Raw genomic sequence first — 72,089 nt, 5'->3', positions numbered from 1 at the left:
TTCCTACTTGTCCTTAGATCTTTAGACCTTACTTATTGCTTTTGTGCTACTGGGTAACATTAATTTGCATGTGTTCAGTATCTTATAAAGACACTGAGCAGACATATCCTAATCAAAAAACATTCTTGGCAATTTATTTTCTAATTTCTATGTTAAATTTCTTCCATTACTGTAACTTAAAGGCATTTACAATATAACTCATACTTGATGTAGAAGGCATTTATTTATTTTAGAAGCAGTACTGTATGTTGTTCACCTATATTGTTCACCAAGGTATCAACAAATTTTATTTAATAGTAAAAGTAAAGTAGAAGGTGTTATGGTTTGCACATTGCAACAACTCATAAAAACTTAATGTATTAGAGACAGCACTGTACTAAAATTCTCTAAATCTGTAAGGGCACACGCTATTCAAATAAGTTACTATTGTTTTCCATTTATTACCTTACAGAGTTTTATTGGCAATATTAAAGTCTTAGAATTCAAGAAACAAGCTTAGAGCAGACTTAAAATCCTAGTACTCAAATCTAACCCCTTTAGCATAGTCCACAAATCTACTGTTGTCAATATGAAAGACCAATGCATTCATGAGGATATTTTCTGAATGATAAATAGTAGTCAAGATCATTTCTGGGGAAAAGCACCTATTATAATTTCTCTTTTAACCCCTTATATTTACTTCCTGCCATATAGACATTAATTTGGGCTTGTAGAGATGGTTTAGCAGTTAAGGTGCTTGCCTACAAAACCTAAGGAACCATGTTCAACTCTCCAGATCCCACATAAGCCAGACACATAAAGATGAGGCAAGTGCAAGATTACATATGCCCACTAGTTGACACAAGTATTTGGAGTTCTACTGTAGTGGCTGAGGCCCTGGCATACCAATTGTCTATATCTCCTGTCTTTCCCTAAAATAATTTTAAAAATACAATAATTTTGATCATTTCACTAAATATTGTAGTACATTTTCATGTAAGACTTCAAATAGCATCAATAAGGTACCTATAATACTTATATAATGGGGATGAAAGTATTTCTTTTTTTTAAAAAATTTTTTTGTTCATTTTTATTTATTTATTTGAGTGTGACAGAGAGAGAAAGAGACAGAGATAGAGAGAGAGAGAATGGGCGCGCCAGGGCTTCCAGCCACTGCTAACGAACTCCAGACGCAGGCGCCCCCTTGTGCATCTGGCTAACGTGGGTCCTGGGGAATCGAGCCTTGAACCCTGGTCCTTAGGCTTCACAGGCAAGCGCTTAACCACTAAGCCATCTCTCCAGCCTGAAAATATTTCTAAATAGAAGATATCAGGTTTATAAATTGCTTGTTGATCATACTAAAAAAAAAAAACATGGACATGATGTGTTCCTTGGTGTTCAAATAAAAGCTGTCAAACCTTCTAAGTAGACTTTTGATTAGTTAAAAGATTGGACCCAGTGAATCCTGAGGTTTCTACTAAGTGTATGGTATGACTGCTTTTTACATAACTTACCCCAGACAGAGTCTGTGTGTAGTCCATTCAATTTCTACTTATTTCCTTAAAACTTTCTCTGCTAGGAAATCTTATGCATTAATGTAATTATGGTGTTTAAACTCTGTGAACTCCTAGGTTATGTTCAATTTATCTTTCTAGCACTAGGAGAGCATTCGTAAGTCTTGGAAATTCTGGTTAAGTGTGATCAGGTAATACTGTCCTTTGAACTCTCTCTCTCTCTCTCTTTCTCTCATCAGTCTCTTCTCCTTCAATCACAAAAATAAAAATAAATTAATAAGACAACAAAAATGAAAGGCAGAGACATCATGGCACTTTGATGCCAATGCCTGCAGATATGTATTTTATCTGAATTACTAGATGTGTGGCTGTGATGAATCAGGTTTCCATTTCCTCCAGTACACACTTACAATCATTTCCATACCTGCCATGACTGAGAATTCCTCTGCTGAATGCCCAGTCCTAGGTGTTAGACATTATTTTGTAATCCATATAGTAGACAATAGAATTCCCCATAGACAACGCTATATTAACCACCTGTGGGTTTTCTTATACACCGTATTACTCAAAAGCAGCCAGCTTGACAATACATCCACACCTGTACAATGGTGACTCAGCCTTAGGGGGTAACAGATTGCTTTCTGATTGGTTAAGAGATATATGGAAAGTGACCCACAGCTGGAACTTGAATGAACTCAGAATCCTATGATGACCAATATTATGGTCTCCATCAAGAAACACCCACTAGTTTGTGGCCAAAAGAAGGGCTACACCTATCAAATTTCTCTAAATTATCAATGCTTATCCCCTTTAAACCTATGTTGATCTCGTTCTCTGTAGGAGTATCTTGTTTTTGTAGGTTTTTTTTTTATTTTTATTTTTTTTTTATTTTCTAAGGAGGCAGTAAGAACTGAGCACAACCAAAACTCCATCAACAAGACAAGAAAAGATAGCTGAGTACCCAGCAAGGATGAACCACCCCTCTTGCCTCAGCTAGAGCTCAGGTGAAACCACAGAGGGATTGGTGAGATGAGAAATAGTGCTGTTTCTAGCAAGAGTCTGACACCTGTTCCAGGGTGAAGAGGGCAGATGCTGATGACACTCAAGATGGACCAGAACATTAATCCAGAAGCTGCTGAGAGCACAACAGTAAAGGACACTGGAAACATACCCACCACAGCTCAGAGAATTTTGCAGAAGAGGAAGCTGAAAGACTGTAAGACCACAGGGTGGGAGAGAATGTTCACAGGCATTGCCCCTCCACAAAAGTTTCCGAATGCTGCTTTTGCAACTCGTGACCCACAATCCCATGGTGGATGTCAGCAACTTCAGTGAGAAGGGCACTCCATGGAATGGAGGCAAGAAGGAGGGAAATGGTGGCATCCATACATGATGAGTATGTACAAAGATTCTACTAAGTACACAAAACAGCACACCGCAACCTCACATTTTAATCAGATGTCCATCTCTGCTCTATGCATGGCCCTTACAAGCCTGTGTAGTCAACTATTAAAACATGGCACATGCCAAGCGTGGTGGTGCACGCCTTTAATCTCAGCACTCAGGAGGCAGAGGTAGGAGGATTGCCATGAGGCCACCCTGAAAGTACATAGTGAATTTCCAGGTCAGCCTGGACTAGAGTGAGACCCTACCTCGAAAAACCAAAACTAAAACAAAAAAAGGCACATCAATTCTCTTTCTCCCCCGCCTCTCTCTCTCTCTCTCTCTCTCTCTCTCTCTCTCTCTCTCTCAATCTCTCTCTCTCTCTCTCTCTCTCTCTCTCTCTCCCTCTAATAAAAAATTAATAAATAATTTTTTTAACTTATTTATTTGAGAGCGACAGACACAGAGAGAAAGACAGATAGAGGGAGAGAGAGAGAATGGGCGCGCCAGGGCTTCCAGCCTCTGCAAACGAACTCCAGACGTGTGCGCCCCCTTGTGCATCTGGCTAACGTGGGACCTGGGGAACCGAGCCTCGAACCGGGGTCCATAGGCTTCACAGGCGAGCGCTTAACCGCTAACCCATCTCTCCAGCCCTAATAAATAAAAAAATTTAAAACTTCAAATCATATAAAAAATTATCTGCCTCCATATGCTATACCTTACAATGATATGATTGTCCAGCACTTGGGAGGCAGAGGTAGCAGGATCACTATGAGTTTGAGGCCTGTCTGGGTCTATAAAGTGAGTTCTAGATCAGCATGGGCTACAGTGAGACCCTGGACTCAGGTACAAAAAAAAAAAAAATGCTTTGATTAAAAACCTGCTAAAACTATCTATACAAATGCAACAATCAAGTAATAAAACTGTGGGATTCAAGAAAATCTATTTGATGCTTATACTTTTGTAAGCTGAAACTACTTAGCAATTTTGCCAAATCTAAACACATTTCATCCTGCAGGGAGGAATTTGGAATTAGAAGTTCCAAATTGAAATGGGCTCATTAAGGCTCAGGAAGTGGATTCCAGTTGGATGGGAAACTTCTTAATGCTCAGGAAGTAAACAAGGCTTGGGATGTTAACACCTAGAAGGTATGATAAAGTTCCCAAAATTCAAGATTTTCAAGGCTCACGGACAAGGTTATAGAGGGAATAAACTGTGGTGTGAAGAAGAGACTAAGCTCCCTGCAATGTTTTCAGTGACATGCAGAAGCCTCAGGGGTTTTGGCTGACGCAGCTGCCTTTGCTCTCACCCATCCTCCTGTACATTCATGGGCTCACTAAGCTAGACGTAGGCGGAATTGGTTCTTTGGTCTGTTGTTAGTGCTTTATCTTGGCTGAAGTGACCTATGTTCATGTCTTCCCAGGGAAAGTTAAGACATCAGCTCTCTTCCATGAATGAATAATGAACAGGTGTGAGTAAGTAATTCAAGCACACAGGTGCTTATATGTGAAGAATTTATTCAAACACTACATTGCAGGAGTATATTAAGCATGTTAAGGCTATTCAGGTTAAACAATTCCAAACCTTTTATAAATAAGTAAACTTGTGACTGAATAAAAGAAGAAAAAGAGGGACTGGAGAGATGGCTCAGCAGTCAGGGCACTTGCCTGCAAAGCCTAACAACTTTAGTTCAGTTCCACGGTGCCCACATAAAGCCAGATGCACATATAGGTGCATGCATCTGGAGTTCACTTGCAGTGGCTGCAAGCCCTGGTGCACCCATTCCCTTTGTCTGTCTCTCTTATATCTCTCTCTGCTTGCAAATAAATAAGTAATTTAAAAACAAAGAAAAAGAGAACTCAGGGAGATGGAGTAGTGATTAAGAGCACTTGCTACATAAGCATGAAGATCTGAGTTCAATTACCCAGCACTAGGTTAAAAAAAAAAAAAGCTGAAATTGGCTACACACACACCTGTATCTCCAGACCTTTGCGGAGCATAAACTAAAGAATTTCTGGGGCTCATGGAAACCACAGGTCCAGATTGAGAGACAAACTTGATCTCAAATAAGTACACAGATGAGTAATGGATGAGGGCATCTGACATTCTCTCTAGCCTCCACATATGTGTGCACAGGGTGAGCATATCTTAAAATGCACATGCATACACCACACACACACATGCACAAACACACACACATCTCCACACCACACATACTATAAGTGCACACAGAAAAATAAAAGACGGGGCTAGAGAGGTGGCTTAGCATTGAAGGTGCTTGCCGGCAAAATCTAAGGACCCAGGTTCTATTGGTCAGTACCCACATAAAGCCAGATGCACAAGATGGCACAAGTGTCTATAGTTCATTTGCAGTGGCTAGAGGCCCTGGCACACCCATATTCTCTCCCTTTCTCTCTCTCTCTCTCCCCCCTCTAATAAATAATAAAAATAAAATAAAGACTAAGTAGATTTATAGGGCAATAAGCAACCACTGAGCTTAAGTTAAATGTTAATTAACATGCTGGTTCCATGAGGAAGAACTGGTCTGATAGCTTTATTTTTAGGTAGCCAGTTAGAGACCCCAAAGAGGGAACACCATACCTACCTGATTGCTTCAGCAGAGCCAGAGTTCATCCACTCAGCTCTGAGCCCAGACCGATCAGCTCTCTCCCAGATTCCCATGAGTCAAGGGTAAAGCCCAACACAGTAAGATTATAAATAGATGCATAACAAGTGAGTAAGACCTCTTTTTGGATGTTAACCTCTCGGTAACAGTTCCCAGGTTCTCCATGGCTTAGCATTAAGATTCTTTTCTTGGGCTGGAGAGATGGATTAATGGTTAAGGCACTAGCCTGCGAAGCCTAAGGTCCCAGCTTCAACTCCCCAGATCCAAGGAAAGCCAAATGCACAAGGTGATGATGCATGTACGCAGGTGGTTCATGTGCACGTCTGGAGTTCATTTGCAGTGGCCAAAGCCCTGGCATGCCAATTCTCTCCCTGTCTTTCTCTCTCTCTCTCTCTCTCTCTCTCTCTCTCTCTCTCTCTCTCTCTCATACAAATTAAGACTCTCTCTTCTCCATAATATCAACTCTGCTATAGTTGGTAGCTGGTATCATAACAGCGTGGTGATGTGACAGAACTGAGACTGTACCCCCACAGAAGTCTCTGAGCAGTGCAGTAGGAAAAGCAAATGCTGTGTGCTCCCAGCATAGAAACCAAGAGCTCCTTTAAAACCACACATTAACCTGATGCTAGAATCTAATGGAAAGATGCAGAAATGGCTGTTTAAGTTCAAGGAGGGCGAGAGACTGCAATCCTCTCATAAAGAAAACCCCAATGTTGACAGATCTCTCTTTATTTTTTTTTTTAATTTACTTATTTGAGAGCGACAGACACAGAGAGAAAGACAGAGGGAGAGAGAGAGAGAGAGAATGGGCGTGCCAGGGCTTCCAGCCTCTGCAAACGAACTCCAGACGCGTGCACCCCCTTGTGCATCTGGCTAACGTGGGACCTGGGGAACCGAGCCTCAAACCGGGGTCCTTAGGCTTCACAGGCAAGCGCTTAACCACTAAGCCATCTCTCCAGCCCAGATCTCTCTTTAATTTGTATACAATGCCAGTGCCTCCATGCATCCTCACATATAGACAAATCCATATGCCTACATGCTCCCTCCCATACCATCCTGCAGGTGTGTCTAACCTGCAGCCCATGGGTCACATGCGCTTGAGGATAGTTAGGGATGTGTTCCCACACATGAAACTGTAAGCTTGCTTATATTATGCGATTTCTGTGAGATATTTTGGAAACTTAACTGCACAGTTCTCAAGCGTTAACTTTGTAGATGGCAACAAACAACACATTTTGGAGCTTAATTATCTTCAGTACTATCCAAGTTCTTTTTGAAAGTTTTATGCATGTATGCATGTGCATGTGTGTATAGGTGTACATGGGAGTGAAAAGCACATGTCTGTGCAGGTGTGCATACCTGTTAGGGGGAACAGAGGTCACCAGAGAACACATATTCAAGGGCTATCCACCTTTTCTGAGAGTCATTCATTGGTCTACAGCTCATCAATTAGGCTAGGCTAGCTGACCATTGAGTCTCAGCGATCCTCCTGTCTCCACCCCTCCAGCTCTGGAATTACAGACATCTGCCACCATGTTCACAATTTTTACACGGGGTCTAGCAAACCAAATGTAGGATCTCATGCATATGAAGTAAGCCCTTCCCTGGCTGAGCCATCATCTCATCCCTGTGATTAACTCCTAAAAGAAAGAATTCAAATGCTTCAATGTGCTGTTTCCCTTCCTGTCAGGCTACGACCTTTATTACCCTCAAACATCCTTTCTTATTGCAGTCAGCCTTCATCCTTTAGTATGTGACTGCATGAGATCTCTTGCAATTTCTTAGGATTCATCTCTTTATGCCATTACAACTCTGTCTTGAACATTTATTCCTTGTCTCTTGGCAAACAATAATCTTATTTTAAGTTGCAGTAAGCATGTACTGGGGTGATAGAGTCTGAGTGTGTCAACTGGAATCCTGCCTCTGTTCAGAAAATCAGATTTTGCTCAAGTTATTACTGTCCAGGTAAGAGCAATGTTAATATTAACCACAAAATTGCTGTTGATCAGAGAGACCTACAAGGTTTCCCAAAAGTAGACAGATTTCTGTCAGAGTACTTGATAACTCCCCAAAGGTTAGTTGGAAATCCTACTGCTAAAGACACCATATGCCATTGGTACAGAACATGGAGTGACCTGGCTAGAATCTGGAAGAGTCAGTCACCAGACAGTTAGCTCGTTTTGTGCCAGAAGGTACTAGATGAGCAACTGGGGAGAGATGACCAACATCTGTCCAAGCAACTTGTGGTCTAAGCTAGCCAACAGCAAACAACCTGAGGTGATGCTCAACTGAGTGCAATAATGGCACACCGCCATGGTGCGTAACCAAGTGCTCTTGATTTGGCTAAAGGATCCACTCAGTGGAACAGAACCCTTAGCTGGATCTGGGAAACAAGTCAGAACCATATCCAAAAACCCTAGTGCACTCTCCATTACCAAGCTCCCACCAACTGTGGCCTACAAAAGGGCCTACACCTATTAAATTCTCTCTAAAATAATCATAGTTATCCCATTTATCTGGTGATGACTTCACTCTCCATTACAGAAAGCAAGAGAAGTTGGGGAAATGAGCAAGAGTGCTGCTTTCTTGGTGAATCTGGTACCAGCACAAGGGTGAAGGAGATAGACACAGAGAACACTCAACTCCTACCAAACCAGGTATTCAGAGACACAGAGGCTCCTGAGACCTCATCACTGAAGTAGACCTTAAACGAACCCAACATGGCTCAGGGAAACTTGCTGAAGAGGGCGCAGAAAGATTGTTAGAGCCACAAGTTGGGTCATTATGCATGAAGATATTGCCTCTTACCTATAACTGATGGCTACCCCCAAAATGCACGACCCACATTCCCCAAGGAGGAGGTTCTCTGCATAGGGGGTAGGACAGGAAGGAGGCCAACAATGTTTCCAACATGACTGTATATACACTGTGTACATAACTATTTTTTTTTTAAGTTCATCCCTTGCTGTGTGATTCCTGTCTTTTTCTCATCAAGTCCAGTGATGGTGTGTGGTGTTCCTGAGCCACTATCATGATGCTTGGGCTTGTGCCCCTCTATACCTTGAGAGGATCATGCAGATGAAGGTGCCCTGTTGGCTTTCAGAGAAAAGTGAACAAATAATAACAGTTTGTTTATTTATTTTTTCACTGAAAAGATATTCAAGACAACTTCCTAGGTATACTACACTATAAATCACATTCCTCTTGATGAAATACAGAAATTTCTGCAACACGTTAAAGTCATAAAAAACACGGATCACCCTTCCATGACTCATCTGTTATGCTCAGGTAGTTATTAAAATTGTGTTTAGTATATTACATACAAAACACCCTGATGTTCTCAAGATAGATGCGGAGGTAACCTGGATTTCATATCACTATGCATTTAATTTTAAAGTTCCTTCTGTTAAATTTGAAATGAAGATCTAAAGACAAAGTTCATTTTATTATGACCTAAATATTTCAAGGCCTACTCACAACTAAGAAATTGTGTCTAATTTTCACATTTAACCAAACAAACCATACCTTTAAAAATGAACAAAGTTCTGTCCTGGGGGAGCAGAGACCAGTGAATTGCTGGGGATTTCTGCTCAGCCAGTCTATTTGAAACAGCAGCTCTGCATTCAGTGAGAGAGTCTATCTCACAGAAACATACAAATGAGAGATATAGGAGGACAACTGAGGTTCTCTTCTGGCCTCTGCATACATGCACATGGTACAAGCACTGCTGCACATACATGTATACACCATACCATACACACTGTACAGATGAACCCATAATTAAGGAAAAACATCTGAAGGGATTAGAAACTACAAGTAAAGGTCTGGAGAATTGGCTCAGCCATTAAAGGCACTTTCTTGCAATGCCTGACAGCCTGGGTTCAGTTCTCCAATTCTCACTTAACCCAGATGTGCAAAGAGGCACATGTATATGGAATTCATTTATAGTGGCAGGAGATCGTGGCATTCCCATATTCTTTCTTTCTCCCTCTTTCTCTCTTTCTCTCTCCCTCTCTCATAAGTAAATAAGTAAAAACTAAGCAAATATTTAACAAAAATTGATGAGTAAACTTATGGCCAATAAATATTCCCTTTTGTATGCAATTTTACTAACAAAAATGTTATAATTACAATTTTCAAGAGCACTATTTACAACCTAAATGGTGATTCTTAATTAAGGATCAAACATTTAACAAAAATTGTTGCAAACAAAAAGTGGGATGTTAAAATAAGTGCTTAAATATGAACAAGTACCTACGTTACTGTATACTTTGAAATATTTTAATCTTGGGGCATAGAGAAGTGGCTTAGTGGATCTGGCACTTGCCTGCAAAGCCTAAGGACCAGGGTTCAATTCCACAGGACCCACTTAAGCCAGATGTACAAGGGGGTACATGTGTCTGGAGTTTGTATGCAGTGGCTAGAGGCCCTGGCATGCCCATTCTGTCAGTCTGTTTCTCTCTCATAAATAAATGAAATATTTTTAAAAAAATATTTTAATCTTGCTAACAGTATTGTTCTTACTCCAGTCAGCACAGAAATTCTGAAGTACCAAGCCTTTCTCAGAAGACTGTAATGTTACTGAAGTTACTGAAATATTGCAAAGTTCAGAGGGGTGCTGCCAAAAAGTAGTGTGACCTAGAGTTTACTCTTATGTACCCAGTAATGATTTTTTTTTTTGGGGGGGGTTCACCATGTATGTATTTATTGAAACATTCCACTTCCTGGTCCCACAATCAAGATGTTTAAATTCCTGCACCTTCCATAGTGATGTCAGTAACAATGATTTAAGTCATAACAAACCCAAAACAGTGCAGCATTTTTAAGGCAACAGTGATATGTCCCCACTGTATCAGGGTAAGGATGTATGAGACATTCTGGGGAAATTTCCCCAAAAGATTAAAACAAAAACAAAAAAACCATAAAAGTTTAATTAAACCAATCAACCAACCAAAATTTTAACGTGAAGATTGCTAAATCATTAGCGATACACTGCTATCAAGCTACATAATACAATGACATTCAAATTGCCAAAATTTCAGTAACAAAAAAATATTCTGCTACTTCTAGCATGTGCAAGGTCTTAAAACAGCAATACTTTCTCTTCTAGAAGGTAGGAAAAAAAAAAAGAAGAAAAACAAAAAAAACACAAGTTCATTCCTATTCATGGACCTTGTATGCACAGAATCTCCACTTGTAATTATGCAACATTATATAAAAACAACTAATTCTAAGAGTCTCCGGTAAAAAAATACTTTCATCATGAGTTCCTAAGTTAAATCTAGCCCATTATATCTCTGATGAGTACAATAAAATGGGGGACGAGAGTGGAAATGCATCAACTGGATCAAATTTCAAGAATTTTTTAAAGGGCTCAACAATGTCAATGTAATTATGAAACTTAGAAAGAGCTGCCAGATCACAAATAAAAGGCTTCTAAAGCTTCCAAAGAGCAACATTTTTGTTGAGTTAAAAATCTAGAGATTTGATGATCTTGCTCAAGAACTTTTAAAGTATTACCATTTCAACATTACTTAGGTTGTCCTAATTTTGCTTACTTTGAAATAATCTAATGCACAGAAATTCAATTTTTTTTGGGGGGGGGGAGGTAGGGTCTCACTCTATCCCCGGCTGACCTGGAATTCACTATGTAAGTCTTAAGGTGGCCTCTAACTCGTGGAGATGCTCCTACCTCTGCCTCCCAAGTGCTGGGTTTAAAGGCATGCACCACCATGACCGTCTTGCAGAAATTCAACTTTTTTAAAAAGACTATGTACCAAAAAAAAAAAAAAAGAAAGAAAGAAAGAAAGAAAGAAAGAAAGAAAGAAAGAAAGAAAGAAAAGGAAAAAAAGACTATGTACCTACTTCACTTAATTGCAAGAGAATTCAACTGATCCCAAGATTCCCAAAATGACCTGTTGGCTGTCCACACACTCTACATCAATTATGAGGACAATGAGCAGAACTATGTAGAAATGAATCGACTAGCAGGTAGTTTTTCTTCTTTGTTTATTTGAGAGCAAGAGGCAGAGAGAAAGAGGGAAGGAGAGAGAATAAGCACGCCAGGCCCTCCAGCCACTGCAAGCGAACTCCAGATGCATGTGTCCCCTGTGCCTGTGGCTTACATGGGTCCTGGAGACTCGAACCTGGATCCTTTTTGGCTTTGCAGGCAAACAAATGCCTTAACTGCTAAGCCATCTCTCTAGCCCCTAACAGTTGGTTAAGTCACTAGATTAGTGACAAGTTCCTCCTTAGATATTTTGTTATCATTTTTGGGTTTGAGGTGGTTTGATTTTTGCCTTGCTTTTTGCCTTTTCTGTTCTGTCAATGCTAGGGACTAAACCCCAGGGTCTTGTGCATACTAGGCAAGTTTTCTACCACTGAGCTGTATTTCCAGTCTTTATGATTTCATTGGGTTAAAATATCCACATTAAAAAACTCACAAATGTTTTCAATGTGTGTTAAATACAATAAGCATACAGATTCTAGATGCCTTGCCTTCTGTTGGATACAAAGTACATTCACAAAATTTACAATGCTTCACACGGAGTGTCTATTATACCTTTAACCCAGTAATGATTTATAGCCATGTTTTTCATTGTATGTTGAATATATGTAATAATCATGTTGGAATGTGCTGATAAGGATGGAGACTATTTAGCAAGAAAAAATGGTTCTGACTCCATGGCTGTGGCTGTGTTTTACCACCTAACTCACACTCACAGAATAGTCATTAGAGCCCAGCCATACTTTTTCTTGTCTTGTTTCATAATTGTACCTGCTTTCCTGAGCAGCTTCCCAGGGAGGGAGCTAGTACCTGAGAAATGTGCAGTGTGAGCTCTGTCTTTGTGTCCTCTCATGCCCCAGCTTGGGACATATCTCTTGGTGTGTTTTGTGCCATGTTTGTTCTCCATGGTGGAGCATTCCAGAAGCTACGGAGTTTGTCAACAAGGGGCAATGCAACCAAGTCCAAACAAAATTGTTGTAGACGCTCTCTGTGGGTCTATCTGCTTTGCAAACATTCTAGATGGATTTCACTTTCATTTAATGTGTTATAGATAAGTACATATTCATAAAGGAAAGCTTGTGTTATTTTCTTTCCAACTTCTTTATCAAATGAGGACAGCTAAAATGATCCGTGATGGCACCTTTTATTTGGGAGAACAAAAACTTAAAATAATATGTAAAATGATTCCATTGAGCAAAGTACACTGAAATTTTGACTGTTGTACTGAAGAAAGTTTGGATTTTATTCCTATGAGCTCTTATGAAAGAAATATTTTGGGAGATTCATCACTCTCAAATATATTAAACTGTGAATGGACACTACTCATTAGAGGACAACTCTTTTTTAAAATATTTTATTTTTTATTAATTAGTTTTGTATTCAGTGAATACAGTCAGGTTGGTACCATTGTTAGCCTCTTCTCTGTCCTCCCCTCTCCCCTGGGACCCTCCTTGTTGGGGTATATAGGTCATGCATTGTGGGGTTAGCCCTCATTAGAGGACAACTCTTAATGAAGGCACTTAACACTTAGTATTATGAATCACATCTGAAAATCCTGAACAAAGATGCCCACTTCTACATTTCCCTAAGCACTAGCAACACTTACAAATATCAATTCTAACTATGCTTGAAGCCTTTTGAACCCTGAAATCATTAATGGTGTCCTAATTATCTTATTTCAGGCAGAACATGGTATTTATTGTATCTACTCTCCCGCGTCGCAGTGATTTGTGCTTGGTGTGCACCTGTCTCGTCTTGTCTCAGATATTATGCTGTGTCTCCAAAGACATGAGGAGTAGCATTGTTCCTTTTTTAAACCTCACAGCATGGAGCAGTGTCCTACCTACAGTGAGTGTTCAATAACTGCTTCTGGCATCAAAGACTGAAGGAAAAAAATTATCAAAATTCAGACAGCTGCCCTGAAGAGAACTGAATGTAACTCCCTGGCAATAATCCTGCACATACCAAGCAGGCTTAGAGCAAAATACCTTCCTGAGTAGGAGGAACCAAGACAGATCGAAAGGACTGCCCTTGACCTGAGGAGTTCTGTGAAGTGTGTGTCTGTGTGCATGTGTCAAAGTAAAATGGAAAGTTTTATTTTTAATTTAAAAAGCATTTCTTTTGTCAATTTTTTTGCATATGTGTGCAGGGTGAGTGTGTGCACATTTGTTCCCATGAATGTAGCTGCATGTGTGAGGGAGCTTCATATAGACATGTGTGCAAATGTGTGCTGGGGGTGAAAGACAACCTTGGTGCCGTCGTCAGGAATGTTATCTACTTCTGTTAAAAAATACTTTATTTATTTAAGAGAGAGAGAAAGTGGGCACACCAGGGCCTCCAGCGACTGCAGATGAACTCCAGAAATATGTGCTACCTGGAGCATTAGCTTATGGGAGTTCTGGGATATTGAACCTGGGTCCTTATGCTTTGCAAGCACTTTAGCCACTAAGCCATCTCTCCAGCCCTCTACCGGTTTTTGAGGCAAGGTCTCTTTAAAAGGCCAGGGTCTCCCCAGTCAGGTTCCAGTGACTGAAGAGCAAACTCCAGGGATTCCCTGGTCTTCACCTCTCGGAGAAAGGATTACGGGCACATGCCACCATGATTGGCATTTTAACATGGGAACACGAGATCAAGCTCACATTTTCATGTTTGTGAAGCAAATACTTTACTTACGGAAGTATCTCCACAATTCAGTTGGCTTTGGCAAACTACAAATAAACAACACCTCTCCTCATTCCAAAGTGTCTTGTATGCCGAGGAAATATAGAATATACATGGTGAAATATCAGGCTTTATCTTCTCATAAAGTTACCTGGATGAATCTAAAGTCAATTCCCCCTTCTCTGTGTATATAGTTACTGTCCTGGAATTTCGAAGTAACTGAAAGGGTCACGTAGAGCAGGCGTTAAATGCAGACAGCCCAGAAGGCACCCATTTGTCCCATGGATCTTTGCAACCTCTGTCACCAGTGTGAACCTTCACTGTTAGAGTTGTACGGCGCATGCCTCTGTGGATATGTGGACTTGCACTATTGGCATGAGACACAGCATGTGCAGCCCTCATCTCTCAATGGCCTCTCTTGTCTGAAAAGGCATAGGGAGAGCCATTGAAGCAAAAGTACTAACAACTCAGAAGAAAAGTGCCCACGTGGGCTGGAGAGATGGCATAGCAGTTAAGCGCTTGCCTGTGAAGCCTAAGGACCCCAGTTCAAGGCTCGACTCCCCAGGACCCACCTGAGCCAGATGCACAAGGGGGAATACACATCTGGAGTTCGTTTGCAGTGGCTGGAGGCCCTGGTATGCCCATTCTCTCTCTCTCTTTCTCTCCCTCCCTCTCTCTCTCTCTCTGTCACTCTTAAATAAATAAATAAATACAACAAAAAAATTAAAACAGAGAAAAGTACCCATGTATCAACAATATTGATGGCATCTCATTTAAAAATAAACATAGGTGCTGGAGAGATGGCTTAGCAGTTAAGCGCTTGCCTCTGAAGCCTAAGGACCCCAGTTGGAGGTTCAATTCCCCAGGGCCCACGTTAGCCTGATGCACAAGGGGGCGCACACGTCTGAAGTTAGTTTGCAGTGGCTAGAGGCCCTAGGGTGCCCATTTTCTCTCTCTCTCTCTCTTTCTCTCTCTCTCTCTATCTGCCTCTTTCTCTCTGTGTAACTCTCAAATAAATAAAAAATGAGCAAAAAATTAAAAATAAACATATTTCTGAGCTGGAGAGATATGGCTTATTAGTTAAGGTTCATGTCTACAAAGCCAAAGGACCCTGACTCCGTAAGGCAGATACACAAGGCGTTGCTTGCATCTGCAGTTCGCTTGTAGTGGCTAGAGACTGTGACAGACCCATTCTTTCTCTTTCTCCTCCCCCTCTCTCTTCCTCTTTATAATCACAATATTGTATTGTAATATTATAATAGTGGGAATAATAGCTAATCTCAAAATATGAATGAGATTTTTTCCCATATTATCATAATAATTTAGTTAGCATGCTACGTGAAAACTTCAGTTTTTTAATTTTCAATCTTTTATTTCATGGGTGGGGCATGGGATTCATGAGAACCTGTCCCTCCCAGAGGCACTACTGACAGCTAATGGAGGCTAGGGGACAGACAGTCATGCTCTTCTGGGCTGTAGCCAGAGACAAGTCACTCATACTCTTGTAAATATCTGCCCGCCCATGCTTACGCAAACAGCCCTTGTTTGTAAAACAGGAAAAGGTTCAGTTGGGGAAAAAAGATTTTAGCAGAAGCAGGAAGGAGAAAAAATAAGCAATGGAGGCAGGAGGATGACCAAAACTCACTGTATACAAGGATAAAATTGTCAACAATAAAAATGAAAAAAAAAAAAAGTTGCTTTTGACTTTTGACTTTCATTCTGTAAAATAATCTGCTTAAGGTATTTAAATTAATTAAGTCAGATAAATATTCAACAAACAGAAGTGAATTTTAATATATGAACGGCTTCTCTTTAGAGATTCCTCTAGCTATTTTGAAATGTTGGGGCTCATGTAATTCTACTAACAACCGTTTGGGATACAGACTATGACCTTATTTTACAAGAAAATTCAGGTGTTAAGAAAAAACTAAGGCAAAATACTAACTTAGCAACCACAGAATCTGGGTTCAACCCCAAGTCTGAGCGCTCCAAATTTCCTCCTTCTTCAGGTATTGTGTGATGGGATTGCGACTGACGGCCAATGGGCCAAATTCAGGGTAGCTCAGTCTGTGAGCTAAGGACGGTTCTATCATCTAAATGCTGTCTTGGAAAAAAAAAAATGCAAAAGATTACTGTTGTCTGGTGCATAAATTTGCATGGAATTAAATTTGAGTGTCTGTAAACGATTCGTGTTCAAACACACCAAGTTCATTCATTCAGTGCGGAGCCCAGCTTGTGCCTAGGCTGCTGCGTCACTACTGAGGAGTTGCAGAAGACATTGCATTGCATGGCCTGCAGTGCTGAAAGCGGTTATGTGGCCCCTGACAGAAAAAAAAAAAAAAAAAAAAAAAAAATTCGTAGGTTCTAGTTGTATATTGTAGTAATCTCAGTAATTCAAGTTTGTGCCTTTAGATGTGTAAGTATAAAGTGGCAAAATAGGGAAAAATAAACTAAAGAAAGTGGTATTCCAAAGATGCTGATGAGTAAGTTTTAAACAGCTATAATGCACTGGTTACAATCACTCACTCTGCATTTTCCTTTCCACGCAATTTAGAGTTCATTGGCTTGAAAGCTTCCTTAAAGGCTTGCAGCACTTAATACATGCACGTATTAAACCTTTCAAGCTTACTTAGCCTAAGTGTAGGGAAAAAGATCTTGGAAGCAATTTATTGTGTAAGATTTGTGATGGATTAACTCACTTTTAGATGTGTCATAGAGTCTAAAAATAAATAAATAATTTAAGACTATTCTGACTGGTGTTTTTCTACCAAGCAGTGGAGGAGGTGCCTTGTCTACCCCACACCTTGTCCTGGGCCACAATCAGAGGACAAACCCCTTCATAGAAGCCAAATTTTATAGAATCAGACTTATACACAATTAAATTTTGGACAAATACAAATGTAGACATAAGGCTTTAGAAGGAGTCTAACAAGTGAGACAGTCTGAAAATTTAATCTTCATGAACATCAGGACAATCATCTCCTACCCCAAGAAAAAGAGAGATGAAGGATAGGAGCTTCATGGAGAGAGGTTGGCTGAATCTCAGTATTCTTACAATGCAAAAGTGTCAGTGTAATAGAATCAATTGTAAAGCAATGTTTCTATACTACAATCTTGTAGCAGTTACCTCCTTGAAGCTGGAACAAAATACCTGTCAAAGGTCAGTTTAGGGAAGGATTTCCTCTTACTCATCATTAGTCAGATTTCTCTAGAGGAAGAGAATTGATAGGATGAGTTGCATTAAAAAGGCAAATTATTGGATTAGCTTCCAGCCATGCAAAAATAGAGTCTGTAGGCTTGAGAGTCAGGGAACCCCGTAGCTGCTCAGTTCATGTGGCTCGATGTCTCAGGAGTACCAATCTAGCACTGAAGGCTTCTCGGAGAGCTGCTCGTCTTCAGTCCTTGATAGACAGCTGAGGAAACTTGGTTCTAATGCCCATGAAAGATCGCCAAACAGGACAGATGCACGTACAAGGGAAGGCACTCCCAGGCAAGTTGAGTAGGCAGCCAGGCAAAAGGAAGGGGCTTTCCTCCCAGAGCTTCCCTACATACAGTCCACCACTAGAAGGGCTGCCTACTGCGGGAGAAGGGTTCACTCTGAAGGAAGGAGTTCCTCCTTCAGTCAGTCCTTCTTGGAAGCAACCAAGACCCACCCAAGGGAAATATCAACTTGACAACAGAAATTAACCATCATATCATGACAAGGAAAAAACATGGTGGCTGGAACTTGAAGCAGCTGTTCACATTCTGCCCACAGTGAGGAAGCAGAGAGTAATGAATATTGGTGCTCAACAGAGAGCAGTGAATAGTGTTGCTCAACAGAGAACAATGAATACTGGTGCTCAACCAGCTCTCTCCTTTTTCTATAGTCCAGGACCTCAGACCATGGAATGATGGCACCCACAGTTAATGTGGGTCTTCCTACCTCAATTTAACCAGTCACGATAACCCCTCAAGGACTCACACAGAAGTTAACTTCATCTATATCATCTTTCAAAGACGTTTCTAGGTCCTGTCAACACGAAAATCAGTATAAACCTTCACACCTATCGCCTTGAGTTAAGAAAGTCTCTTTCTAGTCACTTCAGTATCTATAGTTAAGTGGAGTCCTGCTAGACATTCCTCCTTTCCTCAGAAAACTATCCTGCTGAGGGACTAACTACTGTCCCCAAAAGAGATGGTGACTGCACTGAGGTCCTTCAAAGATTCACCCATCTACTCCTGCTTGCTTGATTTCAGTTCTTTTTGAGATTTAAACTCAGAACTCAGAACGAAAGCACTCGCCGCCCTCTTCCAGGCTCACTGTGTGTCTCACACTTCAGAGAAGCATTGGAGTGTCTCAGTGGCCAACTCACTGAACGGCTTGGAACAAGTGCTGACAATTCTTACAAGTGCTTTCTGCCCTTTTTACTTCACTTCTTCGCATTCTCCCCCCATTTTCTTAAACTTTGATTTCAAATGTCTTCCAAACATGGAATTTATTTGTAGGAAGCTATTCACTAGACTCTCTTGACTAGGGTCAGGATGAAGCAGGAAAACAGTGAAGCAGGTGGCAGGAATGTGAAGAGTTAGTCCAGAGAACTGGGTTGAAGCTGCATCTGCAAAGGGAAAAGAGTTGGAAAGTCTAAAATCAAAGGCTCAGCTGGATTCTCTTGACAGAAGTGGCCATTGCTGGTGCCAGCAAAGAAGATGAAGGGTTCTGTTGCATTCTCTTTTGAGTAGAAGTGAGGCTTTTGTATGTCAAAGGGAAGCACAGAATAAATGGAATAAAAATATATATTAGACACTGAAGACTTGTTAAGTTTACTTGAAGGCAAATCTCTCTATTTACCATCTATTTAAGCTCTCAAAAATTTTTTAAATCATGTATCATTGGTAATGTTACAGAGATAAGTGTTAACAATAAGAAAGGAGAGGGAGGGCTGGAGAGATGTCTTAGTGGTTAAGTGCTTGCCTGTGAAGCCTAAGGACCCCGGTTCGAGGCTCGATTCCCCAGTACCCACGTTAGCCAGATGCACAAGGGGCGCACACGCATCTGGAGTTCGTTTGCAGTGGCCGGAGGCCCTGGCATGGCCATTCTCTCTCTCTCTCTCTCTCTCTCTCTCAATCTCTCTCTCTCTCTCTCTCTCTATCTGCCTCTTTCTCTCTATACCTGTCGCTCTCAAATAAATAAATAAAAATAAACAAAAAAATTTTAAAAAGAAAGGAGAGGGAGCAATTGGAAGACCATACCACTCCAGGTATTCCTGAGTATTAGGTGCCATCAGCTTCAGAACATTGCCTTTCTTTAAGATCTACATCTGGATTGATGTAGATTTTTCAAGATTTCCCACATGCTTCCTTAGCCCAGTCCAAATCACTGCCTAAGATTGCCCTAGAGACCTACTCAGTCTCTTAGGCCTTGCATTTAAATACTGAGGAGTGTGTTCCTAGTGCACCACACACACAGATTTTCATAACCCTCTTTGGTTTGTCTCAATGTCTGTTAGCTGCATCACTCCACACCTTGTCCTTAGCTGGTGGACTTCTGTTGAGTTCATCACTAGCAGTCAACATCAGCAGAATTGGAAGTAGGTAAAGAAAGACATTAATGTACTTACTTGTTTCCTTAGACATTTCCTGCCAGGCTCTCCTTCTAACTTCATCTCATGCTAGGAGGCCTGTTTATATGTTACTATGCTCTCTGTGTTCTGAGAATGCCACTACTTCCTCCCTGGGCCTCCCTAGAGTTTCTGGACCTCTCCTTCAATATACAAGTATGATAATTAATTAGCCCCTTCATCCTTGACCACCATTCTCTTGAGTGGATCCTTCCTCAAGTTATCCTCATTCAAATCAACTGAATTTAATTCTTCCAGTGGATGCACTTCAAATATACTCTATGTCTAAGCCTTCTGCATGTAATCCCAGCACTCAGGAGGCTGAGAAAGGAGGATCACAGTGAATTTGAAACCAGCCTGAGTTACAGAGTGAGTTCCAGGTCAATGTTTGCTAATGTGAGACCCTGCCTCAAAACAAAAGTAAATATGATATACCCTACATCTAAAGAGTGGGAACAATTTGTAGTATAGTGATAGTAATTTTGCACATAAATAAATGTATCTGTAATGCAATGATTCTGTAAACTAATCTATTAGTATTTATCAGAAATGGTTCATTTCTTTATGCATGTCAAGATTTTTAAGGAGAAATCAAAAAGTGCATCCAGGAAGTAAGGGGTCATATGGAAAGAAGTAGGGCATCTTTGTAAGAAGCCAAGCTGACAGTGACCACCATTGTCATAAGATTTTCCATCAACTTCTCACTGGTTTTGGAAATTTTACATTGTAGGATTTAGGGGCATATTTTATACTCAATGGCACAAAAACATGTCACCTGATTAATTATACATAATACATTAACAATCCTCTTTTCTGTGAATGTCACAACAATTCAGATTTATCAGGTTAAGTGTATTGCTCGCCTTTCAATTTAAGGAAGTTACTTTAAACTTCATAAATGTGAAAATAATTGAAACATAAACGTCAGAAAGTTTATTTTAATATCTGACTAATTTGAAATTTTATGTTTCATGGGAAGAGGACTTTGATAGCCATAGTCTTACGACTTTCATTCACATTACGAAATAAAAATAACAAAGCAGTAAAAAAATTGATGTATGCACATTATAAAAGTTTATAATTTTAGAGAATAAGTCTAATATAAAAAAAGATTAATACTGTAGCCAAGTACTTTTATAATCTCAATTTCCTGAGCACATTAATATAAATCAGTTGTAAATATTAAACTATAGTGCAACTTTCATAAGCGTAGCTAATGAAGAGTCCGCCGCTCCTGTAGCAAGAAGATAATATTTTAGGATGCAGATTCAGAAGAGGAGACGTTATTGTGAACTTGACGGGGTCCTGACTTAGCTCACTCTTTCTACATCAGCCTCCTTCTCGTCTAATGTAAACGCCACTTGCCTGACTGCCAGTGCTTTTATGTGCATTTCAGATATTAGGTAGGAGGGACAGCAGAGAAAAATGGGGTGACATTCAAAGCCAACAGTGCAGTGCCAAGCAAAAGAAGGAACATGTGGGTCCTCTGGAGAATGTGTCATGCCTCAGCTGTTGCTACTGTTCATTCCTCATGGGTGCCAGAAAAATCAGCGTAAGATGTGACAGCCCCTCCACTCAACGTTCACCAGCATGTGTTCCTGTGGAGACGCAGGCTTTTCCCATTGATGTGCCCCTCTTGCTAGGAAGACTACAATTATGTTGTCAAGAGCATCAACAAATATTGTCCATGGGGGGACATGTAGAGAAATTAGAATATAGCAAGATGAATGAGGTTTTTCTTCTTATGCATAAAGCAGAGCAAACAGCAAAATGACATATAAAAGGTTATTATGGCTCAAGCCCATCTCTTTTCTGGTTTTCCACCAGGTGTGAATATTGCTCTCACATACAGCATAAACACTCCAACTGCCAGTTTTGAACGGAACTCAGTCACATTGTTGTAGAAGTTCTATGATCCTGTGTTCTATTCATAATTTTTTACCCTAACCCATGTAACATACCCATCCTGTTAAATTAGGATTGATGGCAGGGTGCTTTACAAATTAACCTGATTCTGGTTACACCAAATAGTTATCACCATTGCTGACATATGGTTGTGTAAAATAGAATTGTGAAAAGTAATAATGTTTTCAGCACAGTGACATATTGCAGACAATTGTAATAGTTTTAAGACTTGATTTAAAAGTTGGGGGGGGGGCTCTTACAATTCAGATGTGATCATTTTTATAAAACTAGGTTACACAATACAGGCTGCCCATTTCTGTGCATCAGTGATGAGCACCAGAAAGGCTCTGAGTTAGCACTTTAAAATCTATGGCTTCATTTTCCTCTTGGTTGAATGAAAGTCCCTCCTCCTATACTGTATCAACTTCTTCTGTCCTTAAACCTTAGTGTTCCCTAATATTCGGTGCCAGATCACGAAAAGGGTTCCTTTTCTTCTCCTAAATGCTCTCCCTAGATGGAATTCACTTCAGACACTCCTGAGAGAAAGGTTGTGTCTATGTCGTATGTGCGTGTGTGTGTGTGTGTGTGTGTGTGTGTGTGTGTGTGTGAGAGAGAGAGAGAGAGAGAGAGAGAGAGAGAGAGAGAGAGAGAGAGAGAGCTTGAGAACAACCCTCAGAGGTCAGCTTTCACTCCCATGCCTGCTCTATCTTTGTGCTGCACAGAAGTCCTCATTTTGTCCCTTGACGGAATCACCCTTGCCCACTACCCATTCTCTACGAGATTTCCCCATGCTTCTCTCTCCCTGATTCCTATCAGCCCTTTGACATTCTCTTTCACCTTCATTTAATTGGAGTAGAAAATGTTTCTTAAAGCTGAAACAGGTTTTTATTCTGCTTTTATCTATTTTCACAAGAGCTACACTTTCCCTCTTGTAGCACTCACCAAAGCCATAACAGATCGTGTCCTTCATGTCCCTCTTAATAGAATGCAAAGTGCCTTCGGGAAAGGCCTCTTTGTAGTCTTTAATGTATGTCTTTGCATTTAACAATCTTTGACACAAAATATTCACATAATAAATATTTATTGATCACATCATTAAACTGTTCCTGACAGGTATTAAAGTTATATGAAATATTTTTAACATAGCTTTAAAAAATCCAAAAGCTCTCCTCCCTAATCAAATTTAGGAATTCTCCAATAATTAATAAATGAGCTGATGGTTATAGATCATGCCTAGTAAGCCACTTAATTAACCACTTTGACCACCGCATGTTACATTATTACAGAAAGCTAAAATTAAATCATTCTAAATAGTACATTATCATAAAATTAGCAAACCTTCCAAGCAGCTTTCCAGTAGTCCACAACCATGAAGCACTAGTAGTTACTAATTTCGGTTAAATTAATAATTACTTTTTAAATAATGTTTGTCACAATAAATATTTTGAATGTTAATGGAAACCATTCTTGATATCTTGCAGCTTTATGGTAATAGTTCCAAATACTTTTCTTTCTAACATAAAATGAACTCAGCATCATTGCAGTTTTGCATCATTATCTTAAGTGTAAAATGATGTGCCAAGCCCATCTATGGTCAGGCTAATCAAGTGCCTCCAATTATCCTCATAATAAGGGGAATAGAAGTAAATTAATGCTTGCAAGTTGTTATTTGCTAATGAGAATTTAGGGTCATCTTAGAAATAAAATAACTTGGCATCTTGAGAGTATCTGTTGAGCTGAACACTGTCATATCTTTTTTGCTTTAGCCTAAAGACCTGGAACATTCACATGCTCCCTTGGCCAAAGACAGATGGTTGCTTCACATTCTCCCTAGGTTTTTTTCTTGTTCTCTATAAACCAACCATCCAAGGAGTTTAGCCCACCATCTGTGGCTCTGTGGACTCTTTCACTGTCTGAATTTTATACAATTGATGGAGGCACCTCTTTTTTTTTTTATTAATTTTGTACTCAGTGAATATAGGCAAGTTGGTATTATTGTTAGCCTCCTCCCGGATCCCCACCCCCACAGGGACCCTCTTTGTTGTGGAATATGGGTTGTGCATTGTGGGGTTAGTCATCATTGATGAATAGGAGACAACGTGTGGCTCTGACATTCTTTCCACCCCCTCTTCTGCAAATTTTCTTGAGCCATGTCAGGTATGTTTTAGGTCTGTTGGTAACTCTATAGTCAACAGTTTTGGAGTCTCCATATTGCTTTCCAAAATAGTTGTACCATCTTACATTCCAACCAACAGTGAATGAGGGTTACTATTTCTCCATATCCTTGCCAGCATTTATTTTCATTTGACTTTTTAATGTTTGCTATCCTTACTGGGGTAAGGTGGAATCTCATAGTTGTTTTAATTGCATTCCCTTTCTGATTAGGGTTGATGAAAATTTTCTTAAGTGTGTGTTTTCCATTTGTATTTCTTCCTCTGAGAACTGCCTATCCAGTTCTTTGCCCCATTCTGTGAGTGGGTTGTTTGACTTTTGATTGTTTAGGTTTTTGAGTTCTTTGTAGATTCTAGATTAGGCCTCTGTCAGTTGGATATTAAGCAAATATTTTCTCCCATTCTGTTGGTAATCTATTGGCTCTGCGTATTGTGTTTGTGAAGAAACTCTTCAACTTCATGTGATCCCATTGGTTGAGTGACTGTTTAAGATCCTGTGCTATTGGGTTTTTTTTGTTGGTTTATTTATTTTATATATTTGAGAGTGACAGACAGAGAGACAAAGAGGCAGATAGAGAGAAAGAGAGAGAAGAGGAGCGCCAGGGCCTCCAGCCACTGCAAACTCCATCGTGAGCGCCCCTTTGTGCATCTGGCTAACGTGGGTCCTGGGGAATCAAGCCTCAAACTGGAGTCATTAGGCTTCACAGGCAAGTGCTTAATTGCTAAGCCATCTCTCCAGCCTGCTAGAGAAAAGTCTTTTTGCATTACAATATTATGGAAAGTTCCTCCTATATTTTCTGCCAGTAGTAGCTGAGTTTCCAGTCTCATATTGAAGTCTTTGATCCATTTGGACTTGATTGTTTTGCATGGCAAGATGTGTGGATCAAGTTTCAATTTCCTGCATATGGTTATCCAGTTTGTCCAGCAGCATTTGTTGAAAATGCTGTCTTTTTTTTTTTTTTCCAGCCTATATTATTAGGGCCTTTGTCAAATATCAAGTAGTTGTAGTTACTTCACCCAAAGTCAAGGTCCTTGATTCTATTCCATTGGTCTATAATCCTGTTTTATGCCAATACCATGCTGTTTTTATTACTATGTTTTTTTTTAATATAGGTTTAGATCAGGTATGGTGATGCCTCCAGAGATGTTTCTTTTGCTGGTGATATGCTTGGATATCGGAGGCCTTCTGCCTTTCCATATGAATTCTGAGATCATTTTTTTCTATCTCTGTGAAGAACAATAATGGGATTTTGATTGTTGCATTAGATCTGTATATTGCCTTTGGTAGAATTTCCATTTTCACAATGTTAATTCTGCCTGTATAGGAGATTTTCCATTTTCTCAAGTCCTCCTCAATTTCTTTTTTGAGTGTTTTTATGTTTTCATTGTTTAGATCTTTCACTTCCTTGGTTAAAGTTATTCCAAGGTGTTTTATTTTGTTGATGTTGCTGTTGCTATTGAAAATGGAGCATCACTTATTTTCTCTGTGTCTTTGTCATTTGAGTATAGAAAGGCTACTGATGTTGTGCATTGATTTTGTTTCCTGCTACTTTGCTGAAGGAGTTAGTCACCTTTAAGAGTTTTGGGATGGAAGCTCTCTGGTCTCTTAGGTATAGATCATGTTGTCTGCGAATAGAGCTAATTTAACTTCTTTTTTTTTTTTTTTTCCAAATTGTATCCCTTTTATTTCTTTCTTCTGTTTTATTGCTTGAGCTAGGACTTCCAATACTATATTGAAGAGTAGAGGTGAAAGTGGAAACCCCTGTCTTGTTCCTGACCTCAGTGGGAATTCTTTCAGTCTCTTTCCATTAAGTATTATTTGGGCTTTAGGAGCTTTATATCTAGCCTTTGTTATGTTGAGATAAAAACTGACAATGCCAATTCTCTCCAATGTTTTAATCATGCAGTGAGGTTTTATTTTGTCAAAGGCCTTTTCTTCATCTATCAAAATGATCATGTGTTTTTTGTGCTAAACCTTGTTTATGTGGTGTGTTACAATGACAGAATTCCATATGTTGAACAACCCCTGCATTCCTTGGATGAATCCCACTTAGTCAAGGTGGATACTGCTTTTGATGTGTTGTTGGATTCGGTTTGTGAGGATTTTGTTGAGGATCTTTGCGTCTATGTTCATCAGGGAAATAGGCCTGTAGTTTTCTTTTCTTGTGGCATCTCTGCCTGTTTTGGGTATTAGGGTGATACTAGCTTCATAGAAGGAGTTGGGGAGCTTTCCCTGTTCTCCAATTGTCTGGCACAGTTTGAGAAAGATTGTTTTCAGTTCCTCCAGGAAGGTTTGATAAAATTCAGCTGAGAAGCCATCTGGTCCTGGATTCTTCTTTTGGGGGAGGTTTTGGATTACCTTTTCAAGCTCGATGAGTGTAATAGGTTTGTTTTTAGGAGATTAATCTATAAGTTCAGCTTTGGTAGATGGTATATGTCCAGGAATTTATCCACCTCCTCCACATTATCCAGTTTTGTGAAGTAGAGGTTTTTGAAATAAGTCCTGATGTTTCTCCCAATTTCACTTGTGTCTGTTTTGATCTCTCCTTTTGCAATTCTAATGTTGTTAATTTGAGATGTCTCTTTTTCTCACTTGATCAAATTGGCCGGTGGTTTGTCAATCTTGCTTATTTTTTCAAAGAACCAACTCTTTGTTTCAATTTTCTTAATTGTTTTCCTAGGTTCCAATTCATTAATTTCTGCTCTGATCTTAATTATTTCTTTCTGTGTGGAGATTTGGGGTTGGATTCTTTTTGCTTGTCCAGTGACTTTAGGTCTCTTGTTAGGTTATTGATTTGAAATCTTTCTGTCCCTGTTATGAAGACATTTAGTGCTATGAATTTTCCCCTGAGGACCACCTTCATTGTGTCCCATAAGTTTTGGCATGATGTGTTCTCATTGTCATTCATTTCTAGAAATGTCACAATTTCATGTTTTTATTTCATCTACTACCCATTTATTGTTTACAAGTATGCTATTCAGTTTCCATGAGCCATTGGATTCTTGGTGGGTCTTTTATTGTTCATTTCTAGCAATATAGCATTTTGATCTGATATCATTCAGGGGACAATGTCTATCTTCCTAAATATATAGAGGCAGGCTTTGCGACCCAGTATATAATCTATTTTAGAGAAGATTCTATGGGCTGCTGAGAAAAATGTATAATCTGGAGGAATATTCTGTAGATGTCTATAAGGTTTAATTGTTCTATGGTTTTGTTGAGCTCTCTCACTTTGCTGTTGAGTTTCTGTTTGATGAACTATCTATTACTGATAATAGAGTATTGAAGTCCCCAACTATGATGGTGTTGGTGGTTATTTCTGTTTGATTGTCAAGTAAGCTTTGTTTTATGAATTGCGGTATACCTATGTTTGGTGCATAAAGATAGATGATTGTGATATCCTCATGTTGGATCCTTCCCTTGGTAAGTAGGAAGTGGCCTTCTTTGTCTTTTTTGATTATTTTTGGTTTGATGTTTATTTTATCTGATATTAGCATAGTTACTCCTGCTTGTTTCTTTCTTTTTTTCTTTTTTTTTTTTTTTTTTTTTTGCTGGGAATATCATTTTCCTCTCTTTTACCCTGAACAAGTGTCTGTCTTTAGTGGTGAGGTGGGTTTCTTGAAGACAACAGATTGAGGTGTCTAATTTTCTGATCCACGCTATTAGCTTATGTCTCTTGATGTGCACATTAAGGCCATTAATATTTAGGGTAATGACTGTGAGGTTTGATTTGATCCCTGCCATATTGTGTTGGTTTTGTGTTTTCATGGGTTTTGAAGTTTTTTTGTGCCTTCTCTGAGTTTGGTTATTGTGATTTGCTTCTGGTAGGTACTTGAGGTTAATTATTTGATTCTTCTGTGTGGAAAATTTCCTGAAATACTCTATAGGTTTGGTTTTGTGTTCATATAGTTCTATATCTGAGTTTTGTCATGGAAAGCTTTTTTTTTTTTTTTTTTTCACCATCTATTATGAGGGATACTTTTGCTGTGTAGAGTAGTTTGGGTTGGAAGCCATAGGTTCTTAGACTTTGTAGTGTTCCATTCCAGGCCCTTCTGGCTTTCAGGGTTTCCATTGAGAAGTCTGAAGTAATTCTGATGGGGTTACCTTTAAAAGTGATACGCTATTTTTTCCCTACCTGCTTTTAGGATTTTTTTTTTTGATGTCAATGGTTAGTCTTAATGACAATATGTCTTAGAGAGTTTCTCCTTTGGTCCAGCCTGTTTGGAGTTCTGTTAGCTTCTTGTATCTTGATGGGCCTTTCTTTTGAGAGAGTGGGAAAATTTCCGTTGATAATTTTGTTAAATAAGTTCTCTATGCCTTTGGTCTGAGTTTCTTCTCTTTCTGATATTCCCATGATACGAATATTAGGACGTTTAAGGGTATCCCACAGTTCCCTCATGTCCTGTTCACAGAAATTTTTGAACTTATTGAAACTTTGGAACTCTTGAACTATTTCTTATGTTTTGTCTTCCAAATCTGAGTTGATATCCTTCTCATGGTTAACTATTCTTGAGAGACTCTACAAGGTTTTGGACTTGTTCAACTAGGTTTGCATTTTCTACTACTTTTCTATGTCTAGGTTCCATTCCTCTGTCAAGTTCCCTTTTCACATCATTTTCTGATTTTCTTGATGCTTGTTGGAATTCATTCTTGCATTTCTTTATGTCTGTATTTAGCTTAGCCACCTGTTTTTTGAGGTACTCTTTTTTTTTCTTTTTCTCTCCTTCATATCCTTTAACTGTCTTTGAATCTATTTCATTTTCTTATGTATTAGGTCTATTTTAGTGTTAACAGCATCCACATGATTATCAGCCCTTTGTTTTTGTTTTTCTGCAAATTCTAATGTTAACTTGGTCAGGGTTGCAGTGCTCATAACTTCATTTTGGGGTTCTGACCCTGATGTCTCTTCTGTGTTTTGATTAGAGACATCCATTGCAGGACTGGGTGATTTTATTGGATTTACTTGCCATGTGAGTTTTCATGTTATTCCTGGTGTTCTTCAGCCTGCCTATCACCGTGTAGGGGCAGGGAGCGTGGGACTGTGTTCATGATGAGCGGGGAGAGTGGCACTGCTTTCATATGCAGCAGAGGAAGCAGGGAAGCTTTTCCACAGGGTGGGGAGAGTGGGTGGCTTTCTGGGGTGGTGGTGGAGTGAGCAGTTTTCGTGAGGGGTGGGAGAGCAAGATGTTTTTGCCCAGGGCCAGCAGCATTTGCTAGGGCCGTGGGAAGTGTGTGGTTTCAACGAGGGAGGGGAGTGGGCAGCTTACTTTGAGGGTGTAGGTGGGGGCATCTTTTGAGGGGGCTGGAGAGCAAGCAGTTTCTGGGCGGGGTGGGGAGATGGGGGGAATCACCCATGCACAGGAGTGCAGGTGGAACTATACTAGCCTGTGTCGCCTTTCCTGCAGTTAGTGCAGTAGGAACCTAAGGTTGGGACTAGGGCTAGGAGAGCTGCTTAAGAGGATTGGGGCCCAGGTGGGTGGGGAGCAGTCAATTCCCTTTTTCCCCCTCCATGACCTCCCACTGGAGGTCTATGAGAGACTGCTCTCACCTAAAAGCCCTAGTTAAACCCTTAATGTCTTGCCTGTCCTTCCCCAGGGAGGTGCAGCGCAGTTAGGTGGACACTAGCTTGACCAGAGATGATGGAGGCACTTTTCATACAAGTAACTAAGGGACTTACAACTATCATTTCTGGCATGATTAATTTGGGGACATAAGCATGTAAGCTCATCATTTGCACTAGTCAGAATATGCTGAGCTAGTCTGCAGTAACAAATAGTACCCTATAGTTAGTGGCTTCATACACATAGGTGTTTTTATATCTCACTAACCCTGAATGTCCAGTCTAAGGTTCACTACTTGAGAGTCATTGAACCTCAGGCTCATAGCAATCCATCTTAGTCCTTGCTCCTCTACTCACTGTACAAGAAAAAAAAAAAAAAGAAAGACTTAGATTCAAACAGCTAAAATTAAATCCCTCTACAAGGAACCGCAACACCACACTTTTGCTCCATTTTAAAGCACTAGTAGGCCAGTGGTCATGCCCAAACTTCCATGATGTTAGGCTTTGGAGAAGAGAGTGAGGAAGAGAATTTCAGCCCTGTGCTCTAAGTAGAATATTGAACACTCCTCTGGAGGAAAAAAAAAAAAAAAAAAAGAACAGGAAAATTTGGTTTCATTATAACCCTTACATGCATATATACATACATATATAATTTATGTATTATGTAATGTGATCATATTCACCTACCATTACCCTTTCTTATCTCTCTCCCTCTCTTGCTCTGTCTCTCTCTCTCTCTCTCTCTCTCTCTCTCTCTCTCTCTCTCTCTTATCCCATTCTTTTACCAAACACTCCACCTTATACTTGCAAGTCTTTCCATTTCTTTGGTGAACTAATGAGTTCAATTGGGGTTCTTACAGGAGTGTGGGAAAGAGGTTATTTAAAGAGCATAGGTAATTTCCAGTGGCTCTATCTAGTGAAGAAATTGCCTCTTTCCCAGCAACTACTAATTCCCCATAAAGGCCCAGAGAAGTGTGGGGCCTTACACCCTCTTGCCTATTGTATACAAATTTCCTTATAAGTAAAACATCTCTGTTCTGGAGAAAGGCGCCATCCAACTCAGGAACTGAAAGTAATATACAAGGCTCAGGAAGTATACCCAAGAACCTCAGGAAGCTCCTAATCATTAAAAAATTCACATGGCCTCTCCCCAAGGTCATATGAACAATAATTGTTGAAGAAAAGAGAGACCCAACCAGCCAAGATGTTACAAGTCCTGTAGAGAGCTCTAGAGATTTGGCTTTCTTGAGTTAGCATTCATGATGCAGCTGCCTATGAAACATCCACATGTGTAAGTAACCTCTCAGCTATATTGCTGTAAGTAACCCCAGTAATTCACTGGCTGGCTTACTATGCCAGACTCCATCAGATCATTTCTTTGGACTGGTATTGGTTCCCTATCTGAAGTAAATAGGTGTTCTTCCTGTGCCCCCACCAGGAAAAGGTGATGGAACATGCATCCCTCCATGACTGAATGTTGAGGAGCCTAACCTTGTGCGTACAATCACGGATGCTGAAGGCACAAGATGGCAACAGCAAAGTCGTGCCTGGAGCATGGCAGCCTACCACACTCCACCCCTTCACTTGGTCCTTATGTTCTTTCCACCACTTCTTCCGTGATGCTTCAGAGGCCTTTTAGGGAGAAATGTGTATGTCCTATTTATGGTTAAGCATTCAAAAATCTGTTAATTGCAGCCCTTTGACCATTTATGGGTCTCTGCAGTAACTTCCATCCACATTAAAACAAAGGTTCAGTTCCAAAAGTTGACTGCAGAACTAATCTACTGATGGTCCTTGTGGTGGTTTGATTTAGATGTTCCCCATAAACTTATGTGTCCTGAAGGCTAGGTCCCCAGCTGATGGTAACTTGGGAATTCAAGCCTCCTGGAGGCCATGTATTATTTGGAGCTGGGATCACGGGTGCTATAACCAGCTTCCCTTTGCCAGTGTTTGGAACACTCTCCTGTTGCTGTTGCCCATCTGATGTTGGCCAGGAGGTGATGTCCACCTCTGCTCATGCCATCACTTTCCCCTGGCATCATGGAGCTTCCCCTCAAGTCTGTAAACCAAAATAAACTCTTTTCTCCCACAAACTGCTTTTACTCAGATATTTAGCAATGGAAATCTGACTGCAACACTCCTAAACATAATTATTTAAAAGACAAGCTGACAGGTTCATCAGGACCATTAGCAAAAACAACTGGAGCAGCTTCCTTACAAGGGCCAATGAACTCCTCTGACACAGGGTTTTGACCAGGTTTATAGTACCAAATGTGATTTTCCTCCTGTAGAGCAGGGCTCAAATCCAGTAAGACAGTAGTTGGTTACCCACATAAAAGATGTGCCACTATTATACCACTAGGCACATTTTTCCTGGAAGGTCAGTAAAGGAACACACAAGATATGCAGCTTACTAAGGCTGTTGATGACAACTCTCTTCCCCAACAGTTTATATAGCAAAATTCCAGTATGATAAAATCTAACCAGCAGGCTAAAAATTTCCAGTTCAATCCCAGCTTGATTCCTCGATTTCTTGCAACCAAAGCACAGGATATCCTCATCAGCAGGATCTCACCATCTAGTTCTGGTAGGCAGCCAACAGCAATGACTACAGCCTGTATTGTTTTGAGGGTAACTCAAGATATATATGAGCAATGAGTCACACAGAGATAACTCACACTTGGCACTAGGATTTTCATTTAAAAACACATGGCTTCTGGGGGAAAGGGATGCAATATTTTATCACTTAAATATCATCAGAAATGATTTACCAATCTCTAGTTGTACTTCAACTACATAATGGTTCATGCTTAGCTATTTACATGAGTGCTGGGGAACCTAACTTAGATAGTCTTGGGCCCTTACTCTTGCATGGAAAGCACTCTTATCTTCTCACCATCTCCCAAGATCTCCATCTTTATTTTCTAAAAATAAAAGTTTCTTCAAGTTTCCTACTCTGGATGTGAACATTTTAATTATCATTAAGAGCTTCTTATCTGTCATGGGAAATTATCAATAATGATATGTGATAGAAGGTAAAATAATAATTACCAAATTACTGGAAAGGAGATGAGGGAGCAGAAGATTAATGAGTACAGGGGTTTATTTACATGAGAGGAATAACTTCTATTCCATAGCACAGAAGTGTAGTTGGTAGCAAATGATTGAAGATTGAATATCTCAAAATTCCAAAGAAAGAGAAAGTTTAATGTGTATAACACAAACAAAAGATTATGTCAGAAATTATACCAATCTCAATTATCTGTACACTGAAATGCCACATTTTAACACATACAGAGAGAGAAAGAGGGAGAGAGAGAGAGAGAGAGAGAGAGAGATCAATTTAAATGTTTTAATAAAAATACAAACACCAGATAATTCTTAATATAGCATTGTAATACTATCATTTGTTAAGTCAAAATTAATTATGTAGAATTGTTAAATCCATTTATGACATAAATTCTACATATGCAATCTATCATTGTTTAGAAATTAGCAATCTAGGTGATGTAACATACCACAACTTCCCAAACTTTATTCATCTGAAGTGCACAAATGGTAGCATCTTTACCTTAAAGCTGTCAAATTAAATAAAATGCAGCTTTCTGGGGAGTCACGTTAGTTTAACAGACGTTCCATGTACATCTGCCTTCCAAGTAGGCTTGCAAGTTTAAATGGGCCATGGGTTATATTTTCATATCATTTAAAGGACTCGATGGCTAAGCAGAGATTTTTATTCTCAGAGGGGGCTCAGGGGCTGCCTCACATTATGTGTACTGCTGGTGACCCCTGATTATCTTTTCCTAGGCACAGCCAGGTCCAAAATTTAGTTGCTGCCAAACTCCTTTTTCAGCCTCTTGAGTAACTGGTCCCCATGTGCATCCAGGTGCATGCTTAAGGGCACTGGCTTGTTCTCTAAGCACCAAATCAGTAGGGGTGGAGGTTCCAGTGTGCCATTGCTTCCCCCACTTCACAGCATCTTTCTTTCCCAGAGGTCTTTGGTGTCAACTGCACACCTAATTCTACAAGCAAAAGTGCTTTCAGTAGAGCCTTTCGAAAAGCCCCACCACTGTGTGGTGTCAAGCCCTGTTGTAAACTCCCTAACTTATATTCTTCACTGTGGCTCTGCTGCTTTATCATATAAATGTCTACACTAAAACAAATTGCTCAGGAGTGCCAGAGGACTTAGTGGTTTTTTTAGTAAAATCCCTGATGAAAAGCACTGTCTTGTGATTTGGGGATAAGAAACACTTTTAAATGCATGGAAATCCAGAGAACATATGAAGTAAGTTATATTGGAATTTTAAAGTTAATTTTTGAACAATAACTTTGCAAACATTGATGTGTAGCTAGCATTCATTATTAATATAGTATTGCGTTATGAAGCCATCTCACTTTTATGAATGGAATTCACACTCTGGAAATTATATCACAGAAATTATAAGTATTTAAATTAGTTGCTGACATATTAATCTTGAATTAATGATAATTCCTACTTTATTATCTATATTGAAGTAAAAGTCTGCATCTTGTCTTGTATGCAAATACTACCTACTAGTAACTGATATTTACTACCCCAATTGTGGCAATACAATTCTAGTTAATACCTTTATGTTTCTAATTATGGAATTTTGTGATCTGACTTCTTAAGGAAATCAAAACCCTCTCACAATAAAAGCTCAAGTTAAATGTAAAATATAACAGATACTGATATTTCAATATTGATACTCTCTTGGTAACAGATGTCAACTTCAGCTGAAGACACGAATGTGAAAAAATGTAGTTATTAATGTTGTACAAATACATTGGTTAATGTTTTATTTTCTAAAATCTAAGTTACATGGTGGGTTACATAGGTCTTCTGATTCATAGCCAGTGTAGATAACTTTGATCCTATGTGGGAGCATCCTTGGTGCATGTTTTTGATATCATTGTACTTGAACTTCTGTTTATTATTGATACTTTTATGAGTGAAATTTTCCATCTCTTTGATGTGTATGCATATATATTATTGTGAAACTTCCTACATTCATTTGTAGAACTGATATTTGTGCTACAAATGGTCACTTCAATTTGAATGATTGAGTAATGACGAGGTGCATAGGTTTTGATCATGTGTACACATGGATATTGCTTTACTTAGGGACTTGAGAGATGCAAAATATACAAAAATGCCTGTATAATTATCTAGTCACTAAGACATTGTGAATTTTTCTTTATGAATTCCTCTTGTCTTCTTTCTTTATTTTGGACATTTATTTTTGTCCTCCAAAACTGACTTGAAGTGTACATTTTCAAATAATTCTCCTTTTAACATCTTCATTATGCCTAAATAAAAAAAGAAAAGTGCTTGGGAAGAACAACATTATAATTCTGTCCTTCAAGGTGCTTCAGAAATGCTGTTAACATAAGGCTTCTAGATAGTAATTAGTATTCTTCATATTTCCAGGAAAATTGCTGCTTTGTAAGAATCTAAATTTTTTAGGAAAAATCAAGATATAATAAACAATATAAACATTTCATATGGGCAGAAAGTGTTACATTTTGACTTCTAACTTTAAAAATAACTTTTTTTACATACTTGTAGTACCATCCTTCTTTCCTCCCCTCTGGGTACCATATGCTACTGGTTGCCAGTGACATGCCCATCCACCTGCACTGCACAAAATGTTCCAATTCTGTGCAGACAGCAATAAGTTTCAGTCCCAGGAGAGAAACACAGCTTGATCTAAACTTCCAATTGCTGTTTTCCATTTATCTAGCAGTTATCCAAAGATTTTATTTCTCTCACTCATCAACTGCTTATTAAGTACCTGCTTTGTATCAAAATAACTGTATTTAACTGTATAAAACACCATTAAATATCCTGCTCCTCATGAAGCATGTCACAGAAAGAAAGGATGAATAGTTGCTGAATTAGATGGGAGATTACTGATCCAAGACTTAATGCAAATGAGAGAGGAGTAAGAAATGTATCTGAGCAATAGAATTTCAAGAAAGGAAATTTTCAGGAAAAGAAAAAGAGGCAAAAGCATCCATGACACATGTTAGAAAATGTTAATAAGTATGGAGATAACCTGGATTGGTGTGAGGACAAGTAGGTTCCTAGTTTAAGGATTTAGACATGACAGGGGCTAGACTATGAATATATCTTGGCTAGTGTGGCTGGGAAAGATGGATATTGCATTTCTTACTTTTTATTTTGCCCTAATAAATTATCTGTCACAAACAACTTCAGGGAAGAAAAGTTTTACTTGACTCGCAGTTTCAGAAGTTTCAGTCCATCATGGTCAGGAAAAAAAAAAAATAAATGTCAGGAAAAAGAAAGGGGGGCAGATGGAAAGAAAATGCAAAGGCCAGTAGATATTTAAGCCTTTTAGACAAAATGTTCTGGTTATATTTGTAAAATTGGGAGCTATTAATGGGATGGGTGATATGAAAAGCTAGAAGACTGCAAGAAGTCCCCAGTTGAATTTATATCATAACTGTGGGAAAGTAGTGCAGAACTGAGTCTTTCAATATGAATACATTTGAAATATACGAGGAGCAAGCAAAAGAAATTTGAGAAGCAAGGGTGCCCTGCTAACTTATTCAGTAGAGTGTGAGAAATTTGAAGAGTCAGCTAGCCCAGTTCCTACATCATGATAAATTTGATAAGCAGCTAATAGGAACAGAGCACACTATCCGTGAAGGCACCGGAAGACTTTATGTCAAGGAAATGGTCATCCATGTCCCCAAAGGCCCTGAGAAATATCATGCTTCTTGCTAAGTAGCACTGAATTATGGCAATCAGTGCCAAGTGGCAATCCTCTCTGGTTCACAAGGGTCCACTGTGAAAAGAAATGTGTATAGAGCTTGATTGAAGGGATTTAGTTTCAAGGAGAAAGATTGAATATGTAGACAATTTCATAAAGCTTCACTCTATAATGGTGTACAGAACTTTTAAGTTTTTTATAAAAAGGTTGCACATATAGACCTTATGTCCCCCATTCTAGTTCTACTGAAGGTCTTCTTTTGGTAGGATTACTCGTATTCATTGTGAGGACCAAAGAAACCAGTCGGTCTCTGCAGGGATGGAGGAAACATGGTGTCTCACGCTCTTCCAGCCCACTCTGAGGATCTCCACTCTGAGGATCTTCAGATCCCGCAACCCATCTTTCATGATGCTCCATGAGCCTTGGGTGGCAAGGTAGAGAAAATTCTAATGCATTTGTTGCAGAGAAAGTAGTCAAAACGAGTTGTATTTATATTGCTTTTTTTAAAAAAGATGGTTATAATAATAGCATATTTCCACGGCAAGGGAAAGGGGCCAAAGAACAGGCATAATTGAGCGTGTCCGGCTGGGAGATGGCCTAGCTGTTGAAGGTGCTTACCTACAAAGCCTGGTGGCCTGGGTTCAGTTACCCAGAACCCACATAAAGGTAGACTCACAAAAATGAAGACTCATCTTGAGTCCATTTTCGGTGGCAGGAGATGTTGGCGCACCCACGTTTTCTGTATCTGTCCCTATATTTGTCTCAGATAAAACTATTTTAAAAGAAGTTGTAATCAATATGATGAAGTATTTCTAGAGTATTGCATTTGGATCCTGTTGGGAAATATGTATGAATATTGACTTCAGATGACAAAATAGTCACTCCATCTGTAATAACTGGCATGTAACTATATGTGTTTCAATTAGAGTGAACGGAAAGATACATCCAATATCAACTATGAAGGTTTTTCATATGAAATAAAAGTGAGACAAGAATTCCTATTTAAAACCTATAAAAATGTCAATTTCATATGGGATTTTAAGGAGTGATTTAAATATTCATTTGCTGAAAAAAAGAAACACCTGACTTGGGTTGGAGGGATGGCTTAGCGGTTAAAGTATTTGCCTGCCAAGACACAGGACCCACGCTTGATTCCCCAGGGCCCAGTTAGCCAGATTCACTAGGGTGTGGCGCGTGCATCTGGAGTTTGTTTGCAATGGCAGGAAGCCCTGGTGTGCCTGTTCTCTCTCTCTCTCTCTCTCCCTCTTTCACTGTTAAATAAATAAACAAATAAATAAATAAATAAATAAATAAATCTGACTTGCCAAATGAGTCTGGGGTGGTGTGCATGCATTTCCCCAGTAGACTCAGATGTTTTATTAAACACTGTAACTTGGATCTCCAGCAGCCTGGCTGGAGGTGGTGTCACTGCGGGCAGATCTTGTGGTCCAGCCCAAAGGAATGTTTGGAGGCACATGCAATTTTGGCCCAGAGCTATGCAGAGCAGTGTGAGCTCTGGTGGGGTTCCTGATGCTTTCTGTCCCTTGGTGCTTGCTGCTTTGGAGTTTTTGTTGGTTGTTCAGTTGCATCTCTCTGCTAGCATGTAGAAAAGAAGCTTCCTCCACCACTGGCGGAACTTCCCGGGGGGCATGTGTAAGCTTGAAATAAATCCCTTCCTCCTCTAAACTGAGCCCGGTTTGGATGTTCATCTCAGCGTTGTGTAACTAACTACAGCTAGGTCTCTCCGCACTTTGGCTCGATGCATGGTACAAGCTGCTCCATGTACACTGGCTGATTTGTTTTGATTTTGCGAAAAGTTACATACATGCAGAATACATTCTTCAGGAAGTTCATTAACTCATAAGGATTTTCTGCATCCTTTCTTCAAAACATTCCAAAATAAACCCAAAGTATGATTAGATAACTACATTCTATATTTATAATGGTTTATTCTAGTTTACAACTTGATCAAACTGTGTATCTTTTTCATAACACAGTTCTCAAATCAGCTTCACATTACTAGTGGGCTGTTTGGAAGGTGGCATTAAATCTATAGAAGGAAGGTCAAAATACTAGTAAAAGTCATTACTGATTATTGCACTTGAATAACTAAATTAACAGGCTGCAGGCATTGTAATCTAAATCATAATCCATTTGAACTGATTATAAGGATGCACTGATAAATGAGTCATTTTAATAAGCATTTATTTATGAATTTGTTATCAGAGTTTCTTCCATGAAAATGAAATAATTAGGATACTGACTCAGGTCAAGATGACAAGCTGCAAAGCAACATCTTTTCTTTAGAAGTGAAGATGAGAGCATTGGAAAGTGGGGCAGTGTTCTCTAATGCAGACAAACTCCCTTTCAAATTATTCCATTGCTCAAAAAAATACAGACAGTTATTTAATTTAAAAAGAAAGGTTTAGCTATTAACCTCAGTCAAAGTTTCTTTTCTCCTATGCAACAGATGATGAACAGGAGGTATATTTCTACGTAAGCATTTAGGACACTTTGGCTTGGAATAGAGGCTATGAAATTTCGAGTCTTTTTGTTATAAGCACCCAAGCGAACACCACTATTTGATTTCTATTTGCTAAAAAGAGGTATATTAGAAAAACACCAAAGTTTAAACAGGAAAATTCATAAAATTATTCCAGGTCTTCTGGTATTTGAGGTCTACAGGTCCCTGAACCTCAAAGGTGTCCTACAAAGGTGTTCATGCAAATTTCCCTTTCATGCCCAGTTATCACAAGGACAGATGCTGTAGAGATACACAGATGGTACTTGAAGCTCACCAGGATATCTATCTAGCCTTCATCTATTTTCCTCCTTTAGCTCATGATCAAGAACTCTGATCAACAGCTTTAGTTCTTATCAATGTCCTGGCTATTAGCATGAGCACTTTAACTTCACTAAAAAATAAACATTTTTATGCCTTTTAAAAAGGTGAAAACTTTACTCAGATTTTGAAAGCACTTTTTAAACATTTTGTTATTTATTTATTTGTGAGCAAGAGAAAGAGGCAGAAAGAAAGAGGGAAAGAAAATTGTTGCATCAGGGCAACCAGCCACTGCAAATGACCTCCAAACACATAAGCAACCTTGGGCATATAGCTTACATGAGTCCTGGGGAATTGAAGCTCAGTCCTTTGGCTTCACAGGCAGGTGCCTTAACCACTAACCATCTTTCCAGCCCCTTTCTTCCTTAAAAAATTATTTGCACAAAGAGAGAGAGAAAGAGAGACAGAGAGAAAGAAAGAATAGAGAGAGAGTGGGTATGCCAGGGCCTGTAGCCACTGCAAAACAACTCCAGATGCATTTGCGCATTTGTCTTTGCATGGGTATTTGGGAATTGAACCCAGGTCATTAGTCTTTGCAGGCAATCACCATAACCGCTGAGCCATCTTTGAAATCCTAAATTACTTTTTTCTTTGATGGACAATGGAGAAAGAAATTATAATTGATGAATAAGGAACTTACCGACTTCATTAGTTTATTAGTTTCATGCTAATATAAGGTATTTCTAAAGCCAAACTATATTCTTTTTTTCTTTGCATCACATTGAGACTTCTTTAAATGATGTCATGAATCATGGAAGAATCTCCATGAGATTTGCTGATCCTGAATTCTTTTGAGTTCTACAACTGAAACTGATACTTATGATTAATCAGACTCCATTAAAAAAAAAACAAAACTGATGTTCCTGAATCTGATATAACTGAGGTTTTGGTATTTGACCAGTTTATTGAACAGAATTCAACTAAGGTGGAAGAGTTATAAGTGAGGAGCTGGCAGAGAAAGGTTAGCGTGAAAAAAAAAATAATAATCTTCCCTTTATATATCAATGTGTTGAAAGTGTTTAATGAATCAGTTACAACGATATGAACTACATACACACTGATATATTGTGGGATCTTAACAATTTGTTTAGCAGTATAGTCAGTGGGAAACTTTGTTTAAATCACATTTGGCAAGTGAAGGAAGAAAAATTCCAAATCCTTAGAAAAATTGTGTGAGACAATGAATCAGCCACTTGCATTCCATTCCTAATGAGTGTAACAACAATGTAACAGGTGTGGTACTCCCTCCTTTTACCATATCTTCAAAAGTGAGTAAGATTTGTTTAGCTATGTATGTGAAACCTAAGCATATTTCTCTTTGATATTGTCTTAGAATAGCAATCTCTTTGGAGACTGGTTGTCTGAAATTCTCTCTAGCATGACCACTCAGGCTTAACCATAATCCAGATAAAGCTAAGCCATTGATTGACACAAGGCACTGGGCAGGCAGATGAATTTCTCTGGTTTAAAGTTTAATGGAACAGATCTTTTGATCTCTGATTCTGTAAGGACTCTGAAGTTCATTTTCTTTCTCTGGTTTCCTTGTTGCTAGTAGGCTGTAGGTTGTCACACACAGATCTCATTTTCCTGAGCAGAAGGCAGTGTGGTAAGGTCATAAGTGCTCTGCTAACACAGCAATTTGCATTCACATTTCATGGCATGTTGACTTGATCACTGTCCATTCCTTGGATGCTTAATCTAGCCAATGCTAATTAGTATAGGTTCTGTTAAGATGTAAAGCTGCACAAGATGTCCTTGATGAACATTAACTAGATAATAATCTGTAATTCTACATTTATACTCATATTTCTGAAGTATAAGACCATTTTAATATGACTTATAAACACCTTAACATTTCATATATATATTAGTTGTATATGTATTTGAAATGCTAGTTAGTTTCAGAAAACATCTACCAACATCCAAATCAGGAGAGAAAGAGGGAGAGGGAGAGAGAGAGAATATAGAAAATAGTGTTTCCAACAGCATAATGCGCTGAGTAGTTCAAGATTACTCTCAATGTAGTAGCTTCAAGAATGGCAAAAACTAAGGTCAGAGCTTCCAGTTTCTTCCCCACCTCCCAGTTCCCTGATCTTGGTTCCCCTGCTGATAGCTTGGGGCTGCCTTGACTATGTGAGTTTGCTGCGGAAGCAGGCCCCTTGCTCTGCCTTCCTGATTGAATGGCCCCTGGGTCCCCAACCCCTTCTCTGCTGTTCCATAGGGTGCACATGTAGAGTAAGTACCAGTTTGTTCCCCCTCTTGGTAGTTCCTTGGTCCCAGTACCCCTGCTGCTGACTTGAAGCAGCCTATTCCCTGGGTGTATGTAGCAGAAGCAGGCCTTTTGGTCAGATTTCCAGATTGACCACTCCTTGAATTCCCCAATCCCTATTCCCCTGAACCAGAGGGTGCTCAGGTCACTGTGGGACCTGGCCTACTGCCCCTGGTGCCCCAGATTCCCAGATCCTGGGTCCCCTTGTGCTGAAGAGTACATATAAGCAGAGTGACTAGGTCTGAGCTCCCAGTTCCCCACCTCCTCCTTCCCCAGGTACCTTTGAAGTACTTGCAACTGACACAATCTGCACATCTGTGGTTATAATACCATCATACACCAACCCAGTTCACTTTTTAAATGGAACACTCACTGATATCCTACAAAAATAAATACTTTCTTTCCTCTCAATAAGTAAAACTTTGGATGGGTAGACCACAACACACAAAAGAAAAAGAAAAATGAAAGTCAGGAAACTGAGAGATCTACACCAAGGATGCCTAGTCCAGCAATGGAAGCCACCAATAAAATGATAGGGAAAAAACAATAGGAATTGAATCCCAAAATGAAAAAATAACAAGCAACATGACCCTGAAAAAAGAATTGCTGAAGTGGAAGCAAACCATGGGAAAACACAACAATCACATCCATGAAATTGAGCAGAATCATTTCTTAGAGCACTCAGCTTTGGTCATTACGCCTAACTTAAATGAAAAGAACCAGAGAAGATTCAAAAAAAGTTGTAAATGATTTGAAAGTGAATCAGCAAATGAAAGATCTCAATAATCAGTTGATTCAGCGTAATGAAGACTTGATCAAATGCAAGAATAAATTCTAGGAAGCATCAAGAAAATCAAACCTCAAACTGAAATTGTACCTCAAAATATATGCAAAGGATAAATATACAGCATAGGAAATCAGTAAGGTTGTCCCATTTTTAATAGCAACAAATAAATAAATATATGTCTTGGGATAATACTAACCAAGGATGTTAAAGACCTATATAATGAAAACATAAAAATACTCAAGTAAGAAATCGAAGATAACTTGAGATGATGGAAAGTCCTCCCATGCTCCTGGATGGATAGAATTAATACTGTGAAAATTGCAATTCTATCAAAAGCAATATAAATATTTAATGTGATACAAATAAAAATTCCAGCATCATTCTTCACAGAGATTGAAAAAAAATGAACTCAAAATTCATATAGAATGGCAGTAGGCCTCAGATATCCAAACAAATCCTCAGCAAAAGAAACACCTCTGGAGTTCTCACCATACCTAATCTAAAGCTATATTACAAAGCCATAGCAATAAAAACAGCACGGTACTGGCATAAAAACAGAAATATAGACCAATGGAACAGAATTAAAGACCCAGACCTTAGGTCAAGTAACTACTGCTACTTGATATCTGACAAAGGTATCAATAACATAGAGTGGATAAAAGACAGCATTTTCAGCAAATGGTGCCAGACAAATTGGATAACCATATGTAGAAAAATGAAACTAGACCCACTCATCTCATAATACACAAAAATCAACTTCAAATGGATTAAAGATCTCAACATAAGATCTGAAACTCTTCTTCTGCTGGAAGAAAAAATAGGAGGGGCACCCCACATTATAGGAGGGGGGGGGAAAGACTTCCTAAACAAAACCCCAGTACCTGAGGAAATTAAACAATCACACTACCAATGGGATCCCATGAAGCTAAAAACACCTTTTGTTCAGACAAATATACCATAATCACAGCCAATAGATTACCCACATAATGGGAGAAATTTTTTGCCAACTATACCACTGACAGAGGTTCTAATATCAAGAATCTATAAATAACTCAAAAAACTAAACAATCACTACAAAAATGCAGCATAGAACCAAATAGGAAGTTCTTGGAGGAAGAAATGCAAACGGCTAATACACACTTAATAAAATGCTCAACATCCCTAGCCTTTAGGAAAATGTGAATTAAAACATCTATGGGATTTCACCTTACTCCAGTAAGGTAGACAATCAATAAAAAATCAAAAAACAAATGTTAGTGAGGATGTGGGGAAAAGGAACCCTCTTCACCATTGGTGGGAATGTAAACTTGTACAACCACTATGAAAATCAATATGGAGATTACTGAAAAGAATGAATATAGAGCTACTAACAGACACAGTTATTCCCTTACTGGACATTTATCCTAAATGCTCCATACTATACTACAGAGATATTTGCTCAACCATGTTTATAGTTGCTCAAATCATAACAGCTAAGAACTGAAATCAACTCAGGTGCCCAACACTGGATGAATGGGTAATGAAGTTGTGGTACATTTACATAATGTAATTGTACTTAGCAGTAAGAAAAAAAAATGATACAATGAAATTTGTAGAAAAATGGACAGACTTGGAACAGAACATACTCAGAAAACTCACACAACTGCAGACCACATGGTCTCACTCATCTGAGGTTCCTAACCTGCATTAGCTCAAGATGCTGACATACCTGATAGTCAACTCAAGGCCAAGACAATAGGGATAGAAGTCTTTGGGGAAGGGGCATGTGGGTGAAAAGAAATGCACAACTAACTCCAATGTGAACAGGTACCACAGAAACCCTTATCCTTGAAGAAAGACATAAAGATATAACTCTCAACAGGAGTAAGGAGGAAGAACCTGAAAAGAAGGGCCCTGGAGAGGGAGGGATGTACCTGAACCTTATTATATATGTATCTTTTTTCTCTCTGGCCTGTTACTCTCAGTACCAGCAATCTGTTGCTACCTACAATGAGCTTTTGATTTGAGAGACCCCAGCAAGGTCTTCAAAACAAGACAGGCTTCTGTCAAAGCACTTGATTACCTGTCTGAGGATAAAGGTAAGGCCCTATTGCTGAAGACACTCTTTTCTGCCAACAAAGAGCATGGAAAAACCTGGCTAGAATCTGGAAAAGAGCCAAACCCCAGACAGTTATACCATCTAGCGCTGGAAAGCCCTAAGTGAGCTATTGGGGAAAAGTGGCCAACAATGGTCTGAGCAAACAGAGGTCTAAGCTACTCAAAAGCAAACACTCTGACATGATGTCCATGTCAGTGCAATAGTGGCACACCTCCTTAGTGGATAACCAGTAGCTTTCTGATTGGCTAAAAGATATACTCAGTGTAAATAAACCCATACTTGGAATCGGGAACCAGGTCAGAACCCTATGGAGAAAAAGATAATATTCTCCAGTGTCAAGCTCTCAGTAGTCTTTGGCTAAAACTGGGATTACATAATCAAATTTTCCCTAAATTAATAATATTCATCCTATTTAAACTGTGCTAACTTCACTCTCCATTGGTGAATCTGTTTTTCTTGTTCAGAAGGTAGTGAGATCCAAGGAGATAAACTACCCCATTCAGTTCAGGCAAGCCACAGCTGAAACCACAAAGGAATTGGGGAGACCAACAAGAGTGCTGCTTCCATGGTGAACCTGACAAGTCAGTGTCAGGGTGAAGGAGACAGATTTTGAGGATACTTGACACCTACCAAAGCAGAGATCCAGGGGCTCCTAAGAGCTCATGACTGAAGCAGACTTAAAACACACCCACCATGGCTCAGGGAATTTTGCCGAAGAGGGGCCAGAAAGATTGTAAGAGTAACAGGTTGAGATATCAAGCCCAGAGGCATCCCCTACCTCTGCAAAAATGACTGCTGGGCAGCCTCACCACCCTCTCATGACACTTCTTGAGCTTTCCCTCACAGCTCACCTGCTGCCATGGTGGACAAGGAAGCAGTGTTTGAGGATGAGAGAGAAGAATGTGTGATCAGCAAGGAGTACAAAATTGAAAAAGAGCACCCCATTTCTTTATGACTTGGTGATGAGCTATGCCTCGGCAAGGTCCATTTTAACTGCACAGTGGCTTCCAAATGTAACCAGGTCAGAAGAGAAAGATTTCAGCATTCATCAGCTTGTTCTGGGAACAACACGTCAGATGAACAAAACAACTTTGTGACAGCCAGTGTCCAGCTCCCCAAAGATGATGCTCAGTGTGATGCATCCCACTAGGACAGTGAGAAAGGAGAATTTGGAGGTTGGGGTTTGTCCTTGGGAAATTGAAATAGAAATGAAGATTCAACCATGAAGGAGAACTAAACAGGGCCCATTACATGCCCCATAGCCCTTTGCATCATTGCAACAAAGACTCCATCCAGCGATGTTCTTGTTTGACTATACAAAGCATCCTTCTAAACAAGACCCTTATGGAGACTTCCACCCAGACTTGTGTCTCTGTGGATATCAGAAGGAAGGTTATGGACTTTCTTGGAACATAGATGACCATACCATCTGCCTGGGGGGCATCATTACCCTTCCAAAGGCAGGAAAAGTTGTGGATGTGAAGACCATCTTTACAGGTCTCATGACAGTAGTACAAGATGTTCCCTGGCATCTGCTCCATGAGTCTCTGTATGGGTCTGTTGCTGATGATCAGAAACTTAAGGTTTGGGAAACTCATTCAAACAATACTTGCAAGCCAAGCCACTCAGTTGATGCTCATACCACTGAAGTGAACTGCCTGTCTTTCAATCCACACAGTGCTCATTCTTGCTAAATGATCAGCTGACAAGTCGGTTGCCTTGTGGGATCTGAGAAATCTGAAACTTAAGTAACATTCCTTTGAATCTCATAAGGATGAAATATTCCATGTTCAGTGGTCACCTCACAATGAGACAATCTTGGATTCCAGTGGTACTGATCGAAGGTTGAATGTCTGGGATTTAAGTAAAATTGGAGAACAATCTCCAGAAGACGCAGAAGATGGCCTATCAGAGCTGTTGGTCACATTGCCAAGATACCTAATTTGTCCTGGAATTCCAAGTGAACTTTGGGAGATTTGTCCTATATCAGAAGACAATATCATGCAAGTCTGGCAGATGGCAGAAAACATTTAGAATGAGGAAGACTCTGAAGGAAGCATGGATCCAGAAGGAAAAGATCCTAAAGGTGTTGGCACTTGTGATTTTAGACTCCCCCTTTTCCCCTCTGAACCCTGAGATTGACTGGACACTGGTTTTGAGACACAGACTTTGTTTTGCTATCCCTCTATTGTAGGTACCACCAAAAAGGCTCTTAACCCAAACAGTGGGTGTTTTCTAAGTCTTAACTGTGGGACTTAATTCAACAAAGCCACAGGCTTATATTTAAATTTTCTTCAGGAATTTTCTAGTAACAAACACAGGTCTAAGGTATCTACAGAGAGGTGTATATAAAGTGTGATTATTTTTCTTCTTAAGCTATATTCCCCAACTTTATCAAACTCTTTAAAGGCTAGAGTGAAGTAGGTGTCTTTATCAAACTCTTTAAAGGCTAGAGTGAAGTAGGTGTCTGAGCCATGAAATATAAATGTTGCAAGATATCATTTTTATCCAGGAATTAGGGGACACCCAAGTCATGGATTTCCTACTATAAAGTCTTCACACCTGCCTTTCTGGGATGCACATTTTTGCTATATCAACCGTTGGCTTCTTGATTTCTTCTGTTAGGTCAAGACTATATGTTCCTTGTATAATTATGCTCATTACTATATTTCTTGAGCTGTTTTCACATTATACCTTTGTTTTTGTGAAATAGATTTTGTCTTGTTATTTTAACTTGGGTCCACCAGGTTGTAAAAATGTATGTTTTTCCCTGAGTATTATATGGCAGGTGAGCTGTCAAGTTGAGAAAGTGAACTGATAGTTTGTATTTGTTTTAAAATTAAATTAATGCTTTGTGTAAATTGCTTCTTCTTAGGGGTTAGTCCCTGACTACTACTAGTTCGATACCATCTCCATTTTGGGTGACCTGTTTAACTTTCAGGGCCATTACTCTCCATAGCTAACTGTGTGAGAGCTTACAATGGTATAAATTTCTTTTCTACATTAAAAAAAAAAAAGAAAAAAAAAAAAAACTGACTGCTGCTCCCAGGTCTCATAATCCACAATCCCCTGGGGATTATCTCAACCCCACTGAAGAGGTTCCCCAGTAGAATGGGATCAGGGACAAGGGAAAAGAGGGTGCCAACCTGATGTGTCCACATGAAATATGCTGTTAATAATAATAAACACAAAAAATAAAGAATTGCAGAAACTAGGGGTCGAGAGAGAGGGTTCAGTAGTATAGCTGGTTGCTTGGAAAGCCTAAAGGTGTGGGTTCAATTACCCAGTACCCTAAGTAAAGCCAGAGTTCATCTGCAGAGGCAAGAGTTTCTGGCATGCCCCCCCCCCTTGTAAATAAATAAATAATTTTTAAAAAGAATGGCAAAATCTAGCTGAAATTATTTGGTTCTGTACATCTGCTTGAAGCTTCACCTTTACTGGTGTGGAATCATGTAAACACACAACATGGACATGAGGGTACCTATTCTTCCTGAGATAGGAACGGAGTGGTTTCTGCTTTTCAATAATCGAGGTTCTACCTAAAGTGATGGATTAAAGGTATAAAAGTCTAAACAGCCACCTTCTTTACTGGATTTCCTTCTGAGTAGACTATTATAAGAATTCTATGCAGAATGGTATAATTTCCTGTCTTTGTCAGCAAACTAAGTATAAGGGACATTTGAGCATTAATACCATATTTCATATATATTCAACTAAGTTAATCCTTAGCAGAAATAGCTTAGTATTGGCATGAAAAAGTACAGGATAAAATTACAAACATCAATACATTCTATAATAAAATTACAAACATCAATACATTCTATAAGCATTATTTCTGAGCTTTCTGCTTTAAACATAGAGTATCCTTTGACCAAAAGTGATCAACTACATATTTTTTCTAACAGAGCTTTCTGGAGAGTGCAAACTGTTGATAAGGCCAATAAAACAGAGCTTTTAACCTTTTTGCATTTCATTGCATAAACAAAACCTGATGATAGCACATCACACACCCAGAGCACGCTGTGGTCATGGCCCAGAAAATGAAAATTAGTTTTGAAAGCCTTTTCATTCTTTGTGGCAAAGTGTCTCCTTTCCTGGCTACATATTAAAGAGGATCAGAAACAAAATGGAAAAATATATATATTATGTCTGGGAGTGAAAGAAAAACCCAGAGAAAAACAAGAGCATCAAGGGTTTGAAACAGAAGAGTGAACAGCTGTAATTAGCTCCACTGTTATATGAGAATAAAAACACAAAACCACTTCAATAAACATAAGCAGGCAGAATGCCAGCTGAGATAGTGAGGAATACTATAACAAACCTTGGTAAATAGTTTTCAGCGTGAAAGTAAAGAGAGCTTGTGGATAGAAGTTTGACAACAACCCCACTGGCAACATTTTTCATAAATTACCATCCATAATAAAAGCCATTCTGCTATATTACTTTTGAGGTCAGACAACATTTAATACCAGAGATGGTTTTAAATAAAAGCAAAATATCATCACACATCCTCACTAAACAGTCACATAAGGCATTTTTAATTACTATGTGTTTGAGTAAGAAAGAAGTTTTCCAAGTTTGTGGATAAGTTTATTTTAAGAAATAGCAGAGGGCAATAGATGTTGTGAAAGCCTTCTCCCGACTCTTAGCATTGATTTCTGCTCTGCTTGCAGTTCAGTTTCCTTATTTGATTCAAGAATGAACAATGCCCTTGAAAAAGCGTTGAAACAAAACTTGCCTAGGCATTCTTTGTGCATTTGCACCTAGGCGCACTGTATCCTGCTTTTATTTGTGCGTTTGCACATGCGCACATTGTATCTTGCTTTTCTTTGTGCATTCGCACATGGGCGCACTGTATCTGGCATCTGCAGGTCAGAGGCAGAAGGTGCCATTCTTCACCTTCCACTAGTCACAAGGGCATGGGATTACAGATTGTGAGCCATCCTGTACCAGGATCTATGTGGGTCTTGGGTAGCTAATCTAGTCATCAGGTTGATATGGCCGTGCCCAGCTATTTAAGTGAGTGCTGGGGGAATCTGGTCACTGACTCTCTTATGCCCTCATGCTTGTGAAAGAAGTGTTCTGAACCACCGAGCCATCACTCTGGTTGGTCCCTTGACATTTCTTATGTGTATATACTGAGGGACTAGAACTCTAGCAACATGAAAACACGTTTGGTTTGCTCATTCCAATGAATTGCCATAACAACATAATGCACATGTTTGTTTTTAGAATGACTTTTAACATATTAAAGGCAACTGATTTCTTTCTTTTCCCAAAAAGTTTTATGATTTATTTGAGAAAGACAAAAAGGCACGTGTGTGTGTGTGTGTGTGTGTGTGTGTGTGTATGTATGTATGTATGTATGTATGTGTGTGTGTGTGTATATATATATATATATATATATATATATACACATAGAGAGAGAGAGAGAGAGAGAGAAAGGTGGGGGAGGGAGAGAGTGGTTATGCCAAGGCCTCCAAATGCTGCAAACAAAGTCCAGACACCAGGCACATGTACCAGCTTGTGTATCTGGCTTACATGGTCCTGGGGAATTGAAACTGGGACTTTTGGCTTTACAGACAAGCACCTTAATCACTTAGCCATCTCTCCAGCATTCTTTCTTCTTCTTCTTCAGTTTTTTATAAGATATGGTCTCCTGTAATCCGGGCTGGGCTAGAACTCACTGTATATCTGAGATGACCTTGAACTCCTGATTATCATTTGCTCACTTCTCAAGTCCTCGGATTGCAGGACTGCACCACAACAGCCTGCACAGGCAATCAAGTCCTTAAGATAACCCAAAGTGACCTTTCTGACCTGCTTAAGGTGCTCACAGTGGGAAGGCAAAGATACTTTGGAATAGTCACAGTATTTTCTCAGTTTTAATTTCCTTTCTAACCCATAGAGTTTACAGAGCTGCTAAGTTTTTGCAGAGAGCACAAGATCTTTCATATGTAAATCCGTGAATAAAACTGCACATTTTCTAAATAGGTGTGTTCATCAGAGAAAGCAAAACCATAGATTCACTCTCTTGGCTCTCCAATAAGCCTGTAGTCATGAGTTGGGGTGACCTCATGGAACACTGATTTGTTAGTGTAAACGAGGCAGCTACTTTTATGATGGGAAGATATGAGCCACCCAACATCCATTGTGTAGCTTTCCTCTTTAATACCCTCACCTAGAACACATTAATTTATAAACAGTTTCCAAAGACTAGAAAGTAAGATTCTTAAGGGAAGACTAGTTTTTCCCCACTGCTACATGCCCCAATCCTAGAGCTAACTTATGTTTTCATAAATATTTTGTAAGCCAGGTGGTGAATGCCTTTAATCCCAGCAGAGGTAGGAGGATTCCTGTGAGTTCAAGGCCACCCTGAGAATACAGAGTGAATTCTAGGTCAGCCAGAGCTAGAGTGAGACCCTACTTTGAAAAACAAAATAATAAATAAATATTTTGTAAATGAGTGAATGGACACAAACCAAATTTAAAAACTGGTCAAAACAGATTTAACAGTTACACCACCTACCATATCACTTTGAAATCTGCATTGTGAAAAATCCACCAGGTGCCTCAAAACTCATAGCTGGCTGCCACTCATTGGTAATGTTTTTGCTATGTCCTATATAACTTGTAATTTTTCTTTTAAAAAATGTATTGGAAGGGAGATTGACCAAGGGTTAAAAGTGTTTGCTTGGAAGCCTGATGACTCAAGTTACATCCTTCCCAATGCCCATGTAAAGTGGCATAGAAAGTGGCAGAGCTTTCCATAATTTCAGTGCACCTGTGTCAACAGTAAGTGGAACTAGGAAAAACTGGAAACTTGCAAGAATAATACACTATAACAAGATAGAGAAACTTTGCCTGAAAAGGTGATGGAAAGAGAGGAGAAACACCCCAAGGTGGTGGTCTGACCTCCACAAAGTGCACTGTGGTATGTACGTTTTCTTTTCTTTTCTATGGTTTTGTAAAAGACAAAAGCAAGTTTTGTTTTTTTATTTTTTTTTAATTTTTTTTGTTTATTTATTTATTTATTTGAGAGTGACAGAGAGGAGGAGGAGAGAGAGACTGAGAGAGAGAGAGAGAGAGAGAGAGAATGGGCACGCCAGGGCTTCCAGCCACTGCAAACGAACTCCAGACGCTTGTGCCCCCTTGTGCATCTGGCTAACGTGGGTCCTGGGGAATCAAGCCTCGAACCGGGGTCCTTAGGCTTCACAGGCAAGCGCTTAACCGCTAAGCCATCTCTCCGGCCCTGTTTTTTTATATTTTTATGAGTTATGTACACAGTGTATACAGTCATGTTGGTACCATCGTTAGCCTCCTCCCTGTCATCCCCCCTCTGCAGGGACCCTCCTCATAGGGGAATGTGATTCATGCATTGTGGGGTTAGCCATCAGTGAGGGGTAAGAGGCAATGTCTCTATGCATAATGACCCAACATGTGGCTCTAACATTCTTACAGCCTCCTCTTCCTCAAATTCCCCTGAGCCATGTTGGGTTCATTTTAGGTCTGTTTCAGTGATGAGGTCTTGGGAGCCTCTGTGTCCCTGGATATCTAGTTTGGTAGGAGTTGTGCTGGTACCAGGTTCAATAAGGAAGCAGCGTTCTTGTTCATTTACCCAAATACTCTTAGTTTCAGGTGGGGCCCTTTTGAAGTGTGATAGGCTGGTTCTGTCCTTAGAATCTGCATCCATCTGAAAAAGAGAAGCAAATTCCCCAATCAAGAGTGAAGTTAGTGCCAGATAAATGGAATAACCATTTTTTAATTTTTTTTTTAAATTTTTATTTATTTGTTTGAGAGAGAGAGAGAGAGAGAGAGAGAGAGAGAAAATGGGCATGCCAGTGCCTCTAGCCACTGCAAATGAACTCCAGATGCATGCGCCCCCTTGTGCATTTGGCTTACATGAGTCCTGGGGAATCAAGCCTTGAACTGGGGTACTTAGGTTTCACAGGCAAGAGCTTACCCACTAAGCCATCTCTCTAGCCCAAAATTTGTTTGGATTTTTTTAGAGAGAATTTAAGAGGAAGTAGGCCCTATTCTAGCCCATGATTTGCGGGAGCTTGATAATGGAAGAATAGCCTCATGTTCATACATTAAAAAATCAAATGAAAATAAATGCTGTTGAGAATGTGTAGAAATAGGAACCCTCATGCACTGTTGGTGGGAGTGATAGATGGTACAACCACTTTGTAAAGCAATATGGAAACTCCTAAAATGGTTGACTATAGAGGCATGCACATTTTCTTACATATACCTATAACTACACATAATAGATTAACAACAATAAATAAATAAATACATGAATAATTTTAGGGGCTAAGAAGCTGTTTCAGGGAATAAAGTCATCATTGTTCAAGACTGACAACCCCAGTTCCATCCTCAGACTCCTTGTAAAAAGCCAGAAGTCCTGTTTAGGTTATACAGTCCCAGAATTCTGATAATGAGATAGGAGTTGAATTTTCCAGAAGTTCTTGGAGAACCACAGCAAAAACAAAAATTAATTTTAAAAAAATCAGCATACACAGATCAAGAGAAACCCTTCCTCAAATAAGGTGGACCTCTGAGGACAAACCAGAAGCTATCCTCTGACTCTCTCACACAAGCTTTGGCATGCACAGCCTGTTATGCACACACACACACACACACACACACACACACACACACACACACACGTGCACACATGCGCACACACCAACAAACACACACACATGCATGCACACACTAATAAATAATCCTTGTGTTTTTATTTTTATCCATTTGCAAGCAGAGAGAGATAGAGAGACAGACAGAATGAGTAATGACCTCCAGCTATTGACAACAAACTCCAGATGCACACCCCACCTTGTGCATCCAGGTTTATGTAGGCACTGGGGAATTGAACTTAGGTTGCTAAGCTTTGCAGGCAAGTGCCTTTACTGCTAAGCCACATCCCCAGCCCTCCTTTTTTTTGTTTTTTAAATGTATTTTTATTAGCATACAAAGAAGTAGGTTTCATTATCTTGTTTTCAAACAGTTCTCTTTCCCGCCTTTTCCCTTCCCTTTTGTACCTTTCCCATCTTAAGTATGTTTTGCTTTCATTCTCCATATTTCCGTTTGTCCTTCCCCCTTATCATTACCTCTTGTCTTCTCTTGTTGGATGTGAAGGTAATTATGAGCTATGATTCTCAATGAAGTATTATTTTTGTTTATGGGAGTCCATCACACCTTTTTTTGCTTTGCTTTGTTTTGTTCTGTGGTCTCTGAAGGCACTAGTTTCATATTCTTTAGTGGGTTCACCACAGAATAAGATAGTAAGTGTTCAGACTTTCCATTTGCGGCTTGTGATCCTGAATCCTCAACAAGAGTCCTAGCTACCTTCTAGCCCTCCCCCATCACCACGAGATTTAATGCCACAGACCCTCTCCTGTCAGAAATCAAACTCCAATATTCATTCCCTTATATGAAATAACAGGGGGCTGAAGAGATGGCTTGGCAGTTAAAGCACTTGTGTGAAAAGTCTAAGGATCCATGTTCAATTTCCCAGTACCCACTTAAACTAGGGGCACATAGTGGTACACATGTCTGGAGTTCATTTGCAGTGGCTAGAGTTCCTGGTGAACCCATTCTCTCTCTCTCTCTCTCTCTCATAAATAATTAAAAATAAACAGTGGTAATTTCTGTGTCTTTCCTCTATTTCAGTTCCCTTACCACACTACATATTTTTATTCATATTATGTTGCTCCTAATACCCAGAAATTCGAAATTCAGTTCAATCTTAATATAATCCAATCAAATCCACTGCATAATTCCCATAACCCTGAGGATTGGTGTCTTGACACTGATAACAGATAGCATCTTCAGGACCTTCGTGCTTCATTGCTCCCACTGTGCAATCTTTCTAGAATCATTAGATTATAGTCTTACTCTCACAGGTCCCTTGGTGATTATAAAAAGAAGCCTTATAATATCTGTGATTATTAGAGTCTATATTCTTGGCAGATTTCAGACTCATTACAACCTCCCTTAACAGTGTTTCCTATAATTGTCTTTCAAAAAAAAAAAGAAAAAAAAAGTCATCCTTAACCTACTCCTCCATTTAATTGTGTTTCCTATGGACATGTTTACTAATAATAGTACTCCACTGTGGAAATGCTCTCCCCTTGTTTACATCTATTCAAGTGATAATTCTACCTAAGACAGTTCAAATAAAACTGTCTTTGTGACCTCCAGTTACAGCCCACTTTACTGAAAGATCTGGAAACACTATTCTTTCCTGCAGCCTATTGCTCTTGCATCATTCCTTGATGGCCTCTTATTTAGTTCTTGGGGTATGTCCCCTCTTTTCCTTTGCCTTCCACTCTATTAAAATTGCTTGGGAGAAGAGCCTCTATACTCCTCCATTCATTCATTCATCCCAGTGAGTTTTATGTGATATGTGTGAACCCTGTTATTATAGGTGTTTAGTAGCGAGTTGTACTAAAGGTTATGTCATTGATTTCATTCAAAGACAAATCATAATTCTAATCATTTGTTTACTATGAGCATATAAAAACAATTGTATACCCTTACATCAGAAAGTAATGCTCCTTCCTGCTCATCTTCAGTGCAGAAGAAAAGTGCATCGTCCCAGTCAGCTCCACACTATTGGGACCAGCGTACAAACCAGTCACAGTTTATGAGAGGAAAGTATTTATTTGAAGGTTACAGATCCAGGGGATGTTCCATTGATGGAAGAAGAAGCTGGCCCCATTTCACAGATCCAAGTAGAGAGACCCAACCAAATAGCCAGCAGCAGAGACACAGAGCTCCCTCCGCGTACCTTAGGCTGAAAGTCAGATCTGTGCCTGGTAACGTTGTAGGGGTTAGCCCCAGAATCTGCCTACAGTGATACCTCCTCTGGACAGGTGGCTCGAATTCAAAATACCACAAGCATGCTCCTGATTCTTCCCCACATCTGCCATCATGTGACTCTCATCCAGTGGTCTGCTTTGAATAAGGTTTACAAGTCAGATTGCTGAGCCATTTCTTGAGAAGACGCATTCGAGCTTTCAATTTTAATAATCTTCCCAGTAGAACTATACTATCATTAATGAAGCTAATATACCTTTTCCTAAATTCACTGCTTTTTGAAAACACTGGTACATTTATTGTCATTTCAAGTGCAAACAAAGTATATGTTTCCTTTGCATTGCTTATGCTGGGGTAGATTTTCCAAATATGTCCAGAAGCAAGGCAAATGATCTGTAAAAGGTAATGCCTTCAAGGCCAGCCTTGCTCCAAGCAGGGATAAGTAGTGACTCAAAAAACAAAATTGGATTTTATTTATCCCTTTCTCATCTGCCAAGGCTGAATTCTCAACATGCTGAGCTCAAGTCAAAATTTTCTTCATTAGTATTGGAAATCTGAAAAGTCTGGTTTCCTTCAGATAACTAAAAGAGTGCTTGCATTTTCTTTCATCAAAATATTAGCTGTTAGGAAAGGAAGGTCATAGAATTTTACCTCCATGAAGCTTTCTGTAAATAAGTGCCTGAAGAAATATTCTAGATCAATGATTTGGAGGAGAGAGATTAGCCTACTTTACAAGGTTCTGTGCATAAGATACACAGAAAATTATATAATAAAAGACTACATGCTAACAAATGTTAATCATCAGATATGTGTAAAATTTTTAGCAATGCTTCACCTTTTATGTGAAAATTGAACATTTGGGAAAAAAATGTCCTCTTTCACATTATTTTTTTAAATTCATTTTGAGAAATATGATTTTTGTTGAATTATATATATTTATGTACATGTTTAAGAATGACTTTACCTAGCCAATTGACATGTGTGCTGATCCATACATTATATTTCATTTTGTTGAATTATACTAAGAATCTGAAACTTACTTTGCCTATTTCAGTGCTCACTATGCTGTTATTAGCATGTTATCACCTGACAGTAAATAGACTGAAAACTTAGCTTTTAGTTAACTGGAATACTATATCCAATGAGTAGTATCTCCTTAGTTCTCTTGCATAATTTTTTAAAAATCAAATAAAATAAGTATTCATTTAATTCTTATCATGCACTTCCCTAGTCAGCCACTGCCTTTTCACCCTCCTTCCTTGGCTATAACTCGGCGTAACACTGTATTCTTTAGTGACTACCAACTGACTGACCCCACACTCCGTTTTACTTACTGCAAAATCTATGCTAACCTTTCATTCAGCCCATGGAAAGTATCTCAATAACTTCAACTGTGTCTTAGAACTTCAACACTCCCACATATTGAGGACATGAAAACTGTCAAGCACAAGTTTTCACATTGAACTGAAAGGGTGTGTTGTAGGAAAGGGAAATGAGCTTGTCAAGACACTGCACAAAAACCTGTGTTTAACAGTCTTGACTTGACATCCAAACCATGACTGGTAATTTCATGAATTTCCTTTATTTTACCTCCTCAGCTAACGACAACTCATTGTCCCATTCCTCCAGTGACACAATAAAATTGCATTTAAAAAACCACTAGTGATTAAACATTTTAAGTGCTATGAAATGAATAAATTATTTTAAAAAAAAATTAAAAACACCACAGGAATTAAAATGGAACTACAACTGTATTTTTATGTATTTATAAGTAAAAGTTTTTCAAACACTACAATCTATTTATTATTATATTTGGTGAGTTACTGAGTTCAACTGTGCACAGGGCCACAGAGCAGGGACTGGACTGCTGAAGACAATGTCTCTTTCTCAACAACTATTTAGTGCCTATAAGTCCTCAGGGATGGACTGAGCCAACTCCAATGACATGACAGGATTTTGACTGGCCCTCTCTTGAGCAGGTCTTGTGCAGGTAATGAGCTACTGAGCAAGAGTTCACAATGGCTCTCCACAGTACTCCTTCCTGTCCCTCAGCTCTTACATTCATTTTGCTCTTTCTTCCACAATGTTCCCCAAGCCTTGGAGGGGGCATAATGAGGTCCCATTTAGGGCTGAGAACTCCACAGTCATTTAATCTCAGCACTTCAGTTCTAAGTTTCTGTAATAACTGTGCCAACCACAATAAGCTTCTCCGATCACAGCTAAGATCTACATAAACATAAACATGTAGAAGGCAATGTGATGGGTATTTCATATCCATTTTGCCGGACACCAGTAGCAAAGTTCCCCTCTAGTCTATGACTACCCATATTTATTGTGATTACAGTACCAGAAGAGATTTCCTTCCTGTGAAAATGGGGAGACCGCCTCAATTCCAATGAGAAAGAGAAAAAATAATATATTTATGTATTTATTTACAAGCAGGGAGACACAGATAGGGAGAAAATATGGGTGTGTCAGGGCCTCCAGCTACTACAAATGAACTCCAGACTCATGGGCCGTTTTGTGCATCTGGCTTTACATGGGTACTGGGAACTCAAAGCCCAGTCATTAGGCTTTGTGAACAAATGCCTTAACCACTGAGGCATCTCTCCAGTTGCAAAACTCTTTTAATGAAGGATCAACAACCTAAAAACCAAATCAATCCTAATATCAAAGCATGACAGTGCCTTTCTAATTATGGAAACACACATGTCAAACTTTTTCATAAATATAAAAGCAAAATATTGTCCATGGCCATAATAAACTGAATCCATCATGATAGAAACATGATGCTACAAAACCAAATAGAGTTTATCTTAGGAAAAAACAATTTTATCTAATGCATTAATAAGAAAAATGGAAAAGTATTATATCACAAAACATGCGGGAAAATTATTTAATAAAATTCAAAATTGATTCTTCATATTAGTATGATGGTTTTCTTGCAACATAATACTATGAAGGAATTTTCTAATTATGATGAGAATCCACTCTCATACGCAGCAAAAGATATTTACTTGGGTTGGAGCTATGACTCAGTGGTTAAGGCTTATCTGCAAAGCCAAAGGACCCAGGTTCAATTTCCCATGACCCACCTAAGCCAAATGCACAAGGCAGCACATGCATCTGGAGGTTTTTCCAGTAGCTGGAATCCCTGACGTGCCCATTCTATATGTGCTACTCTGTCTGTATCTCTTTCAAATAAATAAAAATAAAATATATTTATTTATTTATTATTAGTTATGTGCATACTCAGTGCGTAAACAGCCCATGTTGGTACAATCCTTACCCTCACCCCTGAGCCCCCTCTGAGGGGACCCTCAGCGTAGCCACAATTTTTACATTGCTATGATTTAAAATCTCTAATATTTTAGAAATATTATGAAGAAGATATCCAGTAGTAAATATATTTAGCATTAATTATGTTGATAACTTACTTATGCTGAAATCTGTGAAATATCTGTGAATGAAACAATGATAGTTTCTGTTGCTAGGAAGATGATTGTGACTATCATTTCCCCTCAACACAGTTTCTCAGAGTTTACTCAATAGTCTGTCTTCTGCAAAAGTTGCACAAAATATTTTTTAAACACCAAAATAATTCATGTATAAAAAATGAGTTCTAAACAATCCTCTATTTTATTCTATGTTATGTTTTTGCCACCACTTCACCCATCACATAGAGGTAAAAAAAAAATTGGCAGCAAACAGCTTGGCTCACTTCCTCTTTTTGGCATGTCATATTCAATTTCAACTATTTGCATAAACTTCTCTTTCTTTGAAAATCTAGCTTAGCTGAACTAATTTGAATGTCGCTTTGAAAATGTATCCATCATTCTAGCATGTTGTTATACATTTTATTTATTATGTTATTTATATTTATTACAATATTGTCCTGCAAAAATCTCTAGAAACTTTTAATTTCCCATTGTTTTAAGTTTTATTTAAATAATACACAGATTCACTGAAATTAATAGAAATTGAAGCATATGATTACTTCGGCAGCACACGTACTGAAACTGGAACTGTACAGAGATTAGGCTTCTGAGAAATATCTTAAGACAGAAGAAGCTTTCATTTCTCACTGGCAGCATGGAGATGGATGGCCATAGTAATTTTATACTTGTTCATTACCAAGGAAAAAAGACTGCAAAGATCCAAAATTACAATTAGCACAGATAAACATATCAGTAGATACTCATTCGCAAGATATCCTATACTTGGTGTATTACAATCCTCCTTGTGTTCTAACACCAGCATGGCATGTTTAATCTTTAATGCTAGTCAAAACTGTATATTTTGATTATTGGGAGAAAACACTGTCCCCAAAATTGCACCATCTGATTCTCCAGGACCTCCTAGAAAGTACATCCCTCCTCACTGGCTTTGGCTTCAGATTATCAAAATCACCCCGCATTATTTACCACTGGCTGCTTTTCTCACTGCCTGGGTAGACTGAAGTTAGGTTCTATCCTTCCATTCAATAACCAGCTCTGACCTGAGAATGGATCTGAACAGTAGACCATGGTTTGAGAACCAGCACCACAAAAAGAAAAAAAAAAATAATAATAACATATGTGTACATAGTATGAATCAATAAAAATATTTACCTACTTTGTGGAATTTCATAATTATAGTAAGCAGAACAATGCCTGGAAAACAAAACCTCCTCAGTAAGTACTTATTGAGAACATTTATAAATTTTTTTTTTGAACATAAGTTAAAAAGAATGACCCACTAAATTCTTAATAGGCATTTTCCTTGATCTTTCTAGTCTTTTCTATGCAGTAGCAACTCTATATTATATGTTAGTTTTGAATTCTAGGCTAGCCTGAGCTACATCACAAAACTTTGTTTCAAAAAAAGAAATAAAAATGATTATAAATCACTTGTTACTACCAACATTCTGACGAACGTTTACAAGCATAAATACTTAGCAACAAATAAGAAATGTTGCTGTTGCCTTTTTGTTAATGTACATTTGCCTTAAGAAACCTGCAATGCCTTTCATATTTCCTTATTAGATAAGGCTAAAGTAAAATAACAATCTCCTTTTGATGTTCTATAAGAAGATGAAAACTGCCGGGCATCGTGGCACATACCTTTAATCCTAGCACTCAGGAGGCAGAGGTAGAGTATCAGCATGAGTTTGAGGCCACCCTGAGAATACATAGTGAATTTCAGGTCAGCCTGGACTAGGGTGAAAATGAAAAAAAAAAAAAGAAAAGGAAAGAAAAAGAATATGAAAACTAAGCAAAAGACACAAACTCCCTGAGGCAAGAACATAAGATGCCATGTGTTTCTTTACCAAAGAACAAAGTCCAAGGTCAAGTACTGATCTGGGAATGCAATCCTGACCAGGCAGTCTGAGCACATATTAGAAAGAGAAATCAATATTTCACCACAAAGTATTTTTAGAGCTTAAAACTATAAGACATTGCAGGCTCTGGTAGAGAGCTAGTGAATGGTGCACAGTGTGCGTGTGAGAAGTGTCTAAAAACACTTCACTTGACAAAGCTGTAGAAGGGGTTATCCACAGATGACAACTGTTTTCAAACTGTCCTTCCTTTAGATTTGAGATCAGAAACAAAATGCTGCCTTGTGTGAGCACTGTCTACTACAATTTAAGTGCTTCCATTATATCCAATTTTTAAAAATATAATAATAACATGCAAGGTCTGTTGATTGTTAAAATAACTAGTAAAACAAACTGGTTCACAGATGCACAACCGGAAGTCACCAAAGGTACAGATATTGACTGAATTAGATGAGATTAAGTCAGAGTGTAGACCGAGAGTCTTGCTACCATAAATATAATTTCAAACAGATTTTAATAATACAGTATTTTACTACATGTGTTTGCTAAATGTGTTGTAATTTACTTCAAAAATCCCACCAATTCCATGGGACATTCAAAATATGCTTTGGGTTTTTCTTAAAGCACAATGTGATCAACAGGCATTTGTTTGCTGGTAACATGCAATTTATTTTCCTATATTTGTAATTTGTGGCGAAAGGAACAAGGTTTCATAAGCTTGTTGATAGTCAAGGTCAAATCATTATCAGGGGGACTTAAAACAGTGCATTAATTGTACCAGAATGACCATCACATTATTAATTTGCATTTTCTATCATTTGATTCAATACATGTACATTACTAGGTATTTCATATTTAGTGGTTTTATAAAATATATATTTCAAATATAGATTCAGATAGATTATTGATAAATATATGGGTAGATAAAATTACATTATTGATTCCAAATATTTGCTCTCCTGCTGTGGTGATTTGAATCAGATGTCTCCCATAAGCTCATGTGCTGTGAACGCCTGGTCCCCAGCGTTGTGTCAATGGCAGTGGGCCGTGAAGTTTGTCAGCCCCTAGCTGACCCCGGACAGTTTGACTCACTCTCTTGCTGCCATCTTCCACCCGCTTTCTCAATGAGTGATGTCCATCCTCTGCTCTAGAATCATTTTCTTGCCATCATGAAGCTTCACCTCAAGACTATAAGTGGCAAAAACTCATTCCTCCCCCATCTGCTTTGGGCTGGCGGCTTTAAGCTATCAACACGAAGGTTACTACAGCAACACCTTTGCAAGGGAACCACACGGGCCTATCCGGATACCATGTAGGCTTCAGGTCCTCCAAAGAAACATATGCATGTTACTATGTGATTCACAGATGTTCCCTTGTTGACAGTCAGATGGGTTACTTTCTTCTCACATGGAATAGGCATTCTCTTTCATCAGTGAGCAGAATTTTGGATATTTTTTTTTTTTTAAGTAGAAACTTTGTGTGCACTCATCATGTGTGTGTGTCGTCATTTTCCTCCTCCCTGCCACCTTTCTGCTGAGGGCCCACCCCCGGGGGACTACTGATGTTCCCCACGGGGTTGTGGGTTATGAACTGTGAGAGCAGCAATCCGTTATTGTGGGGCGGGGGGGATGCCTGGGGCTATTCCCTCCCACCCTGTGGCTCTTACCTTCTTTCCACCCTCTCTTCCACAAAATTCCCTGAGCCTTGTTGGGTGTGCTTTAAGTCAAATTTAGTGTTGAGCTCTCATAAGCTTCAGGATTTCTGCTTTGGTGCATTTTGAGTATCCTCAGCGTCCGTCTCCATCAAGCTGGTGCAGGTTGTCAGGCTCTCCACGGAAGCAGCCCTCTTGCTCATCTTGTCAATTCCTTTTGATATATTTTGTGACTCTAGAAATGTAAATCCCGGGCTGGAGAGATGGCTTAGCGGTTAAAACGCTCGCCTGCAAAGCCTAAGGACAGAAGTTCTGCCCTCCCACGTTAGCCAGCCGCACAGCACAGAGGTGAGGCAACCCAAGGTCGCACATGCCCACTAGGTGGCGCAAGAGCCCGGAGCTCCATTGCAGGGGCGGAGACCCAGGCACTCCAATTCTCTTAACTCTCTTATCTCTCGCCCTAATTAAAAAATAAAATAAAATAAATGTAGATCCAAGGGCCTGGGAAGATAACTGAGTGAGTAAACTTCTTGCTTCACTAGCTCGAGGAGCTAAATTCAATCCTACCTACTTACATGAAAATGTTGGCTGTGGTGGTGTACAGCTGTATTCCAAGCACTGGGAAGTCAGGTGAAGAATGGTTAGCCAGGCCAGCCACACTGGTGAGCTCTGGTCAGCGGCAGACCCTGTCTCCAAGGAGGTAGACATCTTTCCTGAGGTTGTCCTCGGGCCTGAACACAGAAGTGTACATGCATGCGCCCACACCACACACACACACACACACACACACTGTAAAAAAAAAAAAAAAAAAAAAAAAAAAAAGACAAAAGAAATGTGTGTTCCAAACATAAGCTGCTTCTTTTCATTGAATCCTGAAATGAACTGAAATAGGAAAGGCCTGTATGGAGCCTCAGAGACCTGCAGTTCCAATGGTACATGCTGTGTTAAGCCATGAAGATGGGATTCTTTGCAATTGCAGCAAAATATGTTCCTTGAAAGTTCTTTTGGAGATAAATATGTTTATTCTTCTCTTTGAGATTATTAATAAATATCAAAACTAATGCCTCACTGTTTATCATAGATATTGGAAAAATTGCCACTTTAAAATTTTAATTTCCAACATTGTGGTCATATTGCCATGCATATAAGTTTGTTTTATGTATCATAGTATGTCAATATTTTTCATATTTGCTTTCAAAGTGGCTTCTTGACAAATGCCTTAAGTACTCCAAGATTACATAGTCCTAAAATTCCCTGGTATTTCTTTTAGTGTCGATTTTATTTATAAATTAAATTACTAAAACACAAAGTTTATTTTAAGTTACTTTTAGCACTCTCCTTACTTGTTTGCAAAGCATTATCAAGTACCCCCAAATCCAGCTATTTAAAAATCAATTCTGAGACTGGGCTTGGTGGCATATGCCTTTAATCCCAGACAGAGGTGAGATGATCACTGTGAGTTCCAGGCCACCCTGAGACTACATAGTGAATTCCAGGTCATCCTGGACTAGTGAGACCCTACCTCAAACTAGCCCCCCCCCAAAAGTCAACTCTCTGTCAGTGGAACTTTATTCTTAAATGATATAAAAAGCTGCTAAGAATATTTTATACATGTGTATGTTTATTTTAACTTATTAACTTTTTAGTATCATGACTATGTAAAATTACAGGGATAATAAAAAGATAAAAATAGACTACTTTCAGAGGGTTGTTTATTGATAACAGTGAGTTAGTGGTATTTAACACAAAATTATAATCATACTTTCATGATCCAATATTACTTAGTTTAATTCCCAGTTTCCTAGTTAAATGGTTAATAATGAGTAATAGAAATAATATGTAAATTAATCTGAAGGAAAAATTTGAATCATCATATCTAAATCATCGCCAAGCTCTACAGGCACCTAAGTGACTTCTTTGCACATCTTCTCATTTGATGTTTGTGATCATGCTAGATAAGTAGAATGAGTAAGTAAACTTGAGTTACCTAAGAGAGAAAGTCTAAAAACATTTGCTTCATTTACAAATTTTATCATCTATTTTAGCATATTGTTTTTAAAAGATTGAATTGTTATTCTTTGAGGGAAATTTTACTTTGAGGTTCCAATGAGAATGCCCAAAATACCCTCAGTCTCCTTGTTGGAGGAGTATCAGTTACATGTGTGCCAGTAAGCTAAAAATTACAAAAAGCATTATATCTTATAACAGTTTTTTTTTTCCCTTCCTTTACTCTTTCTTAGTCTCCTTCTTCTTTTTCTCCATCTCTCTTTCTCATCCTTTCTTTCAATCTTTGAACTTACCAATCTTATATGTCTTTTACCTTTGTCTACTGTCTTTGCTCCTGCTCTGTTTTGTCTCAGTTTGATGGTGTAGGCACCATTTGAAAAAATAATAATAATAATAACACAGGGCTGGAGAGATTTCTCAGTCATTTAGGCATTTGCCTGAAAAGCCCTACGACCTGGCTTTGATTCCCCAGTGCCCACTTAAAACCAGTAGCACAATGTGGTGCACGCATCTCTAGTTTGTTTGCAGTGGCTAGAGACCCTGGCATGCCCATTCTCTCTCTCTTTCTAGGTCTCTCTCTCTCTCTCTCTCTCAAATAAATAAATAAATATATATTTTTTTTTAAAAAAAAAAGGCCTGAGAGATTGCTTAGTGGTTAAGGTGCTTGCCTGCAAAGCCTAAGGACCCATGTTCAACTCTCCAGATCCCACGTTTGCCAGACACACAAAAGTGAAGCAAGAGCAAGGTTATTCATGCCTACTAGGTGGCACAAGGGGCTGGAGTTCAATTTCAGTGGCTGAGGCCCTGGCAGGCCAATTCTTTCTTTCTCTCTGTCTTTTGTCTTTCTCTCTCACTTTCTCTCTCTCTTTCCCTCAAAAATAAAATAAAGAAAAGTTACAAGAAAATTATAATGGATCTTTAATATCTTATCATTTCCATTATTGTTTCCTGTTGCAAATCAAATCATATGATTACAGCTACAAAGCAAGGGAATGTTCAGTTATATTATCATATATTTTATACATTACAGGGCACAGTAGACATCTGTGAAACAAATCCAAGGACCACCATTTCTTTAAGGTGCAAAATGTGGGCTAGAAATGGAGGAGATTTAGTATGCTGGGGTGGAAGGCAGGTGAGACTAAAAGGAAAGTATGTTCTTCAGAACCTAGAGCTGTTTGGTGCTCAGTCGCCTTTGTTGGTACAGGGTGAAGACATCTGCAGGCCTGGCACTTATCTGGCGCATGGCGTGCAAGGACAATTTCGAACTATGCATACAGATTTCATTGAAATGCATGTTTGTTTGCTTTAGTATTTTTGCTTGACCAACAGCTCTCCATTTTTCATGATTTTAGGTTAAAAAAAAACTCTGCATAATATATAAACAAATGTCCAATCACTGTCTTTAAACAGATCTTTCCTAAGGAAAGCTTGTTCTTTGACATATCAGCAACAGGTTTAAGATATAGTAATGCAAAATATAACAGTACTTTCAACCTCTTAACAAGAGTATAAAGGATTTGTGCCAGCCATACTTGGAGAGGAAACAATTATTTCCTTTCTTTCTAAGCACAAAGAATCTTAAAATCTCAAATATAAAGATTGAAAGGAAAGTAATTCTGTGCTTTCTTTCATAATAGTTCTTTAAACACAATACACATTAAACTTAAAAAGAAGTCTTTCATTTTACAGAGAGAAAGAGTCATTTAAGAAATGAAAATGTCATATAAGAAAAGAAAATGAAAATTGTAATCTAGCTGTCTCTCTCTCTCTCTCTCTCTCTCTCTCTCTCTCTCTCTCTCTCTAAATGTCTTTTCTGGTTAATTCAATGACATTCATCTAATAATGTGAGTGTAGCAGAGTCATCAAAACTTCCAAGGGTCTGCAAGTGTTCTTGTCTTGAGTCATTGGATGGAAATGAAAGAACTTAGTAATATGCATTATATACAAGACCCTTGGCATTTCTCCAGAGTCTGACCTCAATATACATTAGCAGGACATTTGTGATTATGATAATTGCAATGTGTAGGTTTAAAAATAATGTGATCTTAATGGACAGCCAATAAGTAAGAAGAGACATAATGAACAATTGAAAGTACAGCGGATAATTATAAAGAAAACCCACACATAGTGTTTTCTTTCCACCTGCCAATTATTTGAGCATACTTTACTTGAAGAAAGAGAACTATCTCCAAGAATTTCCCTATGAGTGGAGATGCATTCCTTGACTACCAGGACACACAAACACACATGCTATTCACAAAATGCCTTAGTTTTTTGAAAAGAATTCTGCCCCATAAGCTTTACTCCGCAGCACTCCTGACTCTGTTAGAAGAAAACATGGGGACTTGTTGGCTGTCATACCTACTCATCACAATACTGTGCATTCTAGGAAAGCCATGCTGCATATTTTCCTGCAAGGTGTGCAGTGCTAGTATTTGGAGAGATAGATAGAATAGCAGTGCCGTCATTTGTTCGGTGGTTGGCTCATCGCTCTTTTCAGTCAGCTTTCTATTGATGGGAAATAGTGCCTGGGAAAATCAACTTAAAGAAGGGAAGATTTAGTTTGTTACATGGTTTGAAAGGTTTCAGTCTGTGGTTGCTTGGCTCCATCACTGTATGCCTGAAGCAAGGCTGAGCATCCGGGATGGGAATATGGGTGGAAGAAAACTGTTTCCCTGATGGCAGCTGGAAAACAGAGCCACAACAAGCAAGGAACAGGCCAAGAACTGTTAACACTTAAGAGTCCAACCTAAGAGCTCTCTCTGCCTAGGACCCACCTTTTAGAGGAGCCCACACTTTCCGATAGGTAGTCTGCTCAGCTATGAATCCATCCATGGATTAAGCCATTCAAGAGATGGCAGCCCTCATGATCCAGTTGCCTCGGAATATTTGTTACACAGTGAACCAAGCATTCAGAACATGAGTCTCTAGCATACTTCTCAGATTTAAGCCATGCAACCATGTCTACCAGGCAGGAAAGCTGGGGCGGAGTTGTTCTCGTTTATCACATTGCTAAATCAAATCTCTATGTGCCATGTAGAAAACTTAGACTCTAAAAGCTGAGTCACCGCAATCAAACAGCTGTTCCTGATTGTGAAAGGAAGTTAAAAAGGGAAGTTTATGATCATCATCTCCCTAGGGCTTCATCCTTAGACATTTATCCTACATTCTAAATTAATTGGAAATAGCACCCACTTGTTTCCTAGCTGTCGATACTATACAATGACTTTCATTATGAGCTCCTGGATGCTTCTAGCCACACTCATCTTTCGTGCCCAAAACACCAAATAATGCGCCTGTAGTTGTGTAAGAGTCAATTTTCCTCAAACAAATCGTGAGATCATAGGCCAGGCACAAAGGATAAACAAAAAGGAGGGATGAAAAGCAACAATTACCACTCCCTTCCTAATTCTCCCAAACACTGTGTTCACAGTGGTGAGCAAACTACTTCAAAGAAAGGAAACACAGGACACAGGCAAATATAGCTTCATCCTTTCTTGAGAGAGGAAAATGACAGTCTCATTGACCCCCCACTCACTTGCTGACAAATCTCAGACTTGCTTCAGGAGCTCAGGGTGCAAAGATCCAGAGGCAGCACTAGCTCGTCATCTCTCTGAAGAGAAATACAAACAGCTCAATTTTACAAGATGAGAGCAGAGGGGTATTGTAGGAAATGATCCTGCGCCTATTACCCCAAACATACTAGACTACCTCACAAAGAACGGTGAAGTGGGTGGTTCTGCTGACGGGCTTAAAAGGGAGAGGTCAGTGGGGGTTTTCTCTTGTGGGCCCTTTTACTTCTCTCTTCATGCTCCTCTCTGACGGCTGCTCCTTTGACTCAGAGTTGTGAGAGCTATATCTTGTCAGCCCATCTGATTTTCAATGCTACTGCTGCTTTTATGCAAAGAAGAAATTCAATGAAATATATTACTTTTTGGTTTTAAGTAAAAATGAGTCACAACCTCATAGATTAAAGTGTGAAATATGCAAAACAAATGGTGCTATGATAGTAATTTGGCTGAATAGACGTTGCTCTTCTTTTCTGAGTTAATAACAACAAAGTTTTTCTCCAGTAGTAACTATTTCTAATAAATTTTGAATATAGGAAATATTTTGTTACAAGTGAAGTCATAGATATATATGCAGTCAAATGCCAATGTAAACACTATGTCCAAGGAATTATTTTGGGGGGATAATGTTATTAGACAAAGATCATGAGAAGGTCTTATTTTTGGTTGAAGGAATCCTTAATGTATATTGAAGGAGGATGTTTTGAAGATATTAGAATTTCTCTTAGCCGGGTGTGGTGGTGCACGCCTTTAATCCCAGCACTCGGGAGGCAACAGTCAGAGGATGGCTGTGAGTTTGAGGTCACACTGAGACTACATAGTGAATACCAGGTCAGCTTGAGCTAGAGAGAGACTCTACCTCAAAAGACAAAAACAAAAATCAAAAAATTTTTCTCAGAGACGAAATTTGAAGCTACCACTATAATTGGCACCTAGGCAATTAAAACAAAACTCATTTTCTCCTTTTGCTGAGCAGAGCTAGAATATCTTTCTCAGACTCTCTTGAAATACAATATGATCATGAAGCTGATCTAGATTCAGTGGGTTGTGATTAGAAATGGGGGGTGCCTGCTCCCAGCCTGGCCATTCACACTGCTACTGAAATTTGCTCTACCAGTGAGAAATGAATGAAAGTCAAGCCATTTGACAGCTCAATGAGTTTTAGGCAGTTACAGGGGCAGGACCCCACAATAGTCCAACCACCAACCTCATGGGGCTTTGCAGGAGGAGAAGCTGTTGCAGAAGACTGCTGTGTAGAGAAAAAATGTGTGTATGTTGATGCCCAATGACAGAACGTGATGTGTCTTTTATAAGCATATGAAAGCCCCAAGAGACACACAAATAAGTATAAAATACATACGAAAAGAAGAGCTACGGCCTTTCTTTCAGTGGAGGACAGGTGAAATAAATCAGCAATAGAGACAATCATTTAGTGTGACTACTTTTCACATAATTAGAAAAACTGAGGATATTTAGGTCACATGGATTTATCTCAATATCTTTTTTTTTTTTTTTCCTATGACCTAGTGTTAAGAACACATCCGTTTTATGCATATCTGATACCAAGTCCTGGTGACATAAACTGTTCTAGAGCTAAGGTACTTAGCACTTCTGAAATCCTTGCTAAAAATCTGGGGCAAGTTCCTCTAGCTTCTGAAGAGAAAAATAATCTTTCCACACATGCTGACAAAAGCAGGGCAAGAGAGGGTGTTAAAGGGCAATCGTTTCTATTTAAATATAAGAAAGAACTCAATGTGGAGCTCTATGCTGAGAGGGAGGCTACAGCCACTAATAATGCACGGCTCAGCCCTGTCCCTTCCTTGTGAGGAAGGACTTTCTTATTCTGACTTAGAAGTCAAGCCAGTAGTTTCCTTGCCATGACATTTTTAATGTGAGCAGTAATTCTCCCACTCAGTTTTACTATCTTTGAGGTAGTTACTCTTATTATCTTCATTTTACAAGTAAGGAAACAGGCTCAGCAAGTTAAGTAGCTTCCCCAAGTACTCTATATGTGAATCACAAAGTACATTCTTCTAAAAGAAGACAGTGAAACAAAGAAGCTCTTCTGACTTACAAATGATGGAAAAATATACTTAAAAGCAATGTGATCTTTCTACAGACTCTATCTAGATATAGCTGAAGACTTTAAATAAGTTAACTTGATAAATTATACATGATCAAAAGTCTGTAGCACTGAAATATGCAGAAAGAAAAATTATGTAACCATTGTCTTAAAGTAAAAAAAAAATTAATTTGAAATATGTTTTAATTCAAAAAACACAGAATTTTAAAAATTATATCTTTTTCCCCTTTTGAAAATCAATCTCCTATTGGATTTTTCCAATTTTATCTATTTCAAACAGTGCTGTCATTAATTTTAAAAACCTCCTCTAAGGAATCAATTTATGTGCAAAACACTTGTTACAATTTATATCTAATCTTCATTTATTACATGTTACCAAAAAAAAGAGATGTAATTTCCCCAAAGTCCAGTGGTAAACGTTAAATATAATTTTGTACTTTCTTATATATAACCAATAAGTTAAACCATAAAGTGCTATTTACCTTAATGATTGAGATAAGGCAAAAATACACAGATGACCAACTCTTGTGGCTTGAATGTAAAACGTATGCCATGTATTTAGATGAGACCTGCATGTTCAGAGAGAACTGGCTGAGGAAGACCCACAGGGTCAAGTGTTTGACCACGTGGTTCACAGCTCTTGTCTCCTGGTTGAGAAGATGAGGAAACTCTGGGAGGTGGATCCTTGCTGGAGGAAGTGAGTCATTGAACAAAGGCCTTGAGACTTGAAAACCCTACTCCTCTTCCTCATCATCCTCTGTTTCTGGCTTGCAATGTGAGGAGCCCACTTCCCGTTCCTGCCAGCATGCCTCCCTCGCCACGATGGATGTCATATAAGCCAAACTGACCCCTGTCCTTCCTTACAGTACTTCCGGTGAGGTATTTGTTCATACAAAATGAGAGAATAATGAACACACTTGCAGAAAAAGAGATGGAAAGTAGCAATAACTTATATTACTGACCACATGTGCTTTTCTAATCAACAAAATTTAATTTAAGGGCTGGAGAGATGGCTTAGCGGTTAAGCGCTTGCCTGTGAAGCCTAAGGACCCCGGTTCGAGGCTCGGTTCCCCAGGTCTCATGCTAGCCAGATGCACAAGGGGGCGCACGCATCTGGAGTTCGTTTGCAGAGGCTGGAAGCCCTGGAGTGCCCATTCTCTCTCTCTCCCTCTATCTGTCTTTCTCTCTGTGTCTGTCGCTCTCAAATAAATAAATTAATTTAAAAAATTCTTTAAAAAAATTAATTTAACTCACCATATGGAAGTGATTATAATATTTCTACTGAAACTCAACTTTTTTTGTTACCTGAATTTTACCAGCGTACATATACAAATCAATAGCTGCCTCATCATGGCCAATTCCTCCTATCTGGTAATTAAGTTAAACTAGTTTTTTTTTTTTTTTCATTTAAGTTCTGTAATGATCTCAGCTATAAGAGGAAACAAATTATAAAATTATAAGGTTTTTGTTCTATAAACTGCCATACTGTTTTTCACTATGATGGCACTAATTTGCATTCTCATCCACAGTCGAATATAGGTGTTATATATGAGCAACTCATAACCAAGGTTTTATGTTAATAACTCAAAATTCAAGAGCAGAGGCCTGAGTAGGCGTAGGTAAGAGTGATGGCTGTACAAGCGTGAGTGGGTGAGTTAAATCCCCAGTGCCCACATAAAGCCGGGCATAGCTACACACACCCCTCACACCGTCACTGAGGCGAGCAGAGACAGAACAATTTCTGGAGCTCAAAGGCTAGCCAGTCTCACCAAAACACAGCACCATCTCCACGTCCAGTGAGACACTGTCTCAAGGAAATATGGCAGAAGAACAAGAAAGGAGAACACCAAGTACCCTCCTCCGGCCTCCACATGGGTGAGCCCAAGGTGTACAGATTTACAAACACACACACATGCCCTACACGCTACACACTTACACAATAAAACAGCAAGACTAAAAGTAGCATTTTCTGAAATAATGAAAAAATATCCTAGTAAATAAAAAAAAAAAACCTTTAAACAATTAACATTCCTAGATATCCCTGTGTACTTTAGATGAAACACGTGCAAAGACAGAGATATGTAACTTGGGCTCAAAAATGACCACGGCTGCAGGGGCGTCATAAGGAGAGCAATGCGGAGAAATGTGATTCACCTGGAGTGCTCTCTTGCAGATGAACGCACATGTAGTATAACCCGCCCTGTGTACTAAGTGCCTCCATCCTCTTCAGCCACTTTGATTTAAAGTGAGACCCCCCCCCCCCGCCAACTTAAAGATGTAATGCTCAGGTGAAGGGGGTGTCTCTAGAGGTGGCATCGACTCTGGATATTAAGTTAGAACTTTTACGACTTTCCACTTTGGTATATGCAAATGTGAAAGATTTGACCAATATTCCCTCCTTGAGAAACCTGTAAACTTTATGTATTCTATAGAGTCTGTCGTCACTGTAGCACGTCGCCCTCTAGGTGGGATAA

General features: G+C 39.0%; 1 pseudogene; it reads left to right on the top strand.

Moving 5' to 3' along the window:
* The first annotated feature begins 45,017 nt into the window (after window positions 1–45,017).
* On the top strand, window positions 45,018–46,352 carry LOC101596860 (annotated as a pseudogene).
* The last annotated feature ends 25,737 nt before the right edge of the window (window positions 46,353–72,089 follow it).

Source organism: Jaculus jaculus, chromosome 3 (genome assembly GCF_020740685.1).
Source record: "Jaculus jaculus isolate mJacJac1 chromosome 3, mJacJac1.mat.Y.cur, whole genome shotgun sequence".
Classification (NCBI taxonomy): Eukaryota; Metazoa; Chordata; class Mammalia; order Rodentia; family Dipodidae; genus Jaculus; species Jaculus jaculus.
The sequence above is the reverse complement of the archived record's forward strand: the minus strand, read 5'-3'. Positions and strand labels throughout refer to the sequence as shown.